Source organism: Cavia porcellus, unplaced genomic scaffold, assembly GCF_034190915.1.
Source record: "Cavia porcellus strain 051 isolate PalLab524CR breed Dunkin Hartley unplaced genomic scaffold, mCavPor4.1 scaffold_6, whole genome shotgun sequence".
NCBI classification, from domain to species: Eukaryota; Metazoa; Chordata; class Mammalia; order Rodentia; family Caviidae; genus Cavia; species Cavia porcellus.
The window spans coordinates 85,505,976-85,577,892 of NW_026947489.1; the positions used below are offsets into that span (position 1 = coordinate 85,505,976).

The window sequence follows — 71,917 nt, forward strand, 5'->3', positions numbered from 1 at the left end:
AAATGGCTCCTGATTGGCCCCATAAGCAATCTAGGGTCACAAGGCAGCAAGTGACCATGGCTAAGGAAGGTGTCCAAGTGAATAAACTACAGGACTGCCTTGCTAATATTTGCAGACTCTAGTTTGACACAAGGAACACATCTGAGGTCTCCCAGAAAGATGTAGAAGCTGAAAAAATTGAAAGACTAGAACAGTCTAGGAAGCCAGTAAGGCAGTTTCAGGGTGCAGGAATCTCCACACACAACTCAAAAGAACACAGCGAGTTTCTCTTTCCAAGGCTATCCTCAGGAACCAAATCAAAATGTCCCAGAGAGCAGCAGACCTGGGGTCATCATGAGGAACAGAGATTCCTTCCTTCTGTACCGTGGGATTTGTAATTTACACCTGCACACAGGTAGAACCTATAGAGAGATGCCTTGAGAAGGACTGTGCTGGACATTTGTAATTTGAAATTATTGAATTTTTGATTCAAACAGATTAAGTTGAATGAAATAGCCTATTTTAAATGGAAAATAAATTACCATTAATTGGCCAATTAAGTTTTGGGAGACTCAAAGATGAAGTCAATTATAGATCATTTTAAGAGTTGTACCCTCTCATCACACACACACACACACACACACACACACAAATTGAGGTCAGTATAAAATTCTGACCTGTCTATAATAATGAGCTTATACTATGATACAAATCATTTTCACATGCATTACTATTTTTGAACCCCACGTCAAATCAAAATAGGTATTATGATTCCAACTTTACAGATGCAGAGAATGAAGGCTCAGCAAAGGTAGCTCAAATTCCCCGCCAGGGCTATTTCAACCACACACCTCTACATTTCAGCCTAATGTACCTGGAGTGCTTTCTGGAGACAACTTTGGTTGTCATAATAGGAGAGGGGGTACTGTTGGCATTTAGAGGGTAGAGGCTACAGATGCAGATAAAAAAAAAGATGTTTCAAGGCCCAGGCTGGCTCCTCTAGCAAAGCGTTATCTGGGCCCACATGTCTGCAGCACCAGGGGTAATAGGGAATTCTGAGAGAGGACAGGGTGTCTCTTCTTTCACATTTGTGAAAAATGGACAAGGACCCAGTGCTAAGGGGATTACAATTAAATAAGGAAGCCCCAGCAAATAAACTTAGTTACCAGAGACACCACTTTATCGAATTTTTTTTTTTAATCTTTTTGAGACAAGGTCTCGCTATGCAGTTCAGGCTGGGATTGGGCTCACTTTGTAGCCCAGATTGGTCTCGAACTTGCAAGAATCCTCTTTCCTCAGTGTCCCAAGTGCTGGGATTGCAGGTGTGTGCCACCTCACCTGGCTCTGGGGCTGTTTTTTCAAGATGGTGTGGAGGTCAGGTGAATTTCATTAGAAGGCAGGGAGACTCTTGTTCCCAAAGCAGGGAGCACCAGAGCTGTACTAGCAGCGGATAGCTCTTTATCTCCTCTCCTCTGCACAACGCAATTACTTCCAGTAATAATCATAAAATAGAAGGAGTGATAATTAATGACCAGGAAACCATATTTTTTCCTTTTATCAAGTGTCATGTTTATAATCATGTCAGTAACGTGAATTCATATAGTAAACCAGGAAAACAGTAGTAAGCTGATATGTTTTAATTACAGGAATACATTTTTAAAGAAAAAACTCAAGGCTGCAAACTGGTCTGGTACAATAAAGAATAATAATATTTGCTTATGTTCTTCCTTTTGTCTTGTAAATTTGTTAATGTATTGCAATGAAAGGGCCTTCTCTGAATATTCATGCTCAGTAGAGAGCAGATTTATCAAGCTGCTTTCATGTACAGTTGATTAGAGAACCTTTTATTATTGTAATCTTAGAACTTTCATTTGTAAAAAGCAATAGGCTTACAAGTAGGAACTTTAATATTGACATGAAAGTGGTGGCAGAGATTGAGCTCAATGTGGTGGCACTTGCCTGTAATCCCAGCTCCTCAGGAAGCTGAGGCAGGAAGATCACAAGTTTGAGAGCAACCCGGAAAACTTAGTGAGACTTTGTCTCAAAATAAAATAATAAATGTTGGAGCTACAGCTCAGTGGTAGCGTGCCCCTGGGTTTAATCCTTGGCATGGTTAAAACAAAACAACAACAAAAATAAAACACTTGCTTCTCAATAAATTCCCCAAATTACATGCCCCTACCTCTGTTTCTCTTAAGAATCTACTCTAGCAGCTTTCTAAGGTCTCATAGCTGGAAATTTCTACTAAAATGCTTTGCACAATTTCTGTTGTAGCTGATAAAAATTTGGAAAAAAATCCTCTTCTACAAAAGCAGAGAAAATGGGTCATTCATGGACTGCAGGGAGGAGAGAACAAGCCTCACCAGGAGGTGATCCCTGCCTGGAGACCAGTGGTGCCATGCTCAGGCCACTGCCAGAGTGGGGACAGCCAGACCCAAGCCTCTCCCGGGAGTCAGTGCCATTCCCAGACTGTGAGGGGAGAGAACCAGGCCTTACCAGGAAGTGATCGCCTGCCTAGAAACCATATCAGTTTCACTGTTTTACTGGGTTTTATTCTCTGCTGTTTGATTATGTTAAATCTGATACCATGAGCAGCTATTTAAAAGATAGCAAGACATAGTCTTTCTGGATTTACTATTGTCTTGTTTTGAAGTCCTTTATTGCATTCATTGTTTTTATTGTTTCTATTCTATCCTGTTCTGTTTAATTTCTACTATGTCTGAAGGCATCTGCAGCTATTTTGAAGACAACAAAAGGCAACTATTGTTGATTTCATAAGGTTTTGAAGTCCTATATCAGTTATATTGGTTTATTTTTATTGGTTTTCTTCTGTTTTATTTTCTTTGGTTTATTTTTAAAATAAAAAAATTTTTAAGAAAAGCAGAGGAAATGATTGAATAATAGAGAACTTTGATGTTAGCTCCTTTGAAATCACTTCGGACACCATTTTTGCTGGCACCTACCTCTGACCATCCTGCCAGTCCAGATCCTGGTTTGCATCTAATCAGGGGTGAACAGGAGGCATTAGGTTCCACTGTTTAGGGTAAAGGTCTAGGTGCTAAAGCAGAATTTGTTGGCTCACACTGTTCCAAGTAATTAGATTTTTTTTTTAATAAAAATCTTCTTGTTTTAAAAAATCTGCATAAAGAATATGAAAACACAGAAGCACATTAAAAAATAAAGAGCACACATGGAATTAGTTAGGATTAGGTTTGGTTGCAATCCGTAACATCCAATTTCTGCTGTCAAAGACGCTGACATCCTTGTGGAAGGGTCTGCATTGCCAGCAAAGGTTGAAACCACATGGAAGGAAGTCAGCCTTGGAAAGACAGAGACAGAGGGAGAGTTGGGGCTGGCAGTGGACTGACACTAAGACTGCTTCCAATGGGGAGACCAGAGAAGATTCCACGGTAAAGTGAGTTTCAGCATCTTAAAAAGTGAGCAGGGTTTAGACACAGAAAGGCTTAGTCTGGGATGACAATTGATGTAAGCAATGAGGGTCTTCACGTCTCTCGTTTTCCATCTGTAAAACAAGAATCAGGCTGTCTTTCTCCCTTTGAATCCACCATGGGAAACCCCAGAAAGAGAGCCAGGGTATTGTAGTGAACAACGTGGCCTGGAAACGGGGGTTGCTGACCTGTGATTGAATGTAGCTGGGTAGAATACGCATGTCACATTTCTTCTCAAGGCCACAAGGTTCTCATCTGGAAAATGAAAGGCTTTGCAGATAGGATATGTTAAATGCATCCTCTGACTCAAACATTACTGTGTGATCCTACAAGGGCTTTGGGGGCTGGTTTCTGCCAGTGACAAATGAATAGGCTTCCTGCTCACAGGAACCCTTTAGGGAATGGCCTCGTGACCATGGTGGGTGTCAGGGCCAGAAGACCTGGGCACCTATCTGGACTTTCCTATCCCTATCCATTGCCTGGAGATTTGAGTCTCCATCACAGCGCTCCCTAAGGACACTCTCCAGTCTCATTCACATCCCTCTCCACCTCAATAGCACACACCAAGGAGGAAAAAAAGAAGGGAACTAAGGAGGGGAAGGGAGGTGGAGAGAGAAGGAGATAAGAGAGACTGAGGGCCAGGGGACCACCCCTGTACCCAAATAGCCTGAATCCAAGGTTCCTGCTGCGAACTGTGAGACCAAGGGAAGTCTCATCTCCTTTGTGCTTACCCATCCCTGTCTCCTCTCCTAAATTAAATACTCCATTTCTGAGATTCATCTTCATTCAAAAGAAAGAAAGGCCTTTGGTCTTTTAAGGGTACTTTTTCCTGAAGCTCTTCTGTGCCTCCGCTTCCTCTGTAGTTCTGGGGAGACCACGGGGGAGAAAGGGACCTGAAAGGAATGTGACAAACTTTCTACAGTGCAGCTCAGGTAAGGGTTCAGATGGGGAGGAGCATCCCAGAGCTGTCCCAGAAGCCTTGTCAAACCACATGCATTTTCTGGCTTCAAAGCTAGAAACAGAAAAGTTAGAAAGAGGAGCACCAGGAGGAGATGAGGTCCATTTTGGGAAAGAAAGTCCTATCTCATACAGAGTCAGCTGAGCCCAGGCCTCTCTCTCATGGACCAAAATTTTCAGGTAGAGATGCAGGATGAGAAGCCGGCAAATTCCTGTCAGAGGAACTTACATCATTAAAACTTTAGTCACAATTATTTAGTTGCAGCTGAAGACAATGGGATACATCTACAGAGGACTGAGGAGGCATGGGCCAGCTCTTCTGGCCTGCACGGAGCTAGAATGTGGGCCACTCTTGAGGATACAGTGGGGTGAGACACGCTGCACTTTGGGACAGCCTCACCATCACCAAATCTCCTTCCTTGTTTGTTCTACCCGAGTCTCTCCCAGGGTTACCAAAAAGACCAAAATGCAAAGGAGATGAGGGAAGGTTCAGAGGTGCAGCGATGCTCAGACATGGGGGATCCTTTTGGGAGGGGACCATCCTCCTTCCCTGCTTCCTGTTCATGGTAGGAGCTCCTAAGAGGACCCTCCCTTTCTTTCCTGGTTTTCACTGCTTCCAAAGTCCCGGGACGCTGCTGAGAGAAAGGACAGCATTGATTACTGGGGGGGGGAAGAGACTGGAATATGACTGGCCTCGTGAGTCATCCTGGAAGTCCATGATCTCTGTTTCCAAGGAAAAACCACCTACTTCCCTGTTGGCTAGGAACTCCAACTTCAACTAAAGGGCAGCAGCCTCTAGTATTTTATATTTTAAGTCTTATTCCCGGTAGTGGCCTCAGAGCCCAGATCCTTATAGTGCTTCTACCTAGCAGAAGCTCTCGATTTGTGTGGTGGTGGCACACACAACAGGAAGAGCTATGTTAGCAAAGCACCCGCTTTGGTTTATGGGACCACGTGCAGAGTTGGGGGGGTTTTTGAAAATCAATGGGGATTAAGGGGTACAGAAAGTCCGTGATGCTTGCATAACCATTTTATCTTGGGCATTGAAGGTGAAGACGTGATGATAATGGTTAGGGAACAAGATTGGAAATAGGCGATGAGCATTAAGTTGGGAGTTGTCAACCCAGGATGGAACGCAGTCTCCACTGACAAATACTTATTTGCTCATCTTAACATAAAATGGATGATTTTTAAGAAAAGAGCTTTAGAAAGGAGAGGTTCGTTAAGACCCCTTTCTTATCCAGTCCCAGTCCTCTAATATGTTAGGAAACATGCACTTAAGTGTAGCTTAAAAGGGACCAAAGTACTAAGTAACCTCATTGAGTTTCCCTGTGCACTTGTGTTACTTATTTGAATTTCAAAGACCAAGGAGCAAACACAAATGCTTGGCCATCTCCTTCTGGAGGATTCTTATCTTATACGATGTCCAGGAAGGACAGCAGGGCTTGGGCAGTGTGAGGGGGGAACAAACACTCTCTAAGGGTTTAATACTTCCACTGCCACATGCATTATGTATGTTATCTTGCTCATGCAAATCATATTAAGACATGATTAAATGACTCAGAGATACAGAAAGAGTAAGTATCATGCTATTAGCTTGAGAGGGCTTCTCTGCAATGGATACTCGGTACACATCTGGTTATTAAATACATAGATGTCAGAGACAGGGGTTAAACTGAGGTTTAATTCAGCTCCCAAGTATATGCTGTTTCCACTCTGCTTCTCAAACCCAACATACAGAAGGTAGCAACTGGGTTTCCCTAGATGCTGTACTTCTCTGGTAAGCTTTGTCCATAGGACACCCAGGAGACCCCTGAGACCATACACCAAATAACCAGGGGGGACTTGTTGCACCCCTCTGCGGACCTGGCACTCTGCAAGGTGCTTGGCTGATTCAAACCAAAGCAAACTTAAAAAGCAGCAGCAGCTGTGGTTGGAAGGAATAGATACCCACTCCAACTAGCCCTCAAACATATGAGGCGGGTGGGACAGGGGGAAGGCAGCGCGTTATAATGCTAGATTTAACACTGAAGCCGGAAGAGCAAGAACCAGGGAAGTCCTAGGACTTTGAAGGACTGCTAGGACCTTCATTAGTTTGTCCTTCACTCCCCTACGGACTCATTTCACCCCTCCCTGTCACCTATGGGTGAGATTTTTATGCAGACTACAGAGTGCATAGGAATCATCCTGCACACAGAATGGTGACATTGGGGAACATGTGTCTAGTGGTGCACAAAGGAGATCCAAGGGCTGTATGTGCACAAATGTGAAGAGAATTTGCAAGTATTCAACTTTATATGTATTTTTTTTTTCCTTCTGAAAATCGTCCTACCCAACAAAAGTGCTTGTTGAAGGTTGTGCAGGTTCTTCTCTCCCCTCCCCTTTGCTGTTCTGCTGCTGACCTGTGCCATGTGCTTAGGCCTGGGATGTCTGCATCTAAACCAACATGTGTTTTTTGTTCCTTTTTATTCCCTGAACAATGCAACTATTTATGTAGCACTTGTATAATTATAAGTAATGTAGAGATGATTTGTACTCTGTATAGAGGTAGATGTGTCTAGGTTATATGAAAATACTGTATCTTATATAAAAGAACTTGAGCACCCATAGATTTCGCTATCCATGGGGTCTCAGAATGAATGCTCCTTAGGGGCTGAAAGAGGACTGTAAGGATCACTGTAAAGATCACATGCAAAGATTAAACAATTTGGAGGTCTAGGCCTCATCCAAGAGCTGTTTCAGAATTACTGGATCTGTCCTTCTGTGACATCACCCCAGGTGGCTTCTTCTTAAGCCAACAAGAATACAGCTTGCACAGTGACCTTTGGGAAACAGCCTCTAAATGATACCCATTCAACAGATTGGAGTTCATCTCTGCCACTTCTACCGTGTGCCTTTAGGTAAGCGCCTTATCCTGCCTAACTTCATTTTCATTTTTGTGAACGGGAATAACTGTTGTCCCTACTTGATATGGGATTAAATAAAACATTTCCCTTGTACAGCTCAGCATCTGGCCCTGAAGTACTCAAAACTTTAATTTGTTACTAGTTACACAGTATTAGCATTTTGTCATCTATGTAACTGGTATCTGTAAACAGTCTCTTGGCTCTGGTGGTGGGAACAGAATCTGACTGCCAGCCAACTGGTAACGAAAATACATGAAAGAAAGGAAAAAAAATTCAAAGTTTATTAAACAATAAGAACAACAGACAGATAAAGATTTGAACTTAACAGTATAAATACCACCATTACTACGGTGTACAAATTACACTAACCTGTTTTACCTTGTACCTGTTTAACAGATGCGATCTTTGTGGTGTTGCCAAAAGGATGATGGGTTGTTTGGTAAGGTGCTCAAAATTTAATATTTTACATCTTCAAACTTCATACACACACGCACACATGCACACACGCTCCCCTGTATATACTTCATCTCCTGAAAAAAGCATTCAAGTAAATTGCTAAGTCCAGTTCCTCAAGACCTATGATAAAGTTCTGTTCATTGTTTAATTATACTACCTCTAGCAAACACCTGAAGAACAGGCCTCATCCGTGAGGGGACCCTTCAGCAGGAAGTGGACACACCTCACGTCAGTCACCTGCAAGGGCCCAAACCCAGTGTTCAACCCAGGGCTCCAGGGCCACACACTCAAGGAGGCCAATGCTTTGAGATCTGACTAAGTATGATGAAGTGTGTTTTTCTGAAAAGAAAAAAAGTTAGACGAACTACTAGAAAAACCCAAGGCTAACTTTCCATTTTATAGAAAGTCTGTGGTTTCATCCCTGGGGAGCAGAAAAGTGACCTTTAAAACTGTCCTTGATGCTTCTGAAAACACACAATAGACCTTCTGAGTGAACACTGAGAACCACTGTGAGTTCCCACACAAAATCAGTGCATTACAAGCAACTGCTGGGAAATCTTGCATGGCTTCTGTAAGTGCCAGGATCCCATCAGAACTCCCTTCAAACAAAACAGTCCTTCTGCTTTGAGGGCAGATTCCATGGGGACCTGTGTGTTCAGAGACAATCTTGCTCAATGTGTTTCTGAATGATCCGAAGTAGCCATGTTCTCAAGAGGATGTGATTGTCTAGGGCCCCCCATCAGCCATTCCTCCCCTCAAGATAGCAGGAACAGAAAGAGGCTCATCATTTTTTGCCTTTGCAAGTTTATTTATTTATTTTTTTTATTACTTTTTTTTTTTTTTTTTTAAATCGGTACCGGGGATTGAACTCATGACCACCTGCTTGCAAGGCAGGTGCTTATGCCACTGAGCTAAATCCCCAGCCCCTAGCCTTTGCAAGTTTAATCAAAAGAAAAAATGATGTGACCTTCTCTGGAAGTCCTATAATGCTCAGACCAAACTGTCTAAATGATGTTGGCATGATAGGAAATGGATTCATTTTTAATGGCCAAGTAATTAATCTCTGAAAGATGCTTAGGAAAAAAGGGTGAAAATGACAATAAGATTTTCCTAATAGGTGCAGTCAGAGGGCACTCCCTGACCCCAGGACCCAAGTCACTTCCCACCCCAGTCCGCAGAACTGCCTTATTCCCTAATTGCCTCTGGCAGACAGCTAATCCAGGAGTGTGCATGCATGTTTGTGTGTGTGTGTGTGTATGTGTGTTCATGTGTGTATGTCTGAGTGTGTGTCTGTGTTTACAATGACCTATATATAAGGCACCTGTGCAGACTTCAAAGTGTTTTTTTTCTTTTAAAATGAGGTAGGTTTCTGAAACCTTTTCTGGCATGCAAAGTAACGTTTTATTATGATCTTTTTATTTCTTCTGCAGAAAATATTTGTGATGTTTATTTGATAGACGCAGCTTAATTCCACGAGAGATCAGTACTGAAATATGTTTGTTTTTCGGCTACCACTTGATATTCCATAAATCTGGATGGTCCCCATTATAACCTTTCAATGTTTCTCTGCTTAAAGGTATAATTTGTATTTGTTTAATGACTACCATTTAACAGTTCTGCAGTTAGGCTCTTCATCTGGGAAAAGGCCAAATCTAAGAGGATTGCCAAAGGTTTTGTTACTTTTATTATCTGTTTACCTGCGCAATGTATTTCCAATATTCTATCATCTTGTGCCATTATCTGTATCTTTTGACAAAGTGGGTAGCTAGCAGGAATATCTCACTAGTTGCCTTTCCCCAAACCATGACACTGGAGAGAAGCATTGCTCATGGATTAGCAAGGAGACCACCAAATCATTAAAGAATTCATATACCTGGGAGGCAGGAAACTAGAAAACTCCCATTGAGGAAAGGGGATTTTAATCTAGCACAAAATGCTTCTTGGCAGGAACAGCAGAATTTCGTGACATTATACAACTTAGTGAAACAAAAGAACATTCACCTTTAAAGTCGAAACATCTATCAAATTATAAGCCATACACATAGCACCGATGTCAGCCTTGTGCTGCGTAAGACAGATGCATGTGCCCAAAAAGAAGAACAGAATCCTTTGGGGCACTGGCAGCCACACTCCATCCCAGAAACTCAGAAATCTGAAGTGAACATTTTCGTGGCAGATGCTTTTTCTAAAAAACACTGTATCATCCAATAAATATTTGACTAAAATCCATTTTGTGCTTTTGGGTGATGTTAACTGACTTCTTTCTGAGACCTGATAAGAAATAAGAAAGCGTCGGAACAGGATTCGTTGCAAGCCTCGATACTGTCATAAAATTTTAATTTAAAGCAGAAAACATGCTGATGTGTCAGTAATAGCCTTAAAATATTAAAGACTTCAAAAACCCCCAAGCACTTCTTCTCTATACAACATTGGTGAATATATATCTTTGCTATATAATTTTAAAACATGGAATAGTTTTTCCTTTTTCTCTTTTCTATATATAATATATGTCTTCCAAAATACATTGTCAGTATTTATATCTGAAAAATACTGTACAAAAAGAACTTCCTATAATTATTCTGTATAAACATTAAACAATTTAACAATCTCTCCTTTTGGTCTGTAGTAAACATTTAAATTGATTGGATGAACCAGTCTTGTGACAACACCATACCTTCTGAGATACACCAGTGTCTTTTACATTCATTTTTTCAGAAGTCCACTTTATAAGAGCACAAACGTTTAAAAGCAAATAGAGAATAAGAAACATAAGCTCCAGAATCATTAATTTATGAGGCATTCAAAAATAACACCACGAGGAAGGAGGGTCATAGAAAACATCAACTGAAGAACTTAACCGATCTTTTAAAAACAGCCAAGTATAATTCACAGAAATATATGTATTACCAAAAAATGGGGAAAATGAATCTTAAGTCATTTTTGGATATTAAGAGGAATATGGAAAAAAGATTACTACAAAATGAGAATAGGGTCAGTGTGGCTGGAGGAGACAACAAAACCAAACTTATCAAAGGCTACTCGAAGACACTCTTTTTTTTTTTTGGCTCATGTACTAATAAATTAATCCCTCAGTCTTACACCTCTCGTTGCCCTCTCTTTCCCTGTCCTGGGGATATTCTGATCATGCTGAAATGCATTACTTTAATTTTTGCGTTTTAAAAGACAGTGAGATCCTTAGGTAGGGAAAATATCCTACGTCCACTAGTAATACTCAGGCAGCATGCTCTAGCGTACAATAGGATTATTGCTTTAGGTACAGACAGTGCAAAAACACACTCTGTTCTATAAGAGTACTCGTACTTATCTGGGTTGGTGGAATTAAAAGGAAACTTAGTAAGTAGCAGTAAGTAAATATGGGATCCAATAAATCTAAACAGCACTTTAAATTTGAAGACGATTATCACCAAAATTCAAAGGAGGAGAAAAGCAACCTATAAACGAAGAGACCTGCAGTGTAGTGCTAAGTTAGTCTGTGCACCTCATGGCACGGCAACTTACGGAGGAGACAAAAACAAGAGCTTGCACTCTCAAAGACTGAGATCCACCATTTTCCCAGGGCCCTTCCTAGTGACGCCCAGCAGCTCTCAGGAGAGCAGGTGAGCTGGAAAACAGAAGGGCAGGGCTGGAGCAGGGAGGGGGTGGAAAACCCATGGCGGGGTGCTCCAGGGTCTAGTAAAAACATGGCACCTTTCTTTTGGGAGACTAAAAGACGATGAGAGGTTTATCGCAAAATGGCAAGTGCAAAGGGACACACACACACACACACACACACACACACACACACACACGCCCGAACACAGCTGACCACAGGAGCACAAGCACAAGCACACGAATACGCACACACGCACACATCCACACGCGTACACATCCACACACGGATGCACACCGAAATGGGAGTCAGTTGTGTTTATGCCTCTGGTAAAGTGCGGATGTCAGAAAGGTCGGTCTGGGTGTGGTGCTATCAGACAGGACACAAGCTGTCCATCTACCCCAAGGCCAGCCCACAGGGACACCAGCCTACAGGGGCCCGTGCCTGGCCTCGTACTTGGCGAGTATGTTCTTGCATTTGCCCAACTCCTTCCGCAGGTCAGCCACCTCCTGGCGGAGGGCTGAGTTCTCCTTCTCCAGGAACGAGGCCCTGATGGCAATCTGGTTCTCCTTCAGCCTCCGGGCATCGCGGGAGCGCTTGGCTGCCATGTTGTTCTTTCTGCGCCTCGCCCAGTATTTGTCATCCTGCTCGGAGTCACAGAAGGGTAAAGAAAATGAGGCATTAGATTTTGGCAGCACAGGGTCACCTGGGTCCCCACAGCCTGGAAGGCCACACTAAGATGCCAGCCCCGGTTCAGCCCTTGTGTCTCCTTCATTAGCTTCTGCCTGTCTGAGCAAATAGTCCATGAGCTATGGCTTCCTCCCTGCAGCAGGGACCAACCTGTCCCGACAGGCCCCTTGCTCTGCCCAGCAGAGCTGGTTCCTATCGAGGTGGAGATCAGAGCCTGGAGGGAAGCAAGCCGTTCACCTCATACCCAGAAGCACGCTCCAACCTTCACACTTGGCTGAAAATTTTGGAGCCCTTTTTTCTCCCATTGGTACTTATCTGCTCTTCTACTGTAAGTTGGTACAGTATTTTTAGAAGGCAATTTACCAACTCGACTGTTTTAATATGTATCATATTGATCTAGGCTAGGAACTCTCCTGCTAGGGTTGCAGCCTATAGCACCTTCCTGCCAGTACACAGACACAAGCACAACATTTTTACTGTAGCACTCTTTGTAAATGAAAAATACGGTAGAAAAGCTAATGATCTATGCTTACCAGTTTGATACTCACAAAGGGATACTCTGCAGCTATTCAAAGTAATGACCCTAAAGGGCCATAAAGATAGTTCATAACATCACAACGTGAGTAGAAACAATGGCACTCCGTTGGTAAATATTTGGTTTTGTTCCAGTTTGATTAAAAAATTATAATATATTCATAGAAAGAGCCTCACAAAGATTTATACCAGTTACAGTGAAGCTTTCAGCGTTTTCAATGGTAACAAACATCTGACCGCAGTGTGTGTGCGCCATAGGTTTGCCACTTCTGACTTACACCAAGCTATAAAAGTGATGCCTCTGCAGAGCAGACCAAGAGAGGCAGAGGAAAGAAATAAGATAAATACAGTCCAAACCACAAGAATATTATATAATGGGGTATACCTGCTGATTGTTGAAAACGAAAATTAAAAATCCCTCCAATCTGCCACTAGTCAGAATACCATATTGGTGACTAGCATTTAAATAATTTACGCTACTTTCTTGCTGAACTATTCTCTGGGTTTCAGTTGCCCTGGGTAATTGTTAACATGAAAGCAATTCTTCCTTTCCCCCACTCGCTGCCCCACCCCACCAAAAGAGAGGAAAGCTTCCTCACTAAGAAATGAGTCTTCTTTCAGATCTTCCCAATTCATTGCTGGTGTTACCTGATAAAGCTTGCAACTTCCTTTCCTCAGTAACTTTTAACTGCATAGCCCTCCATGGTAGCAAAGCTAATAGCTGTGCAGTCACCTGCCACCCAGAACAAGCGTGTAAGGCCAGTCCTCACCTGCCCCAGCATTCCAAGGGAAGGTGTGGGCATTGGAGGAGGTCATGTGGGGTGGGGTCAAAGCTGCAGGAAAAATTCAAGATGAGTGTTCAGCCCCTGGATCCGCTAATTATCCTCAGTAGACATCTGTCCTACATAAAGACAGAGTGTACCTCCCATGTGCTGGTCACAAGTTGGTTCTGTCATTTTGTTTCTAAAATACCCCTAGCTTTTTAGTTTTTCATACATGAAAGAGTGTAAAAAATGATCTTCCTAACACTTGGTACCAGAGTTCCTCTTTAGGGAGGAGGTTGCCCCTTAAAGAATACCTGAATGAGAAGGCCTGGACAGAGGGAGTTGGGGAGTTGGAGGGAGAGGCAGGAGTGCTGGGAGGAATAGCAATGGTATCTCTGGGAGGACAGCCAATGACATCACAGGGACAAGGGGCCCAAAGGCAGAGCCAGGACTGTAAAGCACCAGTTCTGATGGAGGCTGTTTGTGTCACTTGGATATAAGCCCCATTCCGTGCCCTGCATAGCACTGGTAAATCCAGCACACTCATCAATGAGCCTAGAAGCGTGGTTTCCAAGAGTAACCCCAAAAGAGACTAACTCAGGATATATCAGCAGCTGCACACAGAGGAACAGGATGCCAGGTGGCCAGAGAGTACATGCGCATGAGCCCCAGTAAGCTGTATGGCAGTGAGGGATGGAGACAGATTGCCATAGGCCATGGGTCTGGTGGCCAGTGACTGTACGGACCAGATCTAAAGGACCAAGGACTCTCCTGCTGATCTCAAGGTAACAGCCAAAGGCTGTATGTTACTTACAGCTCTTCTTACTTCTAAAGCACTTTCATTTCCCAGCCTCACCGACCCGTGCCTGGAGCTGAGCTAACAAAAGTGTTAGGAGGAGGGGACAGGGGAGGATGGGGCAGAGATGGAACAAAGGACACAGAGACAGAAATGAGGATGGAAGAAGGAGTGTCCTGCCTAGAAAAACCAGCTTGTCTTGTCTGTCATTACAGAATAGTTGGGGACAGGGAGGAACAGGGTCTTGAGTGGAACTGATAAATCGAGTACGACATCTCCGGTCTCTTTCCTCCTCCCAGGTGCTAATGTCATCTGAGGACCCAGTTACTCTCATCCAACCAGAACCCACTCGGCCATACCCCATTCTGATGTCAATACTCTTTGTTTTCTGGCCACAAGGCCAGGAACAACTTAATTCTTGATGTGGGGCTTGGCATATTTTAGCATTTGAAAATGATCTGTCTGATGAATTCTTAAAAGTATTAAAAAAGGCAGATCACAAAACAGGTTTTCAGTTAAGAACCCCAGTGTGTTCTCCCTTAATACTTCCAGGGAATGTTTGCTATCATTTTTGGTGGATCCATCATTTGGTCCATCATTTTTGGTGGATACCACTCTCAGCCACCCCAGTTCAGTTTTCTCTGCTTCCGTGACAGCTCTTTCTGTTCCTGCTTCCCACAAGCTCATGGTCTGTGACTTGGAAAAGCAAAACTCAAGGGCACAGGAAAGTACCCCTGTCCATTCCCCACCCACCATGTGCAAAGGCCATGGCAGCAGTAATACGCATAATTCCAGCACAGATGGCTTCTCACCACCTTTGTTGCCAAGATTACCTGCATTATTAAGTAATCTTGCTCTTTGTTCTGAACATGTAAATTTGGAGACTCTGAAAATCTGGCTGGAAGTTTTATCTTCTACTTGGCAGCGTTCTTTCAAACTAGCCTCCAACCAAGAGGAAATCCAGGCTGAACAGGCTCCCTAGTTTAGGTTAAGAGATGAGACTCTGAAATGCACACAGAATTGGATCACTAAGAATGTAAAATCATGATAGGCACTCATTTGAAAGAAGGCATCTCCAATGATCCCTAGACCTAATTCCACAACTCCCTGGTCTTAGCCTGTGGAGTGCAGCCATCCACGAACCAGGAGATCAGATTTTTTGATCTTTACCATACACAATCCTTTTTTTTTCAGAGTGATAGTTATTGAATTGTCACCAAGGATCCTGGCATAAACCTTGTCAGTGAGTTTTTTGAGGTAGTGAGTTTTCTGAGATGGAGTTGACCTGTGCTTCCCTTCTGCCTTTTTCTCTACCATAAAGGGACACCACTAAGGTTCTCTAAAGTTCTCGTCAGCCCTAAAATTTTCCTATTTTGCATTATTGGAGGTATTCTCAGACATGTGGGTGCAGCAGTGATTTAGATCTGTCAAGTACTTCTGCCTCTGGTGTTAGTTTTATTTCATTTTCTTCCTCTGTTCTTTCCAAACACGAAAAGCAACAGAAACTGGTCTAAATCAGTTCAGTCTCCCAAACTCCCACTTTCCCAATGTTGGAGTCTGTGAACCATATTTAGGATTGAAGTAGAGGTCAGACCTTAGAAAAGGCTAATTATGTCTTGTTCCAGTGCCTTCAAAAGGCATAATCATATTTCCATTGTCTTTGTGTGTGAAAAGAAATATAAATACAGAAACTATGAAATGGCTAATCAACAATGGTTCTGCTGTTATTAGTGGATACAGCATCATTTTGGAAAGAATTCTGACCCCGAAATATCATAAAATGTGTCAGGATTAATTTTGTTTTAAGCTATATTGGTTTTCCTAAAGTAAATCCATTTCCCTTTATGACTAATGTGTTCCTTTCCACATAGTAGTTTCCAACCCAAAATTAACCTTTTGTTGAGCTACTCACCTGACCACTACCTGTGACACAAACTGAACATGACACATAATGTGGCAGGAGTCCACCAGCTTCACCCTCAATATCTTACCTGGTCTCTCTGGTTGCCCACGGGGCACAAAGTCCTAGTCCTGGCTGTTATTCCCCGAGGTCTTCCCAAAAGGAAGGGAATCCTGAGGACTGTAAGACCCAGAAGTCCTTCCTAAACAATCTCCTTCTATTTCTATCCTTGAAAGATTTTGGTTGGATATATGGGTCATATTTTGCTTCTTTCATGGGCTTACTAACCCTCTTACATTGTATTGCTTTTCCTTATCTCTGTTTAGAACCAATGATGAAAATGTTTTTTCAGCAGATTCCCAGAAAGGAACGTAACACGCCAGGAAGTCCTTCATGGCTTAGCTCATAAGAAGTGATCAAACTATACTGTGAATGTTTATGTTTTAAAAATTTATTACAGTGAAAGACACATTGCCGTTAACCCCCCTCAGAATCCCCTCCCCGGTTTGAGCATACTTGTCCTAAGCTCTCGCCACTTTTAGGAGCAGTTCTGAAAGTTCTCTTTTGTCTCTTCACAATGTGTGATCAAAAATGGTGAGTGCCTGGCCATCAGCTCGAAGGGTGGGCTTGGTAAACATTACGCTGTGTCCCCACTCATATTATTTACAGATCTGGTGCTGCACGACTTACAACTCTTCCTCAAGGTCAAAATAGCCATGAAAGGAAAACATTGTGAATAGATCCAGGACATCAAGGCAGCTACAACAGTGTAACTAAAGACTCACACAAAAGGACTCCCAGGACTGCTTAGAAACTGGCAAGAACAATACAGTAAGTGTGTTTGAAGCAAGCATTTGCAGGGGAAGGGTGGGTAATGGCAATGTGTTTTTTTTTTATTTTTATTGTAATCAATTTGCTAAACATGTAAATATCCACTGTATCTTTCAATCACATCTTGTACATAATCTTCCTGGGCTCACCTCTAACTTTCCTCTTAGTCCCACCCACTGTTCATTTGCCCAAAGCCTGATTACCAGTTCCAATTTACCTTCAGATCATCAGGAATGAAGACTTTGCGAGCTTTCTTAATCATAGGCTGTGGCTTCAGTTCTTCCTCGGAGAACTTGCGTTTGCGAGGGTCAAACATTTCCTGGCCTGGGATGCTGGACAGGGCAAGGTCTGCTGGATCTGGCTCATAACCCACCGGGACCTGGATGGTGTCAGGATCAATGGGACTTGGTGTATTGCGGTTTGCTGGCAACAGCTGACCTGGAACAGCATAGGAGTTTTAACTCAAGCACACCGTAAGCAGATGCAGGAGACATGCTCTTAATGGTGCTCCATTAAGAGGAGTGGCAAAAGTCTTTAACTTATATATGACCCTATCAGCATTTGTTACCAAGTTTCTGAGAACACAGATGGCTACCTATGACTTTCCTTGTCTCAAATTAGGCAAAACAGTGACCCACACACACGTTTGAAAATACGAATTCGTTCTTTCCTATGACACACTCAAGAAGCAGCAACTGCATGTCAGGTATGGTGCAAGATGCAATCCGCAGAACCACCTGGCTTTGATCTTCTACATATTTCCCAGGTAAGCTGTGAAAACCGACCAATAATGAGGGTAAAATGCAGATACCTGGATGGATGCAAGTCTGGAGAGAAGCATACTTAGGATGCTTGCCACAGCTGTGCCTGGACACAGATACATTACCAAAGAAGATATTCCAGGCACTAAGACAAGAGACAGGTTTGCTTTTTTAAAAGAACCACACATCACCTTCGGTAGCTGGAATGCTGATTCAGAAGACAAGATGGAACAGGGAAAAGCAGAAGGGCAGATGTGGCCACCAACAAGACAGTGGTGAGGCCCTGAATGACACTGGTAGATTCCAAGCAGTAGAGCAACACACAGCTGAAGCTTGGAAAAAGACGGAAGAAATGCCAGTGGGTGGATGGAAGTGGGCTTGGTTGGAGACAGACCAGATCCAGGCTGTTGTGATAAACCATGAACACATTCACTGTGGCCGTGGAGGTGGGGAAGACGGAAGCTAAAAGAACATCTCACAGATTACACATGGACGTAATGGAGAGACACCTGTACTTTCACTTTAGGATTCAAAGGACCAAAGAACCAGAAATGCACAAACATCCATGGAACAATGGTGTACAGTGTTTCTGAATACAACCTACTGATGAAAGCAAACTTAACAGACCGAAATGTTTATGCTGGGAGCTCTGAGTCTTCATTTCCTAGTCTCATCTGAGTTTTACAATCAATCCTTTCACACCCAGAGAAGAAATGAGAGGGTTCAGCTTGGCGATATCTGGCCCATCTCCTCTTTGTCCTCGCTGCCCGTGGCAGGTCAATATGTGGAGTCCTTTGGTTTCATTAAAACCTGCCCTCAGGTTAAAGCACCAAGCCATTGGCTTGGATTGCAGCAAAACTGTCAAACTGTGCTTGTCTGTTTTCTGGAAAGGCTTGGTGGGAAGCTTACAAAAACGAATGCTCCAGGTGACCTCTTGGGTCCCTCTCTACTTTGAGCTCTTTGTATCTGGCTTGCCAAAGAGGAAGAGATGAGCCCTGAGGCGCTGGCTGAGGATGAGGATTTCTCATTAGCCAAGCTCCCGCTTCTAGAGATCCCTGAGCTCTGTCCTGAGCGGGGTCAAGCTGGATTTGATCTTATGCCTCTTGACGTCGCCTCAGAAAACAAACCATATCCCAGTCATGTATGTATTTTATTTCCTTTTTGAAAACTCTTTATATTTAATAGCAAAACAATTCAATATCCTATCAGTACAGACCTTGAGACCGCCCTATGCGCACGAGCTTCTCTCATCTTCTCAAAACACTTTAAAGCCAACTGTCCTAAGCTACTTCAAGTTCCTCCTTAATACTGCAGTAATCTATTATGCTGCATTAAACGTCTACACACATACACACACACACACGCACACACACAGCCCTCTATCAACGCACATAGTCTTTCATGTTTTGTCAGTTTTCTTCCCACCCAATCCCCTGCCATGGTACTACTTCAATGCCCTACTTATCCAAAGAGCACTCTGTATTTCCCGATAGCTCTGGGTGGTTCTGGGCTCTGACATTCATTCGTGGTCATTCTAACAATCACATTTTCCACTCAGGCAGAGCGTTTGTCTGCATTCTTTTTCTCTAGTCCTTTCCTCCAAGGGAAGTAGGTCAGCTCTACCTGCAGAAGGGAGAAAACCTAGCTGGAACCCAGCCCAGGTAAATGGCCTCCCAGTGTCCAACAGCAAATGGCCAAGTACTAAAGACAAAGCCAGGTCCCCCTGCTGCCCAGAAACTCTCCTATCATCTAATTTATCCTTATTTGCCACCAAATTAACTCTGCTGGACTCATTTTTTCCTTCATTCCAAAATGTCACCAGTGCCACTGGATCATGGGGAGAAGGGCTTTTCTTTGTTTTTCCTATATTTCATGGATCTAAAAAATTTTAATTGAAGAGTTGTCAATTGAAAAATGTAGCATTACATTAATTTAAAGTTATAAAAATGCAAATTTCAGCAAATGTAGCAAAGCATCAAAACAATGAGAGTTCACAGTTTGTTCATTTGTAAGAATCCTTTAGAGATCATGGATATAATCTTATCTGTCTTACCTATAACAAATATTTTCTCCCATACTAGTCTATGTTTTAACTTTGCTTACAGGCTTTTGCTGCTTTTTATCCCCAAATCACCACTTCCTACTTCTCCTCCCAAAGTTGAGTTTGGTGAGAGCTTCTCATGCCAGAGATTTTGCACATAAATGATTTAACTACATACCTTAGATTATTTTTTCAATATAGCAACATACAATGTGCAATTTTCCACATTAGTACAAAGAGCTACTTTTTTAAATGATGAGTAATATTGTACAATGTAGATATAATAATTTGTAATCATTCCCCAACAGGCCAATATTTTATGTATACATTTTTGTAGACGAGATTCCAGGAAGGGAGAATGCTCACACAAAAGGCACGTAAATTTTTGACATTTCTAAATGTACTGCCACATTGTGCTCCAAAATGTCCTATTTATTCATACCTGTACCCACATATATGGTAACACACAGTTCCTCAGCACTAAGTCTCAAAATGCTGCCAATATGACAAGTACCAATCACTATTAATTTGCCTTTCTCTGGCTTTTGGTGATACCATCTCACCTGTTTACTGGGTATTTATTCAATGTGTACAAAACCATCATATGTTTTTCCCTTTTAAATGCAGGGTTTGTTCACCTGTAAGAATCCATTATAGACCAGGAATATAACCTTACCTCTTTTACCTATAACAAATATTTTCTCTCATAGTATTCTATGTTCTAACTTTGTTTATAGGGTTTTTCACTACTGAGATGTTTTATACTGCAATGTAATTATACACTGAAAATTTCATTTTTATGGCATCTAATTCATACTTTATCCTCGAATCATATTGTGTATATGCATACATAAATGCACACCAACACACAGTTTTATATATATATATATATATATATATATATATACATATATATATGTATATCTATACATAACTACATACAACTGTAAATGGTTTATATCAATGAAGGTGAACCTTTTAGAGCTTTCAATGGTAACAAATAGTGGGCTATGGCATGCGTGACACAGGTTCACCACCACTGGTTTATATTTCTAGAGTTACCTGGCATTTTCTTTTGTATATAGCATAAGCAAGGAGCATTGCCTAAGGTTATTAAAACTTTTTACTGTAATATTAGTAAGGCTTTATATTTGGCAAGGCAAGTTTTGTCTTCCTAATTGTTCTTTTCAGAAAATGTCTTCGGAGATACCATAATACTCATTCTTTTAGAGGAATTTCAGAATATATTTCCTCTTATAGAGAGTTTTAAGGTAGCATGAAAACCATTGGTATTTTGAGGGTAACTAAAAAAGTCAATGTACCCATGGTGTGCTATTTTTATTTTCGGGGCCTTTTCCTCACATTTATCAGTTCAGTTTTATAGTTCTCTTCATTTTAACCATTTATCTTTTTGCTATGTTTACTGACCTTAACTATTTGATAATAGTTGTTCATATCATAGAGTTCATTATTTCCCAGTTGGTTATTCCTAGCTTATAGGAAGCCACTGGTTTTAAAATGCGGGTCTTATATCCAGCCACTTTATTCTCTTTTAGTTCTGGTAGTCCCAACAGTTTTAACTTCTTAAGATTATAGGTGAATAATCTTATCACCTGCCTCTAGGGACAGCTGTGGCTTCTTTTGAATGCTTATAACTCCTACTTTGTTTTTGTAAAAGTATTCAATCTCACTGAATTAAATTGGCTCTGGAAGACACTAAAAAGTAAGGGAACTAGTGATCCCTGTCCCAGACTTCAACAGAAAATGCATTTAAGGCTTCATACCTGAAGCTTTGTTCTAGAATCCTCATAGTTACCATCTGACAGTTTGACAAGTTAGGGCAATTCCAACCCTTCCAGCCCTACTATATTGACAGTTTCTTTAAACATGGTGGGGGGGGGTATTAAATCTTTCTCAACTGCTTTTTTGGGCCACTTTAAAAGACAATCATGTGGTTTTCTCCTGTATTTGTTAAGCACAAGCATGCTGTTACTCTACATTTTAAGAGATCCAGAGTAGATCAGATAAATCCCATTATGTAGATTCAGCAGTCCTTAGGACATTATTTTTTTCTCCTAATGACATCTTAATGATAGTTACTTCCAGAATGGCCAAAGAGGATTTCTGGAGGAAAGGGTGGAACAAAGGTTTTAAAGAAATCTGGAAAGAAATTAGAAGTCACTTTTTGTTATGGTTTAGACCAAGATGTCCTCCAAAAGCCTCAGGCACTCATAGGCAGGGTAACTGGAAGGTGACTGGGTAATGGGGGACTATATCTGACTTGTTAGAAGGTAGGGTCCAGCAGGAAGAGGTGTGTCACTGGGGACACAGCCTGGAATGGTACATTTACTCCCAATTCTTCCTTTGTGTCCCAGATGCACGAGGTGGAGCAACTTCTCCTCCACCATGTGCCTCTACCATGGTGATTCTTCTTGGGAACTGCTGACCAAAACACTACCACCTCCTTTTAAGTGGTGGATGCCAGGGATTTTGTCCCAGTGATATGGAAAACAACGAAGACACCATCTCAGATAAGAGTTAGCTCCATTTTTGACATATGACTAAGCCTCTGAAGAGTATAGCTGAAAATAGGATGCCCCTTTGTTCTACATTCTTTAATAGGAATGTTCAATGAGCTGATTATGAGCAGGGACAAAAGGAATCACTGACCTTCTCATCTCAGATCAATGCTTTATTTTCTACTTTATGGCTGCATCAAAGTAATAAATGATAGTTTTGTTTACTTCTTCATTTCCAAGGCTAATTGCAATGCTTCCACCCTTCTGATGTGTTTCCTATCCAGGCAGTTAAGTAAACACGGTGTCAGAGTGGGAGCAGACATGTCACAACAGACAGCAGATCCCAGAGTTTGTCCCTGGTGGGCATCAGCAGGCTGAGAAAAGTTGTCCTCCATCGAGAAAGGCTGAGAAAAGGAAATGATTTTCTTATTTTGACCAGAGAGTTTCCTTCATTCCTGATTATTTGAGATTTCTCACAATTCATGGTTGGTCTCAGATCTTCCTGTCCTATTTCTCCCCCACTCTCATCACCAGTTTGGGTCTGTTTGCTTGTAATGATCTTCTGGATCCTAGAAGGTTATAATTTGAGTTTGAAATAGCATTTTTTTTACCCTCTTGGTATTCCCAGCTTTCAGAAGAAAACCATCATAGGCATCACAGACTGCTTGCTTCAGTACAAAATATTCCCCCAAAGTCCCTTTTAAATCACAGAGTCAATCAGCTTAGGGGATTCGAGGGAGACTACAGGGTTATAGGAAGCCCTGACAATATGTGCAGAGACTGAACAGAAATTGTACAAGTGTTTCCTAAGACTATGGGCTTGCTGGACTCCAACCCCAGATTGGCCAGGCTTGATTCTAATGGCGGCAACATGTTATCTTGTACCACCAAGCACTCCTCAAAAGCAGCTACGTCCTCATGGCCAAATGTCTCATTCTCCCCTACTCCCCTATTTATGCACTGCTCCATGTGACCCAGTAGCTGCAGGCAGAATCTGTTTTCCCAGACTTGGATCTGGGCTTGACTCGACCAATGGAATACAATAGAAGTGACTGAGTGCCAGTTCTGAAGTGGGCCTATAGAACCTTCTCCGTAGCATTTGTGTTGTCAGGGTAAGCATGCCCAAGTCTAGCCTGGTGGAGGATAACAGACAGGAGAGCAGGCAGGTCTGGGTCAACTAAACCACCTGTGACTTAGATGTGTGAGTCCACTAAGGTCAGTGACAGCCAGGTGGCTGACCCACAGCACTTACAGATACAGGAGTAATAAATCCGTTTGCACATGCTGCTGAGTTTCTGTGACCAGTAAATATTCTCATGGCAATAGATGACACAGATGACTGGCCTGTAGGCTGAGCCACTGGTATGGGGAAGTATCTGCAATCTTATTAATGTAACCGCAGACTTCAGATTTTAGAGTAGTGGTTAACCTGAAAATGAGTCACACTTGAGTTTGAATTCTGATTCCGACAACTGTATCTTAGACATTTAGGCGTTTACAACTAGAAGACCAAAAAGAATTGCCCCTTCCAAACCTGAACCAGGTCTTTTTCAGAGAAAGGAGTGATTAGTGAATTTTGTTTTGCTTTGTTTTAAGCTTATCACTCTGGGGTTGTTCTCTCATAAGCAGAAAGCGGCTGCTATGCTTGTTTCAAAGGGTTGCTTGCGTGAGAAACGCACAAGGTCATATGTGGAGGTCAAGTGTAACGCATGATGCGTGGTACCCAGCAAATACTCCATGAATGTCCTCTGTATAAACATAAATTTTAAAAAACAGATTACACAACCACAGCGCCTTTGTACAAACCACATTAACAAAATAGACGCCTGGCCCTGCCCAAGGGCATCTTTCAGGAGCTGCTGCGGTGCTCCTGTTCCTGGTTGCCCCCCCCCCACCATGAGCATTCCTACCATTCTCCATCCTGCTGGAAGCTACTCTATAAATGCAGAACCAGACCAAGTCTACAAACTTTCTATACTTTCAGAGGCCACATGTGATGCCTTTCAAGGCTCTTCTGGCAGCTGTCTTTCTGCTCCTCATATAACCGTAGTGAGACCCCCTCCCCAGGCTTTGGGAGTTAGCATCTTTCCTTCCTAGGACATTCTTTCCCTGTCCTTTCCCCGTCCGATCCTTTTGCATCAATTAGGTGCCAGTTCCAGTACCATCTACTGTAATCCTCTGATGTTCCCCAGCCCTCCTGTCTATCAAACTGTTTGATTTCCTTTATAATATTTATCTCTAATGCAACATTATTGAGATCCTAGCAATCTCCCCTCCACGCACATGTCAACTCCAAGGGACAGGGACCCTGTCTTATTTGGAGCTACAACTTCTAGTATGAAGAGCACAATACAAGCAAGCTACTGAGCAGCCAAACCAAAAAACCTCCTGAATCCTAATAATGATGATTTTGGGATGAGGGGCAATTTTTTGCCCCCTTTATTTTGCAACTTATCTACAGTTGAAATTATCACTTTCAAAATCAGAAAACATATTAATTTTAAAAACTGGGGCTGGGCTTCACTTTGCAAACACATACTCCTGGAGGCTATGCCAGATGGTGCTGAGATGAACATCCATGCCCTAGGCAGGCAAAGAGGAGGAGGAAGAGGGAACCAAAGAGACAGAGGGGAAGAGGGTGGAGAAAGGACAGGAAGATGAAGAACGTAAAATATGCTGTTGGCTGCAGGCCTGCTGCTCTACTCAGTTAAGGAATGAAGTTGATAAACCAAGCTGACCCCGGCCTAGGTTTCACATCCAAAAGGCCACTGCAGCTGGCACCTCCCAAGGTGTCAATGCCCTGAGTGTGCTGGGTGGCAGGGAATGAGAGGAAGAAGAGGAGAAAGAGAGAGAACAATGGACGAGCCAAAGAAACAGCACAAGAATGAATTAAAGAAATGAAGGAAGGAACAAAGAGAAATAAAGGGAACATGGAAGGAAAGAAAAGCACCAAGAGGAAGGAGAAAGAATAGACAAAAAACACTCACCCAGGGATTTAACCAGAAAGGGTCCTCCTAGATCTCAGTAGCTGGGAACTTGTCGGAACTGATTTTTTTTTAAAGGGTTCTGTGCATTAAATGGTTGATATGCTGATTGTAGGGTAAAACACACACACACACACACACACACACACACTCAGTGTCACATTCAGATGCAGTACCCAGTAGTCAGTGCTCAGTCTATGAGTGCAGAACAAATGTCCTGAAAGGCCTCCCGTAAAGATGCCTTTGATCTCCGAGGCTCTCATCCAACAGCTCTTCACAGAGTAACAGGCTGTCAGCAGAAATGAGGGGGAAAGCATGATGCTGAAAAGCCCGCTCAGCACAGATGAGTAAACGCTGGGACAGCAGCCTGTCTGCTCCTGTTCACTGCGCACACACATGTGGGAAATAAAGGCCCATTCCCCCAGGCAGGCAGACAGGCACTGGCCCACCAAGCGTCAAGGTGAGAGGTACAGAGTGGAGCGTGGGAGGACCCTTGCTGTCCCCAGGCCTGTTAGTCACATTGCCTCATTCCAGCCTCACAGAAGCTTTGTGAGAGAGCAATTATTAGTATCTCCATTTTCCAGGTGTGGAAAAAAAAATGAAAATAGAAGGTGCAAGACAAGCCCAAAGTGCCAAATCTTCTGTTGAAAGTTGTCCAACAGTAGACAGAGACACACTCACTGCCCACTGCTTCTCATTCTAAAAGGAAGTTCTAAATCACACAAATAGCCAAAAGATGGGGCTGAGAAGCCCAACTCTGCCTCAAGGACAAGTCAGAGATGGTCCCACACCAGGGTCTAGGCTGGCAGCCTCCTGGAGAGCACTGAGTGGGCTGGGAATGTAGCTCAGCAGGCATGGTGCCAACCTGGCAAATGCGAGGTCCTAAGTTCAATTTCTGGTTGTCCCCTCCTCCCCACCATCACAAAAAGCACTGCACTGGGCCATCAGCCCAAGGGAGACAAAAACAGAGGGTGAGAGGGCTACAGCCTGGAGGGCTGAGGAAGGCCTGGCGCCAGCCTGTGCTACTTCTCCTGCGCCTCACCTCTCCCACAGGCCAGCAGGAAAAGAACAAAGAAAGGCCTGGCCAGGTCTTCTCCCCTCCCAGCTTCCTAGACTGCTGCTGGTTCCTCATAGAGGTAGCTGCCTATAGCATCATGGACCAGAGTCACAGGAAGCTGCAAACAGCCAGGCTACGTCACCTCCCTCCTGTCTCCCTTCTTTCATCCCCACCCCTCTCCTGCAAGGGTGTGCTGTGTCAAAGAATAAGTACACACCTGACCAAGCAACAGCTGGCCCGCAGGACCATGGCTGTTGTCACTGCCACCTCATGCCCTGGTGTTCGCAAGGAGCCTCTGGATAAACCAGAGACTGTGCCTCACGAGGAGCCGGGCCAAGATTCCTAGGCAGAAAAGGCATGGGATAGATTCTGTTCTGTGACTAGAAAGCCGGTTTCAAAGGTCAGTCTTCCTGGGGGAGGAATGTTTGCATCTAGAACTTAAATTATGAGTGAGCTAACTGACACTCGGTTTTGGTTTAACAAAGAGACAGCTGGGGTTCAGCTCCTGGGCTCTTGCTGTAGTCTGGGCCTCTCTGCCCGGGTCTGTCCATCTGAAAATACAGATCAGGGCTCTGCCTTCAGATGCACTCCTTTGCCAGGGCTGCCTGGTAGGTGTGGAGCCAGACTCCCCCAGTTAAAGCCCTGCCTCCTGTTTCCCTCCAGTTCCAGCCCCAGCTAAGCCTGTGAGACATCCCCAAGCATGGCACGACTGTGCCCAGGATGAGGACTTTGCCCTGGGGTCCTGTATCAGTACTGAGTGACCCTGACTGGACTTGGCATCTGCAAACTTGGCAAAAGCCCAGCTGGATTACCAAGGCCGCTCACTCCAAAGGCCTCTTGTGTCACACTTCTCACCAGCACTGTCAGAAAAAGCTGCCTTTTTCAACCCACTGAGAGGTGAGACCACAGCCTGCTGGGAGTTGCATAAGACAGGACAGAGCAGACATTCCAACCAAGGCATGGGGGACCCATCTGGCCTTCCCACCACTGACCCTTAAGAGGAGACCAAAGAGCCCCTTCCACCTGCTCCTCCTGGCTGAGGAGCCACTCCCCAGTCAGGGGGGGTCAGTGTGGCTTCTGCCTTCCCTGTAGTCATCTCAGCACCTCGGGGTACAGAGAAGTCAGGGAGTAGCCAGAAAGCAACTGATGATGCAGAGGTTCTGAACGGCAGCCTGAGGAACACTTCAGGTCTTAGAATCCTGAGTCAGCAGAAGGGGTAGGGACTGTCACAGATGGGAACAGAGGCCCGTCGCCCCTTATCCCAACACTCTAGCCCTGTACCACACTTGGGCCGTTCTGTTTGGCCTGCACTTGTGGGCATGCGTGGTAGCTGCACCCTGGGGAGGGGCGGGGTAGGTCTGCAGCCGGCCGCTAGGTGGCTCCAGTCTTCTTCATGCACACAGTTCTGTGCAGTAGCTACAGCTCCTGAAAGACAGCGACCAGACACCAACATCGTGACCTCACCGGACTGACTACATGTTCACATTCCATGGCCTCAGTTTGCCTTCCTGATAACCCTGTGAAATGGGTTGGGGTTAATGGGCACATGCTACCTGTGGAAAAATTGAACCCATTTCCCTCACTCTCCTAGGAGGGTCAGCCTTCCAAACCAAGTAGGGAAACGAGGTCCCCCTAACCCTGTGGTCTATTTTCAGAAGGACATTCTTCCCATCGTTAACAGTAACACACTACCCACATCAGCACGGCCTGAGTCCCCAGAATCTCTTTTGTGGCTGGTGTTAGTGAAAATGTGCAGGGTCAGCCATCTGAAACCTGCAGTTCTCAACGCATGGTCATGGCCAGTTACCCAACCAGCCCATGTCCTTCAGGATACATTCATTTTTTTTTTGGTTTTGACTAAGTACAGAGAGTGAAGCAGGAGACTAAATAAAGCACAGGGCTGCTGCACAGAAGCTACGAAACCAGGACCTAACTGCAAACAAAGGACCAAACTCTCTGGAGGGACTCCTTTCCTCTTTTGCAAACCCTTGAAACAAACTAAACGAAACAAAAGAAGAAAAGTGGGATTGTTCTAGAGTCTACATTTCCAGAGGAGCATGAATAGGATTCAGATGTGTCTGTCGCTTCTCAGAGACACAAGGTTCTTCCCCGCACAGGTCTCTAGGCTCAGCACCCCACAGTAAATACGCTTTTCCAGAACCCCCTGGGTGTGGCTCCTGGTCAGTGTTCCTCTGGGATTCTCCTACAATGGTATTCACAGACAGTGCTGCACGAATCTGAGGACCAAGTGTCACCACCTGCCATCAGATAGCAGCTAAGCTAACATATTAAACCCGCCTCATCCTCCAAACTCCTGTTGATTGTCAGCCTCTCCCACAGGTCTCCTTATGACAGTGGGTTGTCAATTTGTCCATCACATCAGCCTTCAAACTTCAATCATCTTCCTCTCAGGCAGGGCAGGGAAATGAACTGCAGAGGCAGCTCCAAAGACACCACTGATTATGGGAACCCCAGTGAGAGTCCTTGGGCCTCAATTTGCACACTCATTAAATAACAGGATTCGAGATGGAGAGAATGACAGAAATTCTTCCCAGCTCTAGCAGTAAATTATTCTTGGAGCTCAGCAGAAGTTTCCTTTTCATTTCAGATTGATATCAAAGGCCAGGTACAGGCCATTTCACGAATGACTTGAACAGTGGTAACACTTTTGTACTTGGTCTTCCTGACATTTGCAATCACATCTGCCAACAGAGCCAGGTTATTCTTCCTAGAACACTCCCACCATAGTCAAAAATAGTCAGTGGTTTCCCACTGCCTCCTAGCCCAAACTGCACGGTCCCCAAGGGCTCCACGGTCAGGCACACTGCTCTTGACCCATCCCTGCTCCTGCCAGGCTACAGCTTCTGGACACCCATCAAAGTCAAATTCAAACCCTCCTCCTCCTCCTGACTACCCACCCCAGTGCTGGTGACAGACCTGCTAACTTCTCTTACAATTAAATCCTACTCCACTTTTCGCTTAGCATATGCCAGCCTGGAATTTATACAGAGTAAATGACTGTATAACTTTAAAGCAATTATCTCTTCTCAAATTCAACTGGAAATCTTTGCAGGCAAAGGACAGCCGGTGACTTGCACAGATGATGATTAACAAAGGCTTAGGGATTCAAACATTCATTTACTTAACAAACTTTTATTGGGTACCTACCATGGAGTGGGTTCTAAGGACAGACAAATATACCCTGGGAGCACAAAGCTGGAGAGGAGACAGGAAAGTAAACAGCTGATTAGGTGAAAAGGTGGCAAGTGCTGTGACAAAGCATTGTCCAGGGAGCCAAAGGTTCGAGTTTAAAGGCTGATCACTAACCCAGCTCCATGGAGTAAGTTCAGGGCCATGAGGAAATGCATCTCCGAGACAGCTGGCTTCCTGGCCAGCTCACTGGCCAGGGAAATACTGGGAGAAGAAGAGGGGCAATCAAGGTAGAGAGAACAAAATACACGAAGATACAACAACACCAAAGAATTCATGGGTCAGTTAGGGAACTGAAAGTAGCTGATGCAGCTGGACAGAGGGTCCCAGAAGAGGAGTGGTGTCAGTTAAGAGAAGGTGAAAATGACCTTAAGATACTCAGATATCACCTTCAAGGGCACGGAGACAACCCATGACAGTACAGCAAGGAGGCGGCTTGAAGGATTCATTTTAGGAAGCCGATGGTGACTACTTAGCAAAGGTGGGATTACTGGGAACGAGGACTGACAGGGCCCATCCGTGTCAAGGAGGAGGACAGAGTGGGGTCCAGCGTCGCCCATGAAGTCAACTGCATATGGGGAGAAGCACAGAGGCCAAGGTCAGGCCAACACCTGGATGTGCGGTGTCATCTTCCCCGGAAAGTGGAACACAGTGGATCACACATGTTCCGAGGAAGAGAGAGGGGCTAGGGTGAACCCGTGGCCTCGCACATAAGTCTGGCAGAGAAGGCATAGGCGTCATCTACTCCTCAGACTTCGGGAGAGCAACGTTAACTGGTTCTGCAGAGGCACCCATTCTGAAATCTGTCCAGGAGGAAGACCACTGAGGAAAAAGAAAGTCAGAAAAGGGCTTGGGGGACCACTGCCACTGAAGTACAGGAAGAAGAGGAGGGTCCCTAGGAGGGGCTGGAAAGATAGATGAGCAGAGAGATGGGACTGATCAGAGAGGGGCCTCCTAACTACATTAGTAATCTCTCTGGCAGCCACTGTGCCTCTGAATCAAGTAGCCAGATCATCTTCATTAAACCAACAGAAATAACACAGGTAAATGAATTACTTTGTTTAAGATCAGATAGTTTCTTGAATTAGTGCTGACTCCAAAGCCCTTTCTTCCTATGTCTCCACCTCCCCAGCACCTCCCAAGGCCACTGGTACAAAAGACACCATTAACACAAAGGTAAATGTCCTGTAACTGCTTCCAAGCCACTCACTGGGCCCGAGTGAGGCAGGAAGGCTGCTTGTCATGTGATGTTAGGGACCTGCTTTGCATTCCTCGTGGAAGGGCTTTGTTTTTTTTTTGGTGTGGCATTCTAGGGATGAAACCCAGGGCCTTTATACGCCAGCCAGTTTTGTGCATCTTTATTTTCTGAGACAGAGTCTGAGTAAGTTGCCATATTGCTCAGGTTGGGCTCAAACTTGTGATCCCCCTGCCTCAGCCTCCCAGAGTACTGGGACACAGGCGGGCACCACCTCACTTGGCTCTGGGAGAGTGTGGTGAGGGTACTCACAAAAGCCTCTGGGTAGGCTCAGCCACCTAGATGAACAGAGGTGCTTTCTTTTGCTGTCAACTTCACCTGTTCTCTCACATTCCTCCCTCATTTTTCTTATTTATTTCTCAGTATAGAGTGAGACCTAGTGAAGGCTGAGAGGATGATAGAGGAGATGTCTGCAGACAAACCTCACATAGCTTACACTCAGAGATGACTTTCAGAGGCTGTGGAAGTGACAGAGAACAGGGGCTTTCTCTTCCTACTAAGGATAATTCTCAGTTACTAAAAAAAAAAAAAATGTTGCTAGCCACTGAAGCAGGAGGACTGCTTCAAGTCTGAGCCTGCACCGGGCTACAAAGTGAGCTCAAGGCCAGCCTGAACTGCACAGTGAAACCCTGTCTCAAAAAGACCAAAAAAAAAAAAAATGTTGCTAGGCAATAGAAGCTGCTCTGTTGTTGTCAGGAATATGGATTCTTGCGGAACGAATCAACTGAATTCTTCAGGGTTGGCTAAGCTGGTACCTAGGCAATGTAAATGTTGTGCCCCCAGTGCTTCAAGTGGGTAAAGCAAACAGTCTCTTTATACTGCCCGCCTTACTCCCCCACCTGTGTCAGGTAAGAATTCATCTACAAATCTAGTTACCACCCAGCTGGCTTGGACCTGGATAAGGAGGGCTCACAGGAGGAGGTTCATTGGGAAGAAGTGACGGCTCAGTGTGCATCACCAGGGCAAAGGGAAGACCACCAGACTACAGGCATCCTACCCAGTCTGCAGCCATCTATCATCTGAATCAACATTCATGGACTTTGCATTGGATTTTTACATTCAGATGCAAGCCAAGACTTGGGAAATGGCATACTTGGGTGTTCTAAATGAATTCAAATTCCATACAGGAGGGGGAAAAATGACATTTGGTTCTTTCTGCCACAACCTTAGTAGGAAAAAAAAGGGCAAGCAGGTGGATTCTCATGTCCATTAATAAGTCAGTTGCTAGTCAGCTTAGCTCTGAAGTCATTCAGCTCCTTTACATACACTGGAATAATATTCTAGAGCAGACAATTTCTTAGAAATGTGTCATTTTGGAAAAACTGAAATTTTCCAGCTTGCACTGAGATTAGCCAAGCTAACCCCATCTGGCTCCTGCTTAATGTAGCCTATGGAGAAATCTTCTGCATTTGTACTTCATAGGCACAAGGTAAGGTCTGGTACCATCTGAGTAAAAAGAAGTGAGATACTAAGTCATCATGAAACACTCTGGCTGTTAATTTATTGTTTTCCTTCTCTGAGCCCACGCCACTAGGAAATCTCACCATGACTCTGCAACCTCTCAGTGGACCAATATCCCAGCACCTCTAAGGTCCTTTGTCATTCCAATGTGTCAACAAACTCTTGTTCCAATCAGCTTGGATTGTATTTCCTAACATGAAACTCCTTAACAGAAATCAATTCTTAACTAATCATGGGGCTAAACAGGCAGATAAGGAGGCTGACTGTGAAGACAGGCCTGGCAAATGCTAGCAGGAGTCTGTTTTTTCAGAATGCAAAAGGAAATGCTGTTAGAAGAGACAAATGGCCCAGAATGTGCATGGCTGTGCGTGTGTGTGTGTGTGTCCTGGCCTCCTGATGCCACAGAACAGGGGACTTTGCAGCAGCTCTGCCAGAGGCATGCAAAAGAAGATAACAAGGCTCAGCAACAAAGAAAAGATCAAAGAGCTGGAGCTGGTGGTTTTTCTTCTGAAACAGCCTTATAAAGAAGGGCAGTAGTGAAGTAATTCCTTTAGGTGAATAAATTCTTAGCACAGGTTTTCTGGAAGTGGGTTGCTCAGTCTTCTATCAATCTGTGGAGGCTGCTAAAGTAAGAGAATGAAGACACCTTGAATTCTCCAATTTGGCAAGCACTGGACCAACCTGGGTCCATTTCATACAAGATTAGGGGAAAATACCCCATATTTCCCACCCATTTTAATATCAACAAACTCTACCTACTTCTCAAGGAATCAGAGACCACATCAATAGGAATTCTAAAAAGTCTTTCTTAAGAGCTTATAAAAAGAAACGGATTATGATTAATTACAGAATGGCAAGATGAACATAGGCTCTGGTTGCTTTAGATGCACTATTTTAATAAACACAGATTCACTTTACATCTATTTCTATCTAAACAGTGATCTTTATCTTGTTATGAATTTTAGGAGGAAAGGCTCATTCTATTTCTCCCAGTGGACCACAGGAAGAGAAGTGTTGCCATTTGGTCTCATGGGCATGATCCAGGCATCCTCCTCCTCTCTCTACTCTCCGTCTACGCCAGTCCTCTGAACTCTGGCGATGGAGCATGTTCACCTGTAGAATTTGCAGTACCACAGATGTTCAGTCTCCCCGTCCCAGCTCAATCGGAAAATCTGGCAGTGAGGCTGGGCTGTCTAAATTTCTTTTCTGAATGAAAAGCTTTCTGCACGCAGTTAGTGGGCACATGAGTAAGTGCATCCTTTGGAGTACACAATCTTACATTCACAGGTTTCACAGATGGAAACTAAACCTGGAGGTCAGCCACACCAGGACAATGGCAGCCAGGACTACAAGGATCTAAATGCCTGAGGCAGTGTTTAGTGAATTATAGCACACCGGGACAACAGGACCCTATGCGGCTGGCAGATTTATATGTACTAATACAGAACAATCTCCAAAAGATATTAAACAGAAGAGGCAAGTTGCAAAACACTAACGCTCATGTGTGACTGTATATACATATATTTCCATATTCTCGTACACACAGTATACAGACACCCACACACATGCTTACACAGACAAAGGAGCTGTCTGGAAGAGTGGAAGCGGACCGTTAAACCTGGACACAGGATACAGGAACTCAAGTTGTACTCCTGGAAGGTTCTAACCTTCTGTGACTGCAATCCCAGGCTACTTCTGCAACAAAGCATTTTAAATAATGTTTTTCTACCACCACTCTTGATTCTCATGAAAGGCCAAAGCCGAGAACCACAGTCCAGGGGAGGCACCACCGTGTTCACACCGTGTCACATGAGTGACTCGCCAGAAGGTGGCACTGCAGAGGCAACCGCTCAGCTCCTCAAGTTGTCACAACCAGTTTTTTATTGACAAATCTTTTTGGGGGGGTCTGAGGACTATTCTAGCCTTAAAGTATTCAAGGCATTCTGTGCTACTGATTCTGTAAACGTCAGTTTACACATATGGATGCTATGCACAGCTGTTTTCTTCACCGAAACCCATGGGTCACTCAATACATTCCAATGTGAAACACGCGGGAGGAGTTTTCCTGAAGAGCTGGCCACCGGGCAGGCGGCTAGGGGCTTCTCTCCCTTCCTCACCTTTCCCTAGTCTCTGCCCAGCTCACTCACCTTATTCCAGGGTCGGCTCCTCAAAACAGGAAGTAATAAGTTAAGTGGGGCATTTTGCCCTTTCAAATTAGTCCTGACCTTTGAGCAGGAGCAGGACGGTGACCCAGGGCAGCTCAGGGCAAGAGCCATAAGCTCACCTGCTCTTGAACTAAGGCTGATTTTCTGGAAGTGGGCGTGTTGCCACAGCAACCTTTAAATCACAATTACACAGCCTCTAACCTCCCAACACCTTCTTAAACATACACTGGATGTCTGAGACCGTGGTCCACTGCCCCAGAAGGGCAGGGCTACAGGCCACCAACCGCTGCAGCCCAGGTTCACAATCTACATGTGTGAGCCACCACAGAGCCACATATGTGTTTATTTTTTATTCTTTCACTTTTTATATGTCTGATCTACGTCTCATGGCGCTCTGATCTAAAGGTTCCTTTCCTATGAATTACCGGTCCCATTTAATGGAAATTCACTCTAGATAACTCTAGAACTCAGTGGGTCCCTTACTGTCACCTTTACTTGCAGTCATATTACGTTCACTCATCCTTCAAGACACAAAACTAGGGCTATCTCTGACCTTCCCCCTCACACCCTATTCAGCTGATCATTCTTGCCTTCCGGGTTCTAGCTTGTCCCTGCTCCCTCCCTTCACAATGATTTTATCTCTTTGAAATTCATAAGCTCCTCCAGTTCAAAGGATGACACGTTTCTTGCCTTTGAAATGCCAGCACTTCACTGGTTGGCCCTCTGAAAATATCTGGTCAAAAAAGGAAGACATGCATTCCAAACACACACCCAAGTGCTTTGAGATTCTCTATTAATTTTATTCTGCTATTAGGTAGCAGGGAAATGGCACCGAGACCATGCCTCTGATTTGTGAGGAAGGTCTGAAGCCCATAAGGATACAAATGCTTTTTTTTTTTTTTTTATTGGTCTTTTTTTCCTTTTTATCGGTACCGGGGATCGAACTCACGACTGCCTGCTTTCAAGGCAGGTGCTTATGTCGCTGAGCTAAACCCCCAGCCCCACAAATGCTTTTTTAAAAAGGAGAACACAGAAGGTCCACTCCCTGAGACTTCCCAACCATCCTTTTTCGTTCTTGTTTTTCCGATCCAAGAAGTGCATGGAAAAGGAGGCTTCTCCATCTGGAGAGAAGCCGCCAAGCCCCGAAGAAGGAAGCCGTACGTTCCTTGAGTCCTCACAAAGCAGCCTGACATCTGGTCCACACTCGGGGAAAGAGGCCACATCTTCGTATGCACAGCTATTTTTGCATCTGAGCTGCTGAAACTTCGCTTGTACAACCTGCCTTACACACAGCAGAGGTACACAAACTAATATTTACCAAGTGCTGGCTACCTGCATTTTGCCGCTTCCTATGAGTATCTCTTAAAAAGCTATTTCCTTACATTTTGTCTACAGAGGGTCCTCATAAGAGCATCTCTGCACAGCACAACTAGGCAAAAGCATAGTTAATACCCAACATACCCGTGCATTCACATACCCATCTCAGTAAGATTTCTCACCATGCAAGGGGAAATCTGCTCGCGTAAGACTGAGATTCTCATGATTGTTTTCTTGCGGCATGAGGGCAGATGACAGTGTGGGCCTGGGGTAACAAATCCTGTTTTTTGACTTGCGGGCACTGCGTTGTGGGCTCAGTACCAGCAGCCCAGGGACACGACATTCCTAATTTTCCTGGAACCCCCTAGGCCACCTTCCTGGATTGCTGCATCTTCCTTGATTGAGGTTGTCTTCATTTCATAGCGATTCTCTTCTGAGAGCAGGTCAGAAGGAGCTGTGGGTTTCAGAGTTGCAAAAAAGCACAGACTTTTACATGAAGCCTTTCATGATTTAAAAATAAAAACTGTGTTTGAAAGACAGCCTTTCTGTTTCTGCAGACTCCCAGGAGTTGGCCAAAGACACTCTAGAACCTCCACAAAGGTGCCTCCTGATGTCATTTCTCTTCTCTTCTGCCCTTCACAGCCAAGAGCCCAGCACGCATTTGCCTCTAGGCTGTGCCACAGACACAAGGTGGACGCCTTTCCGCAGTCAAGGAGCACCCTGCTGAGGGCAGGAGGGTGGTAGTGACCCAACACTCAGCTCTGCTGACAGACGGCGGTGTCCTGTCCCATCCTGCTGTCTCCTAACTGCTCACTCCTCCCTCTGCTCACTTCCTCTGGGCCTCAGTTCTCTCACCTGAAGAGGAAAGTGCCCATCTAATACTAAAACCAGCAGCACCCAAGGACTGTTGAGTGTGATGAGATGACACATGTGAACCCCACAGCCTAGTGCCCAGACTGCAAGCACCCCCTGCAAAGAAGGACTAATATTACTGTACTATTTCTTTATTACATGTCGTTTGAGAGACTGAGAAAAACGGGTGCCCAGTTGATTTCCTGAGTCAGCGTCTTCCAGTCAGGAGAGGACAGGAAAGTTCTGCTGTCCCTCTTCAGAGGACAGTGCAGTCTGGTCATCACCTGGCCCAGCTGCCAACCGCAGCAATCATGCCTTCGGCCTCCTGGAACACACTGGATAATCATGGCTCTGCACGTCTCAAGGCTGCCCAGACCTTTCTGCTCACACGGGTTCTTCTTCCATCCATCTGCCTTCTTCAGAACCAAAGAAGGAAGTTCAGTCTCCTGTGGTCTTGCTCGGGTTGTTCAAGAGATGCTCTTCTTACATTCCCAAGGGACACATCTAGGAACTCGGGGCCTCCCACCCTCTGATGCACGGGGTCACCCAGGGGAATGCGAGGATCCACTGAACTAGGCTAAAACCAGGCTTATTCACCAGTATGATGAATGTCAAATGCCAGGCGGGATAAAGATCCGAGAAAACAGACTTGGAACTAATTACTGCAGTTCAGCAGTGTACATTAAATACATGTGTTTTATTTAAAAAATCCTCAACATCTCAAATTGATCTTTGATGTGTACATTCATAGATGAATGTAAAGGCAAATACATAGGTACTATCTACATGACTCTGAAGCGTTAATAATTTTAGGAGAAATGAGTAAGGATGCTTGCTATTTACTTGTTTCAGTTTGATCTGGTTTGATTTTGAGAAAGGATCTTACTAAATTGTCCAGGCAGGCCTCGAACTCCTGATCCTTCTGCCTCTGCTTCCAGTGTAACTTGGAGGACAGCCGCACACATTCTGTTTTTCCATATTTTAATTTGTTTTAAAACTAATTTTTCAAATGCCTCACTTGCCTGAATAACCTAATGCACTATGAGGTTACCCTCAGAGCTGTGCTACCGAATCCTGGTAAGAGAGATGTTCTTTTCCTATCTTACGAATAAACTGAGGCACAGGAAGCTGATGAGCAGCAGATTTGGGAAGCAGCAACAACTCCAGCTATTGCCAGAGGCTCACACCGTGTTCCTTGGAGTGAGCACAAGGGTACAGGGGGCTCAGAATGACCCTGTGCCAGGGGACACTGAGAGGCCTGGAGAATCAAGCCCTGAGTCCCTGGACCTGCTGGTGTCAGGCATTGAAGGGAAGGACAGCCCCTACCAGCAGCACATCCTTTGTGGAGGGCTGCAGCTGCTCAGGGCATGATCCCTGCCCTGCCCGTGCTCTGTTCTTATAGGTGGCCACTTGAAGCTTGACTCAGGTTTATAAAGAAAATTGGTCTTGGAATTTAAAACCCTCCTTAGGGGAAGACAAGAATGGTTAAAAAAAAGGATTTATTGAGTAATCCTATGCCCAAGAAGCTATACCTGTCATGACATTTGGACAGACAGAACTCTTGCATCTATTAACAGAAGACCTGTAATGTGATTTAAAAAAAAAAACAAACAAAAAAACTACAGTAAGCCCCTGACCTACAACACCCAAGCTGCGAACTCTCACAGGTATAGCGCATAAGAAGCACAAGTGTGCCGTATGAGACTCACTTAGTCGGATGACGAAAGAATCTGATTTACTAATGTTCTCCTGGGATGGAACTCACTCGTAAGTTGGGGACTTATTGTGTGTCCTTCTGCATTCTTCCCTCCCTCCCTTCACCCAAAGTGGGACTTCTCTGCTTACCCAGTTAAAATCCCAGCTAAGAACCTGTCGGGTGAGTTCTAAGAACTCTTGCAGGTGAGCTGAGAACAAGCATGTGGGATCTTCTACCTTCCTATCATGACATGGGGACTGAATGGTAGAAAATAGGGTCACGATCCACCTTTATTTGCACACATCTAAATCCTCCCGTCTGAAACAGTAAAATGCAAGAAAAGCAACTCATGAAAGCATCATGAAGGGCCACGGCTGAGACTGCCATCTGCAGGGGAACCTCGGCCCACAATCTTCTTCAAGCCTGGGCTGACTCAGGGGTGCTCCCAGGAGATACCTGCCCATCAGACCCTCTGTACAGACCATGTGGGGAAAGTTCTACTGGTACAAGTGCTTGTTTAATGCGCTCTCTAAAAAGAAATAGTATCTCTGTTACTTCACGCATTCATCATTTACTGAGTACAGATTGGTGCTCAGGTGCTGGAAACAAAGCCTGGTCCCCGCCTCTGAGAACCTGAACCCTACAATCAGCAGCCAGGAGTTGCTGGCAGCCACTGTGAGGGGTACAGTGCTGGTGGGGTGTGAACAGGGGCTCTAATCATCCACTTCTGCTTGATACAAAATGAGAAAACCCTTCAGAGTGAAAGCACTCACACTGGTAGGAGAATCCAAATTCAGGTCCCACAACCTAAAGGTCTGATTTTCATAGCAGTCCAGGTACAGTCCGCTTTGAATAACTGTCCTGCTGTTATAATGTACACTAAGGAAACGCACTAAGCCTCATTTCAGTTCATTCTAAAATGAAATCATATTCCTTGACTTCCTAAGAGGGTACAAGGGATAGAAGTCTTAAGGGCTTACTCTGATGCATGGTGAGCGCCAGCTAGCCAGGGTTTACTCATTTACCCTGGCCAATACGCTGAGCAGATAATCCATGCAGGAGGAATGGAGAGCTTGTGCTTGAGAATGGCTGCAGATAATATGCAAACATCCCTCAGGACTTATGCCAGTCTCAATGGTAGGGCACACGCTTAGCATGCCTGAGGCCTTGGGTGCAATTCCCAGCAGAAAAGGAAGAACAGTGAGAGGAAGAGGAAAAAGAGGGAGACATGACTTTAAAAACCTACCACCCATTTTTAAGCAAAAGCAGAGAGGGAACACAGCTCCACTCTGACTTCTGAAATCCGGCTCTTTCCCAACACTTAAGTCAGAAGACCTCTGAAAGTACAAGGCGACTTCATCTCTCCAGTAACCTTATCTAACCTCACCTGGAATGACTAATGGGGCTGCAACAGCATTACTCTGTGAAGTAACACTCTTGCCCCCACCCTACTGAGCCAATGCATCTACCAGCCATGTGAGAACTTGGCATTATTTTTGAAGCTAATTACCAGCAGGTTCTGGAGACTGCTGGAAGGGGTTTCTGGCACCTGCCTTCTGCAGAGTAAACAAAGGCTTCACTAGCTGACCAGTAGGAGACTGCATCCTGGCTCCTGAGATCCTCTAGGACATCTTCTAGGACAGGGGCTGGCCTATGCATCTGGCTGGGAAAGATTCCTTAAGTCTTGATTGGCTGCTGCTTGGTTGCATGGTACTGGCTGCAAAAGTAACCTTCAAGCAGTTAATCCTAGAATCTGAGTAAGGCTTGGCACTAGGGAAACTCTTGTGGGGCTTTTGGGTGGGGGGTGACAGGAAAGAAACAGCTTATTTTCATTAGAGAGGTCTAACTCATTGAGAAAAAAAATCCATATTATTCCAATAAATCTTTGTTTCCTTCTCTTTTCTTTTTTTAAAGACATTCCAATCTTCCCCAGGGGGGGTTTTAAATTACAAAACCAACTTTATTTTTAAACCTGAGTTAAGCTTCAGGTAGCCACCTATAAGAACAGAACATAAGGCAGAGAAGGGAAACTACCCAAAGAAGCAAATTATACACTCCTTTCTCCCAATTCCAATCTAATTTTTGAAATTAGATATTTGTTTCACTGCAGGCAAAATAGTCGGCGTGGTCCCTGAGAAAAGCGAGATGGGGATAAGAGCAGGGGTGGAGAGGACAGGGTCCCGCAGGGCGGTGAAGCACAAGGAGGGAAAAAAGAAATAAAAATAGACGCGTAAGGGAAAACCAAATGGAAGAGGTCCACTTGTTTGTTTTCACAGTGTTTGCCATTCCAGGAGGCTCACTGAAGTTCCTGCCTTCAATGACTGGCTTTGGCCCAATCTCAGAGAAGTCTTAGATCTTTGGAAAGAAAGATTTGGACACCAAAGTTGTTTTATCTGGGAGAGTAACTAGTTTACCCAAGAGTTCCAGGACTTTGGTTTTGATGTTATTACCTTGGCCTAAGTTTCTCTGTCCCGGGCGGTCCTGGCTGTGTTTACTGATTTTGCAAGGGAAAGGGATGGCCCTGGGAGGAAAAGAAGGGGCTACTCTCCAGCACCCCTGCTGCATTTAGCTGGATCATCCTGACACCCGAGTCCCTTGAAGGTGACGAAGGTGGAGGAGAAGTAAAACATTTTCTACAGGTCCTATCTTCTTGACACTCATAAGAGGGAAACAACACTTCTCTAACTTACTCCCCAAATAGACACCGCCGAGGATGTTCTGCCAAGGCGTGATGTGAAAGTGTGTTCTGAAGTGAAATGTAAGCTTGGCCCCGTGCCCGGCTCTCTGCTGTATTCAGCACAGAGAGCTGCAGGCTGGAGGACCGAAGAAGCACATTTCTCTCCACGTGACTGCGAGAGCCAAGCAGCCCAAGCAGCTTGCTTTGTGTTAATAAAATGTGATCTCTAGACTGTACATACATCCCAGCAGCCCTGGGAAAATGTGAGCCAGAGAGAAGGACCCAGAGAAACCAAAGGCCCTGGGCGGAAAGGGATGGCAGCTGCTGGCCCCCACACTTGCATCCAGGTAGGGCACTGCAGCCCGGCAAGCCAAGAGGAAAGAGCAGAGAGGAAGAGTCAAGTCAGGTGCTCGGGTGGGTTCTGCCTGAGAAATGAAAATAATGCATGGAATTCTACCGCGCATGATCCTCTGCAAGTGTTCACTGTGTCCTGGTGGGTCCCAGACCACCGTTCTCAGTGGATACCTTCTCAAGGTCTACAGTCCACCTGAGCTCTAAGCTACCTCTCCCCTAACCGGGACCACCTAAACATGCCCCGAATTTAATCCCAGATTATACAGTATATAACCTGACCTGACATTAATTCCTACTCAGCCGACCCGCAGCGACACAGAGTTGCAACTGTATGCACCAGGATGACTATGGGAGACAGTTTTAGGCAGCCTAAACAGGATCCCGGAAAGCCAGGATCCTGAGGAAGCTGCTGTCGTGGCCCCTGGCCTGCCTCACTGTCTCTGTAGCCTTGGCCACCACTGACCTCAGGAGGGATCCACTGTGCAGTGTTTCGGGTCTACCCACCTACATTTTGCGTGCGAGGAGGTTTACAGGCTGAAGAGGAAAAGGGAGATTAGCAACCCCTGCTCCCTGGCTTCCTTTCAACATATTAGATTTCTAAATCTCCAGGGCCGTCCAATTGGCCATGGTCTGTGGTCAACCTGAACTTCTGAATTTGCAGTGGGTATCAGACTGGGGCTGAGCTAGAGGGCAGCAGGGGTACCGCAGGAGGACCCCAGGAAACCTCTGAACCTCTCGGGGCAAGGGCTGGGGGATGAGGAACTTTCAGGGTCAGTGGGCAACTTCAGGTGAAGGGAGCAGGAGGTCATGGAAGAAACTGCCCACTTGGTCCCCTCTGTGAGAGCTCAACCCTGTCCTGCAGCCCAACCCAGGACAGGCAAGCAGCCAGGGCCAGTTACTAAGGAGCAGCTGAGCTGAGGAGCTCCACCCAGGCCCAGGTGAGCTTTCACCTCAGTTAATCTGAAAACTGGCTCATCAGCCTTGGGTTAATTGAAAGTTAATGGTATGCAGAGCTCAAGGGCAGTGACCAGAAACAACAGGAAGCAGTGGTGGCAGAGGAAGTCCATCCGTCCTTCCGAACTCCACACTCTCTTGTAGATTCCGCTGTGGACAATGTTTAACCCCCACATCACCCCACTACCCAACACGCCTCCTGGCCTGCCCCTTGTCACACAGTCACGGGGCTCCAGGGAGCACATAGTAAGTGTTCAGTAAAAGGTGGCTGTTAATCGTTCTGCTGACACCATTTATGGGTTTAAAGCTAGGAGAGTTCAGAGTCATCTGGCTGGCTATGAGAAGCACACTTGGGGTGCAGCAGAAAGCACTGCTCTCCCCCTCAACAGTTCTCTGCAGAAAAAGCTATCTGAAGCATTCAAATACCACCAGGAACACAGATCCACAGCACAGAAACACAAAGCACATTCCAAAGCTGAGAGAAAAGGACTTCAGGCAATTTGTCCATTTGCTTGGATAACAGAATTGCCCTCAAAATGCTGAGGGGGGACCATCAAATTCCTCTTAAAGAAGGGAAATTCTTCCTTAAAGGAGGAGGTAGCTCTTCTATTTTAAAGTCGAGATCAAAGAAGATGGAGCATTCTGTGGATGCTCACCAAGGGGAATCTGCAGCTAGGAGTCTATCCAGAACCGTGAGTTGTGGCTGCCTTTGCTGGAGCAGGGGGCATCTGACCCCATGCCCACTGGGTGTCCACGGAATTACATTCTGGAATTCCAGCTTCCTCCTACCTTGCAGTTCCTGTCTTGTGACCAGGCCTAGAATCAACAGACTTCCTTTCTTTCATTCTCTGTTAAGTTAACCAGAATAAACCTCCCTCAGAGAGTAAAACAGAACGTGCCTGAGGCTTGGAAAAACACTCTTCCAGGACACCGGAAACAACCCTGGCCCGAGTCCTTGATCTGCTGCCCGGAGGACAGACAAGTACTGAAAGATCTTCCTAACCTGCTCTGGCAGGACAGCAAATACCTGGCCCAAGCACTGCCCCACCTCAGCTCACAGCAGACATCACCAATTAATCACAGAGCTCATTTCACAGGGTCCAGACCAAACCTCAGCACTATTCCAGATGACATTTCAGGCACCTACTAATGTCCTAAAGCCAGCGTGTGATGAAACCCACTGCCTTGCATAGTGCTATGAACCTGAATGCATCCACTCCCAGGAGCAGACAAACCCTAGCTGGCCACTACCCCTCTGGAAAAGTTGCCATCAAAATAGGTAGCTGTGGGCCTTGGAGTAGCTGTGGTTTTTCTATTTTCTTTTTTAATATTCTGTCTGGCTAATAACCTACTGTTAAATGAGCCAAGCCCTGGAGCAATGATTTCAGACAGATAACTGACTTAACTTCAGTATGGTTCTGGAATGCTGGACTCCAGAGAGAAGCCAGTGAGTCCCATTCAGGATTAAGACCATTGGAGCTTCCATGTTGAGGCAGAATTTTTTTCATCAGAAAGGTGTCAAATATCTTTCACTTTTCCACATTAATTTTTAAGCCCTGTCATTCTTTTTGAGTGGCAGAATGACAGATTTTTAATCCATCTACTTGGTTTGGGAGCAGCATCGCGGCTCCAAGAGACTTTAAATTTTTGTACCAAAATATGACATTAGCCTTCTAGCTCATAGTAGTCTTAGAGTCCAGAGTCACAGAACTAAGAATAGCACTGAGGCCTTAAGAGACCTGGTGACCTGTCCAAGACACACACCCTTACCCTGACATGCCAGTTCTAGAATTTAGATAGACTCCAAGTTCAGGGCTCTTTGTGACTAGCCTACCTCTGAAGTTGTTGCTGTTTCTTCCCATCTTGTCATATAAAACTCAAGGGAAATAATAATGCCAACCCAATTTGGAGTTTGATTTGAATTTGACTGTTAACTTTTTATTTGGCTCTTTTGTGCAGTATTTATGACATGCTTGCAAATTAGGATGCACATTTTTTCCATTTTAAAAATAAAGAAATATAAGCCAAAGGGATTGATAACTTAGGGTTATATTTCCAATGAATAGCACAAGGCGGGGCATCATTAGGCTTTCTCATGTACCCATGGAACTTGCAAAGACCCACACCAGCAATGCAGAAGCCTACAGGTGAGACTCTAAAGAGAGGAAATAGGAATATACATAAGAAAATGAACTTCGAGTGCTAGATTCTGACTGGAATGCAACTCCCTAAGTTGCAACTCTGAGTAGGCATCAGGTCCTTTTACAGAAAGCATGCTTGATAGAACTTAACCTTCAGGACAACCTTGTGAACAAGCGCCAGTTCTGGAGGAGATGGGATGCGAGGTTCACATAATTCCCTCAAAGTTTCATGGCTTCCTAGGGTACTGATCCCAAATCCAATTTAGTTTGGTAACTAATGGATCCAGCAATGATGTGCTGATGCTATTAGGTCTGTGTTTCTCTGAATATCTTTATCAGAGCTTGTTATTTTTGCCTTGACAATGATTTCATTCTGATCTCCATGGTTTCTGGCCACTGAGATATGCCCAAATTTATTTTTAAGCTGACTGTAGTCAGAATGGAAGGGCTGGTAAAGGAAAAAAAAAAAAAAAAAAAAAGAAAAAAGAAAAAGAAAAGAAAACATATTTTGGCAAGATAACTACAGCACTCAAACCCCTCAGGAATAGACTAAATTCCAGGAACCACTATCATTTCTAATATGAGTTGATTCCCTACAACCTCTTACATTAAGTACTTAGAACCATTTTGGCTTAAATATCTCACTGATATTGCATTTAGCTGATTTAAACTTAGGAGTATTGAACCCATCCTTTCATAAAAGGGAGGCTCCTAGGGACTGACAAGATATGCAAATATAGTGAGGGAACTTTAGCTGGAATTAAATATTCCTCTCAAGAGGGTGGAATCTTGCCTACTTTGATTCTGATGTACTTGGTAATCCTTTAAAACCACTGTACCTTTAATAGCTTTATCCCGCCACACCCAGAAGTACAACACACAACACAGGGCTTCCAAAACCCAAGGCTTCAAAACCCAGGCCAAGCACTCCAACTTCTAACCTGGTTGAAAAGCAAAATCACATTAGATTAATCCCATTTCTTAAATCAATCGACTTCCAGTTTCTTCTTTGAGTAAAAGGGTTTTTTACCCATCTCTCCCAAATCACCTCCTTTTGTTTCCTCAATGTCTTCATGTCCCCATTCCACTTCAGCAGGGGGTGCAGGTTTTCCAGGCTGAGCTTCCCTGCCACGCTTTCACCCACAACCTTTGAGAGACCCTCAGGAGAAGGAGCAGAAGCCAGACTGGAATTCTACCGCCCTGCTTCTCCCTACTGGGAAGACCACATCTAACTCTGTTAGTAGCAACCAGTTCTTCTTGCCTCTGTGACCCAGAGGTGTCTTGGCAAAGAAAGCAAGAGAAAGAGCTCGAATCTTACAACAAACGCTCAAGAGCACAAAAGGAAAAGTATATGAACGCCTCCTACCTCTGCCCACTCAGGTGCCTCTGGACACGGTATCAGAGGTCAGCAGGGTGCAGAGAGCAAGACCCGCACCTGGCCCCTGAAGCACCTGTTGCCAAGCAGTCACTGGCATGTGCGAATGGACCTTGGATGGGGCTGCAAGGTGGGGCACGTCTCTCCACAGGTATAAACACACAGGTTGCTCACCTGCTCTGCCTCTTTATGACTGCGACTCTTTATGTCCCTACTGTGGCTCCAAAGGTGGGACTAGTTCCCAGGGCACCATGGCGACAGCACAAGGTGCCCACTCGAGTGGTGCCCACCACCAGGGTGATGATGGAGGTGCGAGAAGACACAGTAACCACAGAATACAAGTGAAAACGCTGAGAGTCATGCTTACATAGTGTTCGGCGTGCTTTTGTCTGCCTCTCATTTCCTCTCCCAGAAATCCTCCTCCCATGGGAAAGGGTATGAGGAAATAATCGTCTCATGGTGCAGGAAACAAAGGCAGGGGACTACCCCACTGGTAAGAGGCCGAGGTAAGACTGAAGTCTAGGCTGCAAGTTTAACCTCCAGGCTTTGCTCCCTGTCCATGAACAGAAGGGGGAGACTGAGACATTGCTCTGAGAGCCAATTATCTCATTACCAAACTTCAAAAGAAAATTAGCATCTTTGGGGACTGGTTTCTGACATCCTCTCTGATGACAGATAAATGCACCACAGTGCTCCTTTGGTTCCATATACTTCCATGAAAATTTAACTTAAAAACATGAAAATTTCAGGCAAGGTTCGGGAGGGCATCCAGAGACAGACTATAATAACTTGGTGGGAGCACTAATCTGAATTATGGAAAAACCTGAAGACAGAAATTCCTTTGCTATTCACTGATATATACCTGTGGTTAAGAATTATGATTTATATAAACATGGTCAAAGTCTTCAAAGATGATTTTTTACTCATGTAAGTAAAATGTGCCTCCTGCAAACTATGTTTGACACTGAATCTATTTGGTAATCATCTTTATTAAGAAGACAAAGAATATAAACTTCAGTCCAGTCAACTCGAGATCAAATAGTCATAAAATCTAAATCAATGCAATGTTACTGCCAGACAAGCTAGAGATAGAAAGAAAATATATATACATATATGGATGCCCCCAATGCTTCTTGACACCAGTTTATGTAATGCTAAATCTTATCATCTACCTTCAAACTTGTAAGGAATCCAATAACTGAAAACCACTCACCAACCTACAATGTTTGGGTAAATTTCACTTTTAAGCTAAACAACAACTTATGTTTTGACACAGATCTAAATATTATTCTAAAAATCATTCATGTTATTGGCCTGTGGAAATAAACATACTTCTGATTCTATAAGGAAACAAGATTCAGCTCTCATGGGAAAGTGTATATAGAAATCAATTGCAATGAAGTAAATTCTATGAAATTCTTATGAAGTGAGGGCTGCAAATTATTTTCTTATCCTTCTTTTCTACCAAGGTTTCATTTCCATCTTCTCATTCTGTATTATCTACTCTTTCCCCTGAACATCTCTTGGGTCCACTTTGAAAAGCAGTGCTATTCTGGTGGGATCTGAGACGACCTTCCTATTGTCACAGTTCTCTCTAGCAGAACCTGCATGGTCTTCTTGGGTAATACTAATCCCATCATAATGAATTTATCCTAAGGCGAACTAAGTCTACTGTGCAAATGACAAGCAGATGGAGCTCATTTGCCAATACACTTAAAAGAACCTTTCTATCCTGCGGTATTGTGATCTCTGTTCTGGGTAATCTGATTACTTCATACCTAGAGGATCTTGTTCATCTGGTTTATAGCGTGGATCCCCATTGGTCAGGGCTCAGGAGCATCCTTCCCCCAACAAACCTTTGCTTTTCCCACTTGGTTCAGTTCAAGAAGCATTCGGTGTGCATGAGTGGACAGCACAATTAAAAGAGCAGAAACATGCAGGGCAGTACCGAGTCTTTCTCGCTCCACAGTCTGTGCCTGGGTTTCTCAGCAAAACTCTGGCGCAGCCTGCTACCCAGAGCTAATTAGAAAAGAAAGCACTGCTCTTCCCCACTCAAAAGAGTTTCTGCCAAAGCTTTTATTTCGGCAGATCCATTTATGCAGTTCCACTTTCTGAGAGAACATTTTGTCACAGATGATTTAATGTTGTAGCTCCCTCGAGCATCTTTCTGTAGCATGCACTCATTGTTTTTAGGTATCTGGGGTCTCCCGGGTAAGACTGGAGAGCCAAGGGGGTTTAATTAACCACAAGCCATGCCTCATTATAAGACCCCAAATTCCAAAGCAGTCTTCCAACGATCATTAATAATATTAAAAATAATCCCAGATTAAACTTCTAAAAACAAAACTTTTAGGAACCCAGCACAACAGGGGAGTTGAGTCATTTTTCAGCAGAGAAAATGGGACTCGATAGGTAGTGAGTGAAGACAGTAATGATAGTCGTTAAAGTCAGAAAAGAAAGAAAACAAACATCTCAGGAATTTTCACATACAGTCATGGCGCTTGTATCCACCAGATACCAATATACCAGAGACACATACTGTACACTTCTCCCCAGCAGGCAATTCTGCCAATGTTCCTGTAATTATCTACTGTATGTAGCTGGAGGTGACACTGCACACATTGTCTGTTGTTTTGTATTTAAGCAAACTGGAGTGGGTTATGGCAGTTCTTCCAGCTTCCTGTAATGCTAGCTTGGTACCAGAAGGGGACCTGAAGAAGTCATTTCATGTACATACGCCATGCAGCTGAACTGCCTCTGCCATCTCCTGCTACAAAACTCCTCTGCCAGCACTACCAGTGCCTCCCTCTTTCTCGCTCTCTCTCTTTCTCACACGTGCACACACACATGCACACACACACACACACACACACACACACTGGTTTCAAGCAAGAGGTCAGGACTTCAGCATACAAACCTGCAATAATGATTCCTTTGTCTCTCAGGAGTAAAATTAATAAGCTGGCCAGGAACCTGGGTAAGTATTTTTAGCTTGACATTACTGCTGCAGGTAATCTTTTATAATCAAGCACTATTTGGATCACTGAGGCATTAACTCCCCACCCCACACACATAAGCATGTGCACACACAAGCACGCACACATAAACACACATAAAAATTGGTTCGATATACTTGTTTGCAGACCTAGCAGGCCGTATAAAATAGAGGCATTTAAAAGCAATGAATGTTAATGGGTTGAGCTTATTAAAATCTATTTTTTTACTCCTAGGAGGCCAGCCCTGCTTTTGGACTTTTAAATTCCAAACCATTCAAATCCCTCAAACCATTTGCTTGCCAAAGAGTGTTCCCCCCAATCACCAAAATTATGAGCTTCACAAGTGAAACCTAAACCCTGTGTTTTAGAATTACTTCATCTAGATCATTAGAACATCGTGTTTTGAAAAGCCGTTTGATGTTCAGGGGAAGAGTATTTATTTTCAAAATAATGAAAATAAGGAAATCCTGGCTTGCCCGAGGAAACTATTGTCAAGTTTCTAAAAATGTTTCAAATCCAACCTTGAACCCAAGTGGCAACGCTCACATGCCGCTTCCCTGCTCAAAAACCTTCCCTGGCTCCCTACTCTCTGCAAGACAGAGTTCAGTGCCTGGTACTCAAGCCGCCACCTGGACTGGCACCAGCCTCTCCCACGCATTTCTCTGCTCCTTCCCAGCAATTTCCGCACCGCAGAATTGTATGCGCACCTTGCGCCCCGACACCGTGTGGGCGTTCCTGCCTCTACACAGCCCAACTCCCCACTCTTGCTCTCTCTCTGAGGACAACACGAGGTCCAGGTCTCCCAGCAAACCCCGCTCCAGTCAATCCTGCCCTGAGCAAGGGCTGCTTCCTACGAGGCCTGCAAGCTTTTAGGGTCTGCACTGCTTTAGAGTTTATTTTTAAATATTTTACTCACTTTTCTGGATTCACCTTTCACTCTCCTCTGTTCGTCAGCCCTGAGAATATGCTGGTTTGTCCTAACAGTTGGCACTTTGTCTTCAAGCCCTAACTTTCCTATAAAGTGGCCATCCCAGGACCAGCAGCCGAATCGCACCCTTGTCTGTCTTCCCTCTGGTGCACAGAGCACAGACTGGTGCTATTTCTGGGACCACCCATATTGCTCTTTGCCTCCCACTCCCTCCTCTCAGCTCCATTCTGATCACTGAATCATTTACGAGAGGAAAGCAGCAGAACTGACTTGTGGGAAAGGCTGTTCCACTATGTGCCAGGGGCCATGTTAGTGCCTTCATAAGCGCAGCAAGGATGTCACTTCGCAGATCGGACAGCGGAGGTTCAGGCAGGAGAAGCTGGAGGAAGAAGAACTATTCCTCCAGGGAGACTGTGGAAAGTCTAAGCAGGAATATGAACTAAACACATTCCCTTCTTTAACACAATAACCTCTTTTTATGGTTTCCTTACTCCTAAAACCATTACATTGTCTTCAATTATAACTAGTAATACCTCAATCAAAAAGCCAATGGTACCACGGATGGATTGAACGTACTAGGAAATATGACATGGCAGAACTCTATGCAAAAACTTTCCTGAAAAACATTTTGTTTGATTTTTTTTAATCAAAGGAGAAGCGAGAAGGGTTAGAGTTAGCTACCCAAGGTCTCCTAAAACTCAAGACGCTGAGAGAGGCAGAAAGCAAGACTAGTCAGCAAGCACAAGCACAGAAGCCTACATTTCCCGACCAGAGTTCTGAGTCGGCCTGGAAGGGAAAAACATCAGCGCTTGTCTCTGAGTCCCATGCCAGGGCCTGTGTGAGATGGGAGATTCAGTGGTTTTGGAGGACGCTTCCCAGAGCAGAGAGCTACCACCAAGCACTTCCCATATGCCAAGCTCCGTGTCTATTGCCTGCATGCACTAGCTCACAATCTTATGAAGGAGATCCAAGGACTGACTATTCCAGAACTCTGGATGGGAAATCAAAAGCTCATTCACTGAAACGATGTGCCTGAGACCATGAACAAGCCCGGAAGTGACCAAGTCCAACTTCGCCCTCGCATTTATGGGATCCCGCACTCTATGAAACACTGCCACGTTGCCCGTGTAACATCCCTGTCTCCAACACAGGATGTTCCACCAGACATGGTGAGTAGAAAGCCAGAAGACAGCTAAATTGAGAGGAAATTTAAGTTTATGGCAAAACAATGGATCTGTGGCTTCAGTTCAAGACAACTGCTGGAGAAATGTCAAATATAATAAATGGGAAATATTAAATGTAACCAATATTCTCAACCACTCCCATTTCAGAATCAAACACAGACCCTCTACTTCTCTGTCACACTCTTAACTTACTGTATTTCGTGCCCACATTTTATTACTTCACCTATTATCACCCTTCTCCCCTCCATGTTTTACTGCTGAGACATAAAAAATGACTCCTGGGAAAGCGTTTGGTGCTCCTTGGAGGAGAGGCTTCTGAGAAACCTAATAAATCACCGCTGTCTTCTCCTCCTCTGGCTTTCTGCATTAGGATGTTATCAAGGCTTTTTTTCTCCTGGGCTCCCCCACCTTTCTTTCTCCTCCACCTCATTCTGTCTGTCTACTGCTGTTTTTCTAGTCTGGTAGGCACAGTGCTGAACCGGAAAGACTCTGCCAAGACCCTTGGCAGACGCCAGCCTCCAGGAACGCTGCCCACCGCAGCGGGGCAGAGAAGGCAGGAGAGAGAGGGCCAGGCCTGGGGTCTGGCTTGAAGGTTGAACAGAACAGGTTTCCCTGGTCTATCAGCCACTCTCCAGGGCTCAGCTTTCTCCTGCCAGGGTCAAGATTACAAGTGCTTCTTACTGGCACTCGTTGTAGCTCTCCTGGGAAGAGAAGCAAGAGGGAGGAGGAGAAGGGAAGAAGAAGAAGAAGAAAAAAAAAAAGGCAAGCCAGCACACCACCCAGAGCTGGGCAGGCTCCACAGGGCACGGCCATGTGCCTGGAGCACACGGTCCTGCGGGCAGCTAGCCAGGGTTGCCAAGGCTCCCACGGGAGGCAGAGGGGCTGGGCCCCAGGAGAGCAGCTGTTTCCACACTCACAGAACAGAAGCTACTCACTCAGAGTCAGTGCTGCCAGGTTAACATCGGGGAAGTGATTTGCCCTAGCCCAGAAGGGACAGAAAGGCCAGGCTGTGCACAGTAAGTGTGGGGCATGTGGGTGTGTCTGTGTGCTGGAGGGGGGCAGGGAAGCATGTCCTATTTTTGCAGAGGAAACAGGACTGGATGAATAAATCCCTAAATGGGGTGTGAGAGCTGGAAACCCAGATATGCTTTTTTCTGCTCTCACGCCATTGCCCTCACAGGGGCTCTATGCACTCAGCATGTGTGTGCCAGGCACAGGGACCTGCTTTGCTTTGTGTTATCTTAATTTGCTCCACTAAAACCCCATGGGACAGAGACTATAATCTCCACTCTACTGATGAATACACTAAGGCTTAAAGAGGTTAAGAAACTGACACAGAGTTATACAGTGAACCCAACGGTCAGTCCAGGATGAAAACCCTAGACCCCAAGAGTCCAGGCCTACACTGCTACCCACCAAGGGGTCTTGATTTCATTTTTTTGGAGGTGGGTACCAAGAATTAAACTCATGACCTCACACTTGTCAGGCAAGTGCTGTGCCACTGAGCTATATCCCCGATCTTTGATGTCTATATCTGTCCCAAAATGCCTCTTGGCAGAGGCTAGGGACTGCTAGGCTGTGCATGTCAGCAACGTGATAAAAGAGAACAGTGCAAGCCTATCCTCTATAGGACCTAGCGGAGAGAAAAGCAACCCACTGACCTCCAGAACAAAGTGGCCTCTTTCCTCCCTCCCATTCTTTGGTGATTTCCTGATTCTGGTGCATGAAAAGCACTTCTAAGACGTGAGGTGCTGTGTGTGGCAGCTGTCACCCACTGCACCCCTGGCCTGCTGTTTGCTGGATGGGGGAATATAAGACCCGGCATGCCCTTCAGAGGCAACACATGTGGGAAAAGGAAGAGCATCTTCTCACCCAGTAGGACCTTGCATGATCCCCAAAATCACCAGCACAGAGCTCCCCTCCATCATTATGCAGATCTCACTCACCGGTACTCTCCTTCCATTCCTGTGTCACAAAGGGCAGCTGGCAGGAAGAGAACATAAATGGCACCCTGAAAAGTTACAGTGGGCTCTATCTGAACCCTGGTCTAATGCTTCCCATTAACACTGCTCTTCCTACACGTGACTGCACACGAAAGGGCTTCACTTTACTCCGTGCCCAGCCTTGATCATAATGTGATATCTGTGCTTAGAACTGGAAAGACAGCCTTCTTAATTCTCAGCTGACTATGGGCCTCAAAGTGATAGGACACCCTCAAGCTATTCAAAGAAAAACCACCAGAGGAAACGGTTTCAAATCTAGCTTTACAAGCATAGGGTTTAAAAATAACTCTGCCTTTGTCTGCTATAGATGACTTTCCCTAAAGGGACAGCTGTCCTTAAACCAACTGCTCAATTCTCAGGGCAAACAGATTCTTATTCTTCCTGATACCCAGCACATACCTCCAGGAGGGCACCCCACGTACCACCTCCGATAGCATCTGAAATGTAAACACAGAATCATTCAAAGTAGCTACCATCATCCCTGATGCTCTGGCGACAGGGAGAACCTTCCACTTCAGACACCTCAAAGTCTCAGCAGGTAGCCACAGCAACCAGGAAGCACCACTCCTGCCTTCATGGAGGGTCACCCAGAAATCTTGGCAGTCACACCATGATCACATCAGGTTTCCTTGGGTCCTTGGGGTATTCTTTACAGACAACTGTGAAGATATTTCTTTGGATATTGACTTATTCTTTGATGAAGGAGCTAGACAGAGGAACTGGGTTGAGATGTACAGAAGAGTACCATGGTAGACAGTTTTGAAAATTCATGAGAATGTTCACCTTGTCATTCCAACACCCCCTGGAGGTAGATGTCAAAATGCATAATTTGTCAATTTCTGCCTTTGTTTCCTTCCAATCAGATTGACAGAACTAACAACAGAATGCTACTGAGCATAACTCAAAAGACGCATGCTTCAACAGATAGCTGAAAAATCAGTGCTTGGCGAACGCTCTGCAGTTATCTCCCGATTAGACTGGTGACTTCCTTCTATCCGCTGAAAGTGCACAAGGGTGCTCACTGGTTCCCTGTTTCTTTTAGCAACCTAATGCTTCCCAACCTTAGTAAAAGGTTTTGCATGAAGTTTTAGAGGAAGTAAAAAGTAACCACTGGTAGGACAGGACCCAGAATTAAATCCTGGGTCCTGGGTATGGACCACTGGTCCTCCATGGGGTAAGTTTTTATTCCCAGGGCACATTTAGAAGTGAATGGAAACTGTTTTTATTCATCACAGCTGGAGGGTAGGTCATCAGGGGGTAGAGGCAGGGCTGTCATTAAATACCCTACACCACACAGGACAGTATCCTACAGGACTACCCGGTCACAGAGCCAAGGCTGAGAAAACCCAGTGGAGACTGAAATTATGCAATTCCCAGAATGTTCAAGGCTACATCTGTGCCTTTCCCTTCTGAGGACTTATTTTCCTCAAGATTCACTTGGTACTTCTATTCTGGTCACTCCTGTGAGTTACACAGAATAATGAAGAACTTCCTGTTCAGTTTTGCTTGCAGTAACCTCCACGGAGCCCACAGCCCTGGGATGCACCCTGCATTGTCATCTTTACAGTAACCAGCATTATAAGAAGAATAGGGTGCGACTCTATCTGCATTAATGGTAAAGAAGAACTTTACTTTTTTTTTCTTTTCTGTTGGACACTGGGTTATCTTTTTGTTAAGTTGATTAAGTTTATCAGTACAGTTTAGGTATACATCATGATCACATTCCCTATAGGGAATTTATGCTTGTACATCATATATAACTTTATTCCTTTCTCTTTTCCCTTCCCCTATCCTTCCTTCAACCCCTTCTACCCCTCCTCCTTTATTTTTCTCCAATCAGATTTAGGACACTGAGTTTCCAATTCAAAGAAGAAAATTATTTTGAAGTTCATCTCCATTATTGTGACATTGGGGATTGAACCCAGGATGTTTGTACTAAACTGTATTCCCAGACCTCTTTTAAACTGTTTTGTTTTGACTTTTTAATTTTGAGACAGAGTCTTGCTAAGTTACTATGTATCCCAAATTGGGGTGAACTTGAAATCCTCCTGCCTCAGCCTCTCAGATTACAGGCAAAAAAAGACATGTGAATAAAGAACTTATTTCCAGACCCTCATTATGTGCCTTCTGACGTAACAAAATGATACCCACTGCTTCCAACTCTGACCCGATCATCCCAAAAGTTCTGGAAGTTACAGAGCCATACAGACTCCAGCAAACTCTCACAAATTACTTAAGCCTCAACTTCCAATCCAGCAACTGGTGGGCAAAAGGCTTTTATATTTCCCTGAAGAGGAAGATTATACAATGTACCTAATTATTTTACGAAGGTATTTCAGAAGATGAAACCTGGAATAAAATGGTAAAAGATGACATTGATATTAATAGCAGTCATGGGTTCCTCCAATGCCAGGACACCGTGTACTACTCATCCGACTCTTTATATGCATTGCCTCTAAATTTTCACAGTAATCTCACCAAATAGACCTTATGCTTTCTACTCAAAGGGATGCTAAGGGTCCAAGAGGCTACGTCATTTTGAAAGCCACAAAGCTATGAAGAGGCAGGAGTCTCACTGTGCAGCAGAAAGACTGGGGCACTCATGTTGCCACGCACTAGGGATATGCATCTGTCCCTGGACTGTGCTCCTCCGTGGAAGCATCACGATTTAGTTTGCTTGTCTGTTCAGATAAACATTCCCTGAAGCAGGGACGCTAGGTCACATGAAGGAGTGTTTGCTTAGTTTCTCAGAGGGCGGCTACAGGACCACACTTCATTCCATATGAGCCAATGATTATCATTCAACATGCGTTTGGGGAAGCAGTAAGAGAGGTTTGAAAGCCCAGAGCCATCTCAAAGGATGAACTTAACGCCAACCCGCACATAGCAAAGCAGGGGGATTCTCTTCCTCCTTTACTTCCGCACATTTAAATCTCACTCTGTGTGTCACAGCAATCTCTGCATGCGCTGAGGACACAGCGTTCAGTAACCACCTCTAAGACAAGTCTCGCTTTGTCATGGTTGTCAGTCTTTCCCTGCGGTGACGGCCCTCCACTTCTCGACCTTCCTGTCATTCTCCCAGGCAGAATCTTTGTTCCTGGTTTCCTGTGCACAAGAAATGATCTTGCTTCCTGCTCAGTTTGTACTCTGGGGTGCTGAAGATATGAGTCCAGAGCTCTCCAGGTTGAGTCTACCTCTGAGTACTTCATAATGGGTTTTAAAGCGCTAGTCTCCTAGGGTGACGTCTCTGTGTAACATTTCTGCATCTTTTATAGCTGACTTTGCAGCCTTTTGGTCATGATAAAAGTAGATTAGGTATGAAAATGCAAAACAAAAGATAAGAACAATTTGGTTCATGTGAATAGGAGAGAGACAGACAGAGAGACAGAGAGAAGGTATCTGATACTAGCAGAAGGCTAAGCTTTCTAAGTTAATATAAGAACCTGCTTTTAGATTCCAGTTCTCAGTCAATAACAAAATAAGATGAAAAAAACTTACCTACCCCAAAGGCCTACTCAATTCCCCGCCCCCAGACCAGAACACAATGAAGTAGGTACACTAAGCCTTACAGAAAACCTACCCAAATCATCCAGCAAAACCCTATTATCTGTATGTCAGCAGAAAGAAGAGCTGAAGAGATGAGTTACACGCTTCTTTTGTCTATACCATGAACTGCAGGGCAGTATATCTTAAGCAAGAGTCCTCAGAACAGCTGTGTCAGAATCCTAAGGGGAGCTGTTTAAAATGCATGTTCCTGAGCTCGCACCCCAGACCTGAAAAATCAGAATTTGTACCACTACACGCAATGAACTGACTCCAGGTGAGACAGCTGGATGCTCCTTAAAATGGACCCTCCACTGGGGGTGAAGTAGACGCACACTAAAATCTTTGAGTGTCAGGGTTCACGCCAGTCCCCCCTGCCCCTCAGTCTATCCCATCTGAAGGGAGAGCCCTAGGGAAGTGTACCTGGTCTGATGGGGCTCTGCATACAGTTTGGAGATGGGATGCCAGGGTGCAGGGGTGCAGAGGCCCGGCTGCTGAGGTCCATGACCGAGGGGGCAGCTGAGGCAGCTGGCTGCAGGCCAGGAGGGTGCGGGCTGTGGTCGTGCTGAGATGGGCTGGGGGGAATGCCATTCTCCGACAGAAATTCCTCCAGGTCCATGTACTCCAATTGGAAAGTATCTCCGTCATAGGGAAGGGTTTTATCCCATAAGGTGGGCCCCAAAAACGCCGACTGGGGGACTGTCGGGCTGTTACTCTCATCATCCAGCTTCTTCTCCTTGTCTTTATCTTTGCTAAATGCTGCAGAAGAAGGGAAAAGGTGGATTAAAAAAGAAAAAAAGGAAAAGGTATCAGTCTTTTATCACCCTTCCCAGCCTCCCTTACACAGTGACTCCTCTGAGACCAGGGTTCTCTGGTTGTTGTCCTATGTGCCTCTGAAGTGAAAAGTTCAGGGGGCTGGGCATTTAGCTCAGTGGCATAAGCGCCTGCCTTGCAAGCAGGCAGCCATGAGTTCGATCCCTGGTACCGATAAAAAGGAAAAAGACAAAAAAAAAAAAAAAAAAAAAAAGTTCAGGCAGGACACAGGACATGGATCTCTGCCTGGTTTTCAACATCTTCCTATTTACTTTGGAAAGAAAGCACAAGTCTGTGGAACGGGGCTACAGGCTGATGCAGGATAAAAACAAGAGGACAGTCTTCAGGGCATTCTGTGAGGAGGTAATTTAAATCTACAGTGGGAAAAGATTACCTGGGATCATGTACAACTGCCATGACTTTTAAGAAAACTTCCAATCACCAGGCTTGGTTTCTCTCCCACAAATGTATCCCAGTAACAGTATGTGATCATTCACATGTATAAAACCATGGTTTTAAAAATCTTAATCTCCGGAAAGCAAGGGACTCTCCACCCTTCTTTAACACCAGGTACTGAGTATTCTTTTTGTATGTTATCTCAAAAACATCACAGTAAACTTGCAAAAAGCAATCAATCTCCATTCCCACGGAAGACATGGAGAATCTGAGGAATCAGAGGAGAAAACCAAGAACTGAGAGCCACCAGGACATTGTCTCTTACAAAAGCAGTAGATAAACATAAAGTGTTTTCTCTTTCCTCCTCCTCCAAACACCTAAGTGTTAGCCAATTCACAAAAAAAGTACACATCTACGCTGCCGGTCCAAAGCAGGGCTACAGGAAAAAGGTGGATTATTCTGCATACCTATGATGGAACAGTGCAGCTATGTCCTACCTGGGAAACAGCGCTCACCAGATTAGGTCTTTAACAGGCGCTCTGGCTTTTGCCAATTCTAGTACTCAGGCGTGGGTGGAATCTGGGATTAAGGAATTTGCTTCTGATTTTTTTTTTTCCTCAGAGAAACAGCCTCCACCGCCACCCATTCTAACCCTCTACAGTTTCATCTGAGAATCTGACTTAAAACACCCACAGACAGCAAAGCCTGCCGGCAGCCCCTTCCTCCCAAGTGCTATTCCTGGGGATGGGGTGGGGGTGGGGGTGGGGTTAAAATCTGCGGAATGCAACCAGAACACCCCAACTCTTGCAATGCAACAGGTTGTCCACTTCTAGGAAAGTAGGGGAATAGTCCCAAACTCTCGGTAGCCAAATAATCTCTCCAGACTTTATGCAAGCGCCGTGTGATGTGCAATCATTTACAGTAACACCGAGACACAAAACCACGACTGCCCAAACGACCAACTGTGCGGGATTCTGTTCTTTCCCGCTCATCCCACGCACCCCTCCTCTCCCGCCACAGCCCGAGGTGATAGAGGAGAGGTCTGGGACTTACCAGGAAAGAGCTCCAGCCAGAGGAGGCTCCAGCAGTTACACGTGAGCCTGCTCCTCTCTCCCCTCCCACCAACGAAAGTGCACGGGTAAAGTGTCGCACCGAGGGTGGCAAATGCGGCTCCCATTCCCGGGACCACTCCCCCGGCCGCGCCCCCACCCCCACCAATGCCTCCGTGACCCTGCACGGCGGGACCCACGCGCGCGCTCACACCTGGCGAACCAAACAACAACACGAGCAGCCACCACCACCACCCCAACGCGGTCGGGCCCTCTCCCTCCTGCTCCCACCCCAAACCCGGCCCCGGGGCATTCCTCCACCCAACCCTGGCCGCTGCCCCGCGGCCTCGGGAAGGAGCCCCCGACCTGCCAGCTTTACCTGCCACCTGCGCCGCCGCGGGAGCGGACCAGGAGCCCGGGCCAGGCCCCCAGCGCTATTTTAAATGCTGCTCGGGAAGGACGCCCCCTTTCTATCGAGGAGAAAGAGGAGGACCGGGCACGGGTGCGCTCCCCGATTTCGGCGGCGCGGAGGGCGCACGCTGCAGCCGGCCAGCGGGGTGCGGGTGCGGGTGCGGGCGCGGCGGGGACCCGGGAGCGCGGCGGGCTCACCGTCGTCGTGGTGGAGGGGGAGCTTCAGCGGGTTCTCCAGCAGAGACCTGAGCACGCCGTAGGGAGGCGGGATAAACGTGGGGTTCAGGGGGAGCTGTCGGGACATTTTCTCCATCGCGATGCACTCAATTTTTTTTTCTTTTTTGTTTTTTTGTTTTTAGCTAGCTAATCAGTCCCAGAAATGTTGCAGAGCGCTTCCTCCGTCCTTTGCCAAAAGTACTCGCTTTCCAAGCGGTGCAGACAAGGGAAGAAAAAAAAATTTTTTTTACTTTTATCTTTCGAAACACATCTGCCTACAAAATATTAAAAAACCAAAAGCAACTTTTAGGGTTCTCAGTGCACACAGTACCAGGAGAGCGCGCGAAGTGCCCGCGGGGTCCTCGGCAACCGCAGGATGCTGTCACCTGCCTGGAACCCCTCGTCTTGCAAAATGTTCAAAATCGGGAAAAAATAAAAATAAAAAAATAAAGAAAACAAAAGAAAAAAAACCAAAAAATATATAGGCTGCAGAAAGACAGAAGGCACCGCGCGACCCGGCCCCACGCGCCAGTCCCCGAGGCGCCGCGCCAGCCCGCCCCACCCCCCGCCCCGCGCCGGCGGCCGCTGCTCCCCGCGCTCCCAGCCCCGCAGCCCGGCTCAGCGCATCCGGCAGCCCATGTGCCTCGGCCCTTACAAGAGTGACGTCAGGGCCCGCACCGAGCGCGGATAGGCGTGCGGGGGCGGTACCGCCGGAGACCACGCCCTCCGACCACGCCTCGCGCTCGCCGCTTGTTTAGCAGCGTCGCCCGCGCTGATTTTCTGAGAGCTTGCAGAGCTTCGCGGTGCCAAATAGCATGGGCCGCTGACCTGGGCTCTCAGGAATTTTTTTTTTTTTTTTTTTTTTTTTGGATGAGGAGAGAAATTGATTTCTATTAGCAGTTTTCAACCCGAGAATTAAGTGAGCAGTTTGAAAGGCCGTGATGCCCAGGCACCCTTCTCCTCCAAGTAAATTAGACCTTGTAGGGTGATGTTCAGGCGTTCGTCGTTTTCAGAGCGACCCAGAGGGTTCTAAAGAGCAGGCAGTTTGAGAAAGACTGCTTCAGAATGATTTGAAGGCAAAAAAAAAAAAAAAAAAAAAAAATTCTTTTTTTGAAGGCACTTGGCTCAGGCTGGTAGGAAGGGGTCCTATGCTAGGCTGAGTTCCTGAGTCCCTGGGGTGGGAGGTGACAACTTAGTAGGGTTTATTTCCCACCGGTTCCCTACCCCACCTGTGCTGCCCCAGACAGGAACCTGAGAGTGCAGGAAAGCCAGGAACCAGGCGGGCTGCAGAGAGGTACAGGACTCATCTGACAAGGTGCTAAGAAGATGCACGACCTGGTATCCTCTACATTTCCCCACTGTAAAATACGACATAGGGGGAATATGGTATCCTAAAGGAGCGATGATTGCTGTGTTTCAGATTCCAGAAGCCTCACACTTGCAGTCCATGTATGTATCGAGCACCGCTGTATGTCGGTGACTATGCTGGGATCGGCAAGACAAAGATGAATGAAACCTATTTCTAACCTCATAGTTTTGGGGCTGGCGTGTACACAAACACAAAGCACACTTCAAAGAACAGTAGTAGGCAGCTAGAAGGGACCTGGGCATGTTACGCGAGAGTGTGTCAGGAAAGTGAGCTGGGCTTGGGGGAAGGGTCTTTCGTGAACTTTCCCAAATCTTTGGTTGTATTACATATTGTTTTTCATGATAGAAGGGATTCCCTTGCCACTGTCCTGGAGAGGGAAAAGCTCTCGCCTTGTCTCGAGCCCCCCCCCCCCAATCAGGACCAACCATTTCCCTACAAATGACTTAAATTTATCATGTCTTGTATGGATTGACTAATCCTCAGTTGGCACATCTTTTCCACTTTGGATACGTGTCCACTTATAGATATCATGTCATTTTTCATTCAACTAGCCCTTGCATGTCCAAGGAATGGTAGATGGTTACCCAGGTAGGAGGGAGGAGGTGATGGAACCTACGTTTATCCAGTTCTATGGTAACTGTGCTGCTTTTCATATAAGAAGGGAATCCCTCAGGTTAATTCTCAATGAACATAAGGGGGTAAATCAGAACAAAATGGAACCTGTACCTGTCCCGAGATAAGAAACCAATGCCAATGCTCAGCCTTTGGCATTTACAAAGCTCCACACCAAGCATCATATCACTTTGTAGACAATTCTCTAAAGACAGCCATGATTCTAGTTTGCTACTGCTGTGCCCTCTCCAAAGCCTTGTGGCTTACAAGACAATCGTTTTAATATTTCTAATCGTTCTGCATTCTGGGTGAGGCTCGGCTAGGATGCTGGGCATGACTAGCCTATTCTTTCTGTCCTCATAGTGACCAAACCATTTACTTTTCACATGCTATCCTTACATGACTTTTCTATATGTTCTGTCCAGTAGAGAAGTTACATTTCTTGCAAGGTAGCTTAGCGCTGCTAAGAGCCAGCAATCCTGGATAAACCCCAGTGTGTGTTACTTATTAAATCTTTATTTGCTAGTGTTCCACTACCCAAAAAGTAAGCCACATTGACCAAGCCTTGAGCAAAGATAGGAAGGAGCTACATGGAATGGAAGGCACATAGTTCCTTGTGGCGGGACATCACCAAAATAACATATATCTCTATCTTCCTTATTTTTATCTTCATGAAATTAAGTGGCATCAGAGAGTTTATCAAACACCACTGGAACCAAGATCATTTGTCGGGTAAGTCCGGTATGTTGTTGTTGAGTGCATCTCCACTCATTCATTCAACGCCAGCTCTAAACAAGCATTGTACATCTCTGAGCGGAACGCGAAGATAATGGGAGCTAGCATGTCAGATGGGAGCGCATGGTCTAGGTAGGGAGGTGTGACCACAACACACTGCTGAAAGTGAGACATTCTAGAGGACCACAAGGAGAATACTGGAGAGACAGATGATATAGAGATCTGTTTAGAGAAGAATCTTTACCAACGTCCATAATTTTTCTTTCTTCAAGTCTTAATTGGTGGTGTTCACTCCTGGAACACCTCTTTCTGGCCCTAGCACTGGCTTCTACATGCACGAACATCCTTCATCTTAGTGTCTTGGTGGAAGGGACCTCGCTGATTTCCTTCATTAAACCCTTCAGGTACCTTTTCAAAGAAGGAGAGACAGCAGAAGCTCTCAAGATCTGGAAGTGTCCTAAACACAAGCAAAACCATTGAAAGCAATCTTTTTCAGAATCAGTTTCTTAAAAGATGTTCTCTGCTTTGATGTTCTGGAAATCAGCCCTTCTCCCAGCCAGCGATTTCCCCCGCCTTGTAATTTCTGGAGTGCCAAGGAGGAGGTTGGGTAAGGTGGCCCTTTTTTGCAGCTCAGATGAGGCAGGTGTGAGGCCACCATCTTAGCCCTGGCCCTGCAGGGCTGAGGAAAGGTCCCCGTGGTGTGAGCTGCATTTCCAGTTCTTGCAGGTGGGAGGACGTGAAACCCAGTTCGGCACACAATGGTTGCCCCTGTATCCTCCTGGGGTGGCTGTAGTGAGCACTGAGATTATGAAGGACTTTGTACACCAGTGAGCCAAAGCTCCAGATGAACCTGTTAGTCCTGCTACCAGAAAGGGCACTTTATCCGAGGAATTCATTCAGAAGTGAAAGGCACCCATGCCCCTCACCTGGGCTCATCCTTTCTCTCCTTCCTGAATGAAGCCTCCAACTCAGCTAAACCACCAGAAAGGAAAATTATATTTAATTAGCCTAACTGCTGGAGATCCTCAAGTCTATCCTCTGGGTGCAGGAACATGCAAACCAAATAGAAAATTGGAAACATTTGCTGGGAATGCTAAATTCTTCTCCTAGGGATGTCTCATGTAAAGGGTCGAGGCTAGACTTCCCTATGCCTTCCCAAGCCCTGCATTACTTCTGTAAATTTGAGTGGCAAGGACTAGGGCAGATTGGTATAAGAGGTACTAAGCAAGGTAGGTGTGTATTTAAAATTAGAGAATATTAGTAGCCTGACGTGGTGGCCTACACCTGTAACCCCAGCACTCAGGAGGCTGAAGCAAGCACTGTGAGTTTGAGGCTAGCCTGTACTGCATCATGAGTTCAAGGCCAGTCTGCGTTATATAGTGAGACCATATTTTGAACAACAAAACCAGAGGATGTTGGTGAAATATCTAACCTTTTGAATGTACTATCTCATTTATTACTTTCAACAACATTATTAGGTCCACTTTATAGTTGAGCACAATAAGGCCTGCAGGCCACTTGCTGAGTTCCTGTGGTGAGCCACGGCATGGACTGGCTAGGCACTGGAAATAGCTCTGCCTACTCCACTGCCAACGCTCTTAACTACCACCCAGGAAAGGAAAGGCAAACCTCATTCGGTAAATTCATTGTAACTCAGCATTGCAGTGCCTGTCTGGCAAGCCTGAGGTTCTGAGTTAGATTCCCAGTACCAAAAATAAATAAATGAGCAAATAAAGAAATAAATTCATTGTATTTCCAAAGAGCTCAAATCCTGCCTGGGTCCTTCAATAACCTCTCTCATGTCTCATGTGTGAAGGATGAACCAATATCCATATCTTCCAATTTGCAAACTGACTAGAGGCATCAAATACGATGCATCTGAGGCTCTGGGTTTATTCTGAATGGTAGACAGATGGGAGTTGGGAGTGTTTTTGCATTTTCTTTTTTCCCTGCTCCTTTGTAGAGAAGCCCGCGCCTATGAATCTGTTTATCTAGTTGTTTACCGTATGATAATGATAGTCCACTTTCTATCCATGCATACATGTGCTTTTTTTCTTGTTGCTCTCTCCTTCCCTTCACCAGGAGTGGAAGCCATATTCCCTCATTGGCTGTCTCAAAAAGAGGTGCAGCCTGAAGTTTAATAAAAAGTCAGACATGGCAGATTCTAGACAGCCACTCAGCCAGAGTAGAGAAAGGATACCTGCAACTTCTACCTACTAAGGGGCAAAGGGGTAGAAGTTTGTTGGTTAAGCAGTGCTTAAAAACAATTCAAGTCTCCTAAGTACAGCTGAAAGTGTATGGTGAAGCCATTGGTGCAGGGTGTCACCGTGACTCAGAATACACTATTTAATTTGCTCAGGACCAAGTATTGATCAGGTTCACCAAAACCAACTGACATCATCCACCCTCTAAAATACGCTTTCCCAAACATCAGGTGGTCAGAGTTTATTATTAGGCCAAATGGGAAGAGGAGAGGAAGTACTTGATCTCACATAGCGAGTACTTCTGGGACCCACACATCACCCGGACCCTGGGAGAACTGGAACAGGGACCTGTCACTCTCAGGCAGAGGTTTAGCTCCAGCTTCCCTCCATCCAGTGCATTTGGATCCCAGGACAAAGGTTTGGATTCAATGACCTTGTCACCATCCTGCGTGAAGTTCCTGGGGTTTCCTGTGAGCCACTTCCTAAATGACTGGTCAATCTTATGCCTCTAAATGAGGGTCTTTGTTGGGATGCTAGTAATCGGTTCCATTATTAGAGGCCATGGCAGCTGGTTTAACTTGGCCACGCAGCATGTGCCAAGCGTAACCAGATTAGGCTGGCATGGTTTTCTGTGGAAAAGAGGTCTTTCACAGGAGCATGCCAAGTATGTTGAACTTCAAGTAATGCTTAAAAATGCATGCCAGCCAGACTGCACGTCCCCTGCCCTGGAGAACTACTTTCTAGGGGAGCTTTCCTGCTAAATACAGAGTTGGAGCCTGGGAAGTGAGCAGGGTGACCTTAATGGCATGAGGCAGTGCCAGCCAGGTGCACCAGACCTTGCTGAGCACTTCCTTCCAACCCAGTAAGTGTGGGATGTGAATGTTTCCATCTCTGCCTCTCAAGCAGGGGAAAGAAGCAGAAAACAGAATCCAGGAGGGCCTTGCCGGGCCTGAGGAGGTTTGGGATGCACAGACACCTTCTCAAGTTGCTTTCCTCCTGTTCATTGTGTCTCGAGGGCATCACATCTGCAGGCCTTCATGCAGTGCCCCGGAGGCAGCATTCTCAGCTCTTTGGTCTCCGATTTTACTGGGCTCCGGAGCACACCATCCCCATCTGCTCATGCATTTTTATGTCAGGCAAAGAACATGAAGATGGATGAACTTTCAGCAGGTCCGCCTCCCTGAGAGGAGAACCTCTTCATCTTCTCCTTCAGGCACAAAGCAGGTGGGAGGCTGTGGCAGGCCAGGGCTGTGCTGGGCTCTGAGTTTTGGAGCAAAGAGAATGCATAGTCAGGCTTCATAGTCAGATGAAGAGACTTTAACCAAATACCTGTCTCGGGGTTCTGTGTGTACCTAGCAGTTAAGGGGAAGTGATAGCTCTGAAGGGCTTTAAGGATAAGCCATGGGGAAGTTTGTAGATAAAATAGGAGTGGATCAAGGAAGCAGACAGTAGAAGAGCTAAATTAGGTCAAGATACACAGGCAGGGATGGCTCATTTCAAACTCTATACTGTTCATTCTTCTGGAATGCTGTTTGCTGGAGGAATAATGTTACTGATGATTGTAACAACAGCAACTACTCATCTGCCAGGCACAGACTGGGCAAGATGCCCTGCTAACAGGTTTGCATCCATCACTGCATTCCTCTTTAAAACAATTCTGGGTCAGGCTCTAAGGTAGCTTTCTGGTGAAAACTGCTTGGTTATATCTGGTACCAAAGTCAGGCTCACTCAAGCAAATGGGGAGCTTTGGAATCTCTCTCTCTCTCTCTCTCTCTCTCTCTCTCTCACCAAACACACCTTGTCACCCATGCACCAGAGCATGCCTTCTCCAGGAGCACAGGGGTTTCACATCTTTGACTTCCCTCCACCAGAAAGGAGCTAATCTCTTTCTCAATTCTAGCTCTAAAAAGTCCCGAAGAAGGGCTTAGATCGACCAGTTTAGGACAACTCCCCACTCCTGAAATCCGTAGCAGTGGCCTGGAGAAGAATGTGACCACCCTCATTGGAACTGACCACTGCAGTAGAAAGAGGTCCAAGCAGAGTTCTTAGTGGATCTTATCACGTGTCCGCGCTGCTGTTAGAATACGACAGGTGAGGAATGAGGCTTGTAGAGCCCGAGTGACATGTTGAGGTCACACAGCGAATACTAGCACACACTAGAATCCAGTCTAAGCCGAACTCCATGGTTCTAACAGGAGCTCTGAAATAAGACTCTTAAGGCTCAAGACCTGGCTCCGCTACCTTTTAACCATGTGGCTTTTTGCAGGTCACTCAGTTCTCAGCACTTCAGCCCCCCTGCTGTAAACTGAGCATGGTAATGGCACCAGCCTCCGGCGACAATAGAATGTATTAATACACGTAAAGACAGTGAACTAGAGCCGTGGTGTTTCACCGCCTGCTTGCTTTCCTCTTCTCATCTGATGAATACCTGTTTCCGTCTCTAGTGCCCAGCTCAGCTGCCCCTCCCGAGTGAAGGCGTGCTGATGTCCCCAGGGGAAAAAATATTGCCCTTTTGTGCCTTGGCAACTCTTGCTTTCACATTCATCTTTCAACCTATTCCTCCACAGTGTGATTCTTTCCCGTTGAGATTTACCTTTCCAGCTAGCACTATGCCACTGCATAGAAGACACCCAAGCATTGTTTCGGGATATAAATCTATAGATTTCAACGGGGAACATCGCAGCTCAGGGGACATCTGCCTTGATCCTTCAAAGAGATCGGTCATTTTGCTACAGAATTATTTTCTCTCACTTTCTGCCTGTCACTGAAGGAGTAAAAAAATACCATTTACAGAGTTCAGCAGCTCAATCCTTCCTCCTGTGCCTTTATGCCAATCCGAAGGTTAATTGTGTTCCCAGATTCTCCATTACCGCTCCAGCTCAGGTTTCTGTTTACCTGTTGCGACCTAACCCTGACCATTCCCTCTCCTTCCTTATTATTTCTACAAACACTGACGCACAATAGTTTCCCACCCAAGCGGGAACCACTGTCATGTTAGCAGCTTTGCTGCTGTCGTTGCTACTTAAGCAATTACAAGTCTCCAGTAACTAATAATCTGGGTATCTCATACCACTGGCTAATCATTCTGGGTACTTTGCTCAGAAAGCAGCAGGCAGCCTGTGAGATTTCCATTTGTATTTGAAACAAATATCTTGCATTGTTGAGCCACTGAACTGAAAGACAGAGGCGCACTCAATTGCTTTTTATCAGTAGCTGTCAAATGTTATAGCACCATAGTTTAGAGGAGCTTGTTAGAAAGTAGATTTCTAGACCCGCTGCTACAGATTCTGGCTCAATGTCCTTTTATCTTTTGGTACTGAGAACTGGACTCAGGACCTTGCACTTGTCAGGCAGGTGCTTATGCGACTGAGCTATATATCCCAGGTCCCTCGATGTCCTTTGACAGAATCAAAGCACATGCTTGCAATCCCAGCACTCAGGAAGCTGAAGCTGGAGGATGTCGTGAGCTTGAGGTCAGCTTGATCTACAGAGTGAGTTCAAGGCCAGCCTGAGCCATATAGTGAAACCCTGCCTCAAAAAAGACTAAATAAAATAAAATAAAGGAGGTATCTATTTTCCTAGAACTTCCCAAACAAATTACCACAAACTTGATGTCTGGAAACTGGAGAAAATTGTCTTATAGTCTGGAAGCCAGAAATCTGCAGTCGAGGTGTCAGCAGGGCTAAGATCTTATCTCAGGCCTTCTAGAAGAAGCGTCCCTTCCTCTTTCAGCTCCCTCGGCCCTGTTTGTCTCTTCGTTTGTGCCTGATTCACTCTACTCTTCACCTCTGTCTTCACACAGCCTTTTATTCCACGTCTTCAGATCTCAAATCTCCCTTTCCTTTTTCTTAAATAAGACAACCACGAATTGGTTTAAATCTCATTTCTAAATATCAGATAATTTCGCTCTGACATCTTTAATTATCTCAGCACAGATCTTATTTCAAATTAGCATCACATTCACAAGCATTGGGAGTTAGGACTTGGACATATTTTCTGGGGAGGGCACGATTCCACCCAGAGACTATTCTGATTTATGAAATTTGGACATTGTACTGTAAAACACAACTGTATGAGTTTAAACTTATCTTGACATTAGTTCTCCTGAAATCTAGCCAGTTCCACAGTAGTATGCTAATAAACATACTTTTTTTCTTGAAAAATCAAGAAAAAAGAAATAGAAAGCCTTTTCCCCAGCTAAGCACGATGTCTGCTAGTTGTAGGGTGACAATAGGAAGAATGGATCCAATTTTTTTTCTCTCTGTCTTCCTTAGCCCCCCATCTGATTCCTGGCTCCTAACTGCCTGGTCTGTTCCTCTCCAGCCATGAACTTTAAAGACTTTGGCTCCAATAAACAATTTTAGTGACAGTCATTGCCTCTTGCTTAAATACATTGAACCTGTTTCTTGAAACATAAATATTAATTCTCTGAGTGAATGAAGGAGCACACAGGAATGGAAGCATTTTCTCCAATTTTAATTCATGTAGGATTTTGTATATAGAATCTTGAAAACTAAAAGCAACCGCTTTCCTTCCTCTAATCTTCATCTTGGCTTCCTCTGTCTCTATATCTTATCAGTATACTTTTACCAATGAGATAAGATTCCTCCTCTTTCTCTTCCTGTGCATAAGTCACCTTCCCCATCCTGTTCCAAACCAAAGCAGGCTTTGAAAACAAGGATCTACAATAATACCTGCTCTTTCTGGGGAAGTCCAGTTGTTTTAATTTCACGGCTGCAATCTGCCTTGTCTGCAAAAGTCCCTCCTTTGCCATTTGTGTATTTCCTGTGCACCTAATCCTCCAACTATTAGTTACAAATCCTTTGGCTGGTGTCCCCTCCTTAGACAAGACATGGTTTGCCTTTCTTGCAGCCTCAAGGGCTGACACCTTCTCTAGAAGCTGTGACATTGGTCCTGAGTTCCAGCCCAAAGTTCTCTGTCTCCCTGATAACTTCACACTCAGAAAATTCTACGTGAAAAATCCAGCCCAACTTACCTCTCCACTGGTGTTCATCTCTCCTGTCCTTGTCTCTCTGCATTCATTCTCCCCTACTGAACCTGCACCACACCACACCACAACATGGAGAAATCTCACAGTGTCAATGGAACCCGCAAAACCAGATCCAAAGGTTGGAAAGCACAAAGAGTTTCTGTGAGTTTAGAAGCTGTCATACTCTTGGGATAAATGTTCCACAGCTGTCTCTCTGAGTAGGGAAATCATCGTCTCTAGTATTGACTGATTCTCTTGATGCCAATCTTATCATGGCCAATTTCAAGTTACTAATATTACATCGCTGGAATAGAGAGTTGGAAAAAAAAGTACTCTGTCAGCCAACAGTCTTATTTCCACCAGACAGATTCAGCCACCTCAAAATCACAAATGATTGTACAATGTCATAGAATAATGAACAAGTATATATATATATATATATATATATATATATATTTTAAACTTATTTCTGTATGCCAAATGATGTCACCAACTCAACTCATTCAATGGCTAATGTCACCTGAGAATAATGGCTTCCAAATATTTGATTTCCACCATCTTGAATATGCCCAGTCTTGTTCATATTTATTTAGCTGTTGAACAAATACTTAGCTATATATGGAGTACTTTTTATAACACCATTATTGAGGTCTAACTGCCACATAATAAATTACATAGTATTGATTAAGCATGTCATTTGATAAGCTTTGACATCTGTATACACCCATGAAAGCATCACCATAATCAAGACACTGAAAATACCCACAACTCCCAGGGAGAGTTTCCTCATGTCCCTTTGAGGTCTCACATCTCATGCCTTTTTCCTTCCTTTTGCCTTCCCCGAGCCGTGGTGGTCTGCTTTCTGTCACTAGATATTACTTTGCGTATTCCAGGGTTTCTTACCTTTGTTTTTAATACAATTTATTTAACTGCAGCTTTATGTAAGTTCTTCTTAAATAATGGCTATGTTTGATGGCCAGTTACTAAACCTAATATGTGAAAAGTGATGAGAAGCCTGTCCCAGCACATGACTGGAGTGGAGAAGGGAAGTGGGGGAGACCTGAGCAGAGATTCTGGACTTGGGGTAATGCTCTGTTTCTTGATGCAGTTGCTGATTAAATAAAGATTTCTATGTCATTAAACAATATTGAGCCGAACAATCACAGTGTGTTGGCTTTTCTTAATGTATATTAAACTTCAATAAAAATGTATCCCCTCCAAAAGACACTGGGCTTAGAATAGGGAAAGAGGTTGGATCACTTCTCTCCTGTATTTACATATAATCCTCCTCTAGCTTTCTGCTTCATTTCAGCTAAAGTCTCGTCACCTTCCTGTGCCTAGTATCCTTGTTCTTGGAACCCTGGCCACTGATTATACTTCCAACTTGCCTTTCTTGAGCCCTGGTTCCTCAAGCCTTTTGAGATCTTTCAGCTTTAGGATCTTTGCATATTTGATTTCATCTGCCAGAAGTTCTTCCTGCCACTTTCCCTAGTACTGCTGCCTCCTCCTCCTCCTCCTCCTCCTCCTCCTCCTCCTCCTCCTCCTCCTCCCTTGCCATCTCCTCCTCCTCCTGCTCTTCTTTCTCCTCCTTTAGAGCCCAGCCTAATTATTACCTCCTAAAGCAGATGCTTTCACCAAAATAGTCTTACTCTTTCTCCAAATCCTACCTGCCTTATATCTCACATCCCTTAATTTGTTCCTTCATTCCTTCCTCTTTTACATTATTCATACTTTTTAAAACTTGTAATTGTTCTTTGTGTTTGCCCTGTGTCCTGTAATAAGCTATCATCTCCAGGAGACCACGAAGCATATAAATCTTGTTCGTTATTGTGACCCAGGGGCAGTTAGGTACCCAGAAGGTGTTTGATAAATATTTAGTGAATATTTAGTGAATGAGGCACCAAACTCCTGGTTTTCATGAGAAAGCAGGAAAGCTGTGGCCAGAGTGTGTGTGTTTATGTGTGCGTGTGCGCGCGCGCATGTGTGTATGTGTGTGTGTGTGTGTGTGTGTGTGTGTGTGCACGTGTGTGTAAGGAATGGTGGCCAAGTGTTCTAAGGCATGGAAGTAGAGAAGTTGGCCTATAATGCAGACTTGAAGGTTTTTGGTCATTTCTGTACCAGCTGCGGATTATACATCCTTCTTCCCACGAGACCCTGAATGCTAAATTTCAAGACCACCTGAGCTCCACCCCAGCACCCAGGTTTTCAGATGAGAAGATTGAAGCCTGGAATGCCCCAGGCCATGAGCAGAGATGAGATTGGGACTGTCATCTCCTGACTCCTGATTCAGAGCTCATATGTCTCAATAACCTTGTAGGAAGTTGCAGTGCAGGACACAGAGATGGGTTGTGATGGGCCTAGGGAAGGGAGAGAAGCACAAGCATGTGCATATACGGACGTGACTGGGAATCTGGCTTTATAAGTACCTCATTCAGCATTCTTAGGGAAATAGCCAAGGCTCCAAGACCTCAGTTTTCTCATCAGTATAATAGGAATCACCATGACTATTTCATGATAATCTTGTGGGGGAATGAAAAAAAACAATAGAAGTAAAGCATCTTTCTCATTCATGGTGCTTAATAGAAATTTTGTTGGTTGCCTTTTTTTTCCCCTGCAGTAATAGCAGCCAACCAGAGTTGGATGATATAAGAGGTCTCACTGTTCACAGTTGTCCTAATCATGACCCTGCTCATTTCCCAGTTTAATTAAGGCCCTGGGCTTTAACTAAGAAAAGTGCTGGTACCACAATGTTTTGCTGACACATCAAGCTTCTACTG

The 71,917-nt window shown here is 45.0% G+C and overlaps 1 protein-coding gene and 1 long non-coding RNA gene across 6 annotated transcripts; one reads left to right on the forward strand and one right to left on the reverse strand.

Moving 5' to 3' along the window:
* Nucleotides 1–7,549: 7,549 nt before the first annotated feature.
* Hlf (HLF transcription factor, PAR bZIP family member) lies at nt 7,550–59,802 on the reverse strand. Of its 5 annotated transcripts, XM_005002366.4 has the most exons (5): nt 59,562–59,802; nt 59,213–59,435; nt 56,769–57,104; nt 17,090–17,310; nt 7,550–12,004 (listed from the first exon to the last, which is right to left on the reverse strand). In XM_005002366.4, exons 2-5 carry the CDS (start codon nt 59,325–59,327, stop codon nt 11,786–11,788), a joined length of 891 nt encoding a protein of 296 aa, XP_005002423.1. In that variant the 5' UTR covers nt 59,328–59,435; nt 59,562–59,802; the 3' UTR covers nt 7,550–11,785. The 5 variants fall into 5 exon arrangements, with proteins under 5 accessions (XP_005002423.1, XP_003466876.1, XP_063107362.1 ...); XM_003466828.5 differs by having other exon boundaries at nt 7,550–12,001; nt 59,213–59,798; XM_063251292.1 differs by lacking the exons at nt 59,213–59,435; nt 59,562–59,802 and adding an exon at nt 58,983–59,180.
* Nucleotides 51,606–54,918, forward strand: LOC106027055 (uncharacterized). The gene is made up of 3 exons (XR_001200626.3): nt 51,606–51,815; nt 54,303–54,417; nt 54,643–54,918. It is a non-coding gene; the product is annotated as an uncharacterized LOC106027055 (long non-coding RNA).
* Nucleotides 59,803–71,917: the final 12,115 nt, after the last annotated feature.

Bases quoted from the DNA above. Each gene is read 5' to 3' on its own strand.
- Hlf (XM_023563834.2), bottom strand. From the start codon at position 58,731: ATGGGAGCCGCATTTGCCACCCTCGGTGCGACACTTTACCCGTGCACT. The intron at 17,311-56,768 runs GTACACTTCCCT...ATGCTGTTCCAG, and splicing joins GCAGAGCCCCATCAGACCAG to GTCAGCTGTTGCCAGCAAAC. The intron at 12,005-17,089 runs GTAAATTGGAAC...TGTGACTCCGAG, and splicing joins TCATTCCTGATGATCTGAAG to CAGGATGACAAATACTGGGC.